This window comes from Urocitellus parryii, chromosome 10 (genome assembly GCF_045843805.1).
Source record: "Urocitellus parryii isolate mUroPar1 chromosome 10, mUroPar1.hap1, whole genome shotgun sequence".
NCBI classification, from domain to species: Eukaryota; Metazoa; Chordata; class Mammalia; order Rodentia; family Sciuridae; genus Urocitellus; species Urocitellus parryii.
In genome coordinates, this window is record NC_135540.1 from 70,351,821 (window position 1) to 70,423,909 (window position 72,089).

Consider the following 72,089-nt stretch of genomic DNA (forward strand, 5'->3'; position numbering starts at 1 on the left):
TAGACGTAGACAAGTTTTATCATGCAACTTTGATATTACATCCAGGAAGTCCCTATAATGAAACCTGAAATTAGATTCATTGTGATGAATTACTTTTTCTAGAATTCATACTGTGACAGAGTCTGAGAGACTGTCTCTTCAGGCCCTTCAAGAATTAGGACATTCTAGCATTTCAAGCAGGCATTGATGCAGGAAAGATGAGTCTGGACACCTGAGGAATTTGGAGGAAGCAGATTTATTTAAGCTGCAGCAACCCAGAAGGGATAACACCAAACAATCTCTGGACCCCAGGTCTGGAAATTCTCTAACATTGCAGTGGGTGGTTACACAGCACAATGTTTAATATAACTTAACTTTGTTCCACATTCATAGGTTAAACAGAGGTTTCACAATGTTTTACACAGAAAACAGAAATTTTCACACATCAAAAAACTTGATTGGAGACTATTTTTCTTTAGGATGTAGATGAGCACAATACCTTTATTTTTATGTGGTGCTGAGAATTGAACAAGGGGCCTCACATGTGCGAGGCAAGTGCTCTATCACTGAGCCACAACCCCAGCCCTGCAGGCCTAACTCTTACAAGAAAGAGAAACCTGGCCTTTACAACAAAAAGGAGCTCAAAGCACAATGAGTGCTCTGGAAATTTTGTTGACTTCTTAAAATAATCTCTTCTTGATTAGGAGAGAGACTTGTGTGTTACAATTAAGGTGGGAGTCTTTTGAAAACTACAGCATTACCCCCTTTGATGCTCATTATTTAATCCTCTAAGTCAAAGGGCATTATTATCTTCTTGGCTTAAAGTTTTATACAATGTAATATCATAGTTCTTGTTTCTCTTTTTTAAAAAGGAAACCTGCTTCTATTGTAGAACCACTAGTTTTAATGAAAAGAGGAAACAAACATGGAAGCAATACACAAGTTCAGAGCACAATCCATGCTATGTCAATTAAGCTTTTGAATCCACCAAGAAAAGGAAACCATCCTCCAAATAGTGAGCTTGGATCTCAACTGCAATGCCCTTTCAGGATTGAACTGGTACATGTGTTTGTTTTCTGATATTATTAACTATGTGTTTGATTGTTATCAGTCCTAGAGTCAAGACAAAACAAAGGACTCTGTATATGACAGAAGTAAGGGGTGGCAATGACAGGATAAGAGTGAAACAGTCCATTTTCCTTTTGGTTAGTATATCTTTCACCTTGTACATCCAACCCAGAGTGGCTGAAGCAGGGCTGATGTTTCCTCAAGCTTTGGGCACATTCAGGCTAGTCGGCTTCCAGAGTGACTTGAGCAGGGTTGGTGTCCTTCGGATCTTTGAGTTTCTCTGGTGTTTCCTTCTTCCTGATGCTCAGCTTAAGGGGTACAAATTAAGGAGGGAAAGCTGCAAAAGAATGTGCGTAAGAATAAGAGATTTTATTTTCAGGAGGTTCCAAAGCAGGCTAAAAGGAACAAAGTATTACATAATGTATATCTCTGCATATGTACATACATGCATTGACATATTTGGTGACACTCTAAAAATTAGAGTAAGGGATTGTAGATAGTGCTCTATGTGGGGGTGTGACAAGAGGTGGGGGATATCCCAGGAGGCTTGAACTATGTAGATCTAAGTCAATGTAACTTTAAACAAATTTGAAAACAGCCTATAATTTCACAAGCCCGACCCAACATCGGCTTATGATCTTCCATATATTATTTTTTCATCTAAAAAATGAAGTCAATTCAACCGCCTGCTCACAGGTCAGTTGCCTTCCAAAGGTGCACCTCTAAGTGCGTTGACTTTAATCTCAGAATATATTTCTGCATGGAAATCATGTCAAATGCCTTCCTGGCTCCCAAAGTTTAGGTACTGCTCAACAGCTTAATTTTACCCCTGGCTTATCCTCCTCACCAACTTTACCTTACCAGATGCAAACCCAAGGTTGTACTTAGTTCTGCACCCTGGTCAAGGTCACCCAGTTAAGAGGGATTTAAATCCAGCTCTACCCAATCTGAAGTCTTTACTTCTCCTCACACCACCCCTTAGCCAGACAAACTTGCTTACTTCTATTTTTCCTTTCTTGATAATCTCTTGGAAGAAGCCAGTGTTAGGCTAAATTTGGTAGATTTGGAGGGTATTTTCCTAATAGGCTATTTTGCCTACAAGTCCAGGTATGGCCAGTCTGGCTGTCCCCAGCCTGCTGCAATGTACTGGGGCCTCACACCACTGCCCCAGAGAACCTGTGCCCAGATGACCCTATGTCCAGGACACAGAGTCTCCTCAGGGAAGAGTGGAGGAGTAGGAGAAGGAGACACCACGGAAAGTTCAGGAGAAAGGACCAGAAGGTTCTTCCAGGACTAGACTCCCAGAGCAGCCAAAGATCCCTCTCTATCTTGCCCTACAGGATCAGGTCTAGACCTTGCCAGCAGCTCCCAGGCTCTAACCCCACCCTCTCACCAGTGAGCTGGACCCACCTAGTCCCACCCACTGCCTGCTGTGAGGACTGCAGCCTTTATTTAGAGTGCTCACTTGTTTTTTTGGATGAGTTCTCTGAGTTAGAGCCACAACTCCTCAAGGGTCCTGAGGACTGGTGTCTGGTCCTGGGGTGACAAAAGGCAGGCAGCATGCAGTGGAACTTGGTGAGGTGACTGTAAGGGAGAATGATCAGTTTCCCAGCTCTTATACATCTTGAGCAGAGAAGCATCCTTGGGCTCAATTCACTGCAATGGCACCATCATGAAAAGGTGGCATATGGTGGCAAGAGCAGCATCCAGCTGTTTTGGGCATAGGGCATCAGGCGTCGAAAGTCAGGAGTCGAGTATTGGCGTGGGGTGGGGGTGACTGTGGTGGTGTCAGCATGCAGCTGTCACTTGGGAGATCCTTGATTCCTACTCATGGTGGCAGTGACAGTGAAACAATCCAGAAACAGTGGTTGTAACAACAGATGCATCCAGCCATGAGTGTTTTCATCTGCCATAGTGACAAGGGTTTGGCTGCATTTGCACTGAAGTGGGCACCAGTACTGAGTGTCACTGTCTAGTATCCATGTTAAAGTCTGGTGGCAGCAGAGTGGAGCTCCAGAGTCTGGCAGGGGCCGGAGCAACATGCAGCTGCATCAGGGGTCCATCCTCAGTAGCGGGGTCGGGCACCAGGTGTGGTGTAAAGTACGATGACATTGGGGCCTTGGTGGGCATTGTTGGAGTCCATCTGGAGTTTGGAAGTTTGAGTGCTGCACAATGGTGGTGGCACCATAAGAGTTCAGAAGCAGGGGCAGCAACAACAGGCAGTGTCCAGCAGTGAGCATCTTCATCCTGCAGAAGTAACTGGGGTCCAGTTGCAGGACAGTGAAAGTGGCATCCAGTGGCCATGTGGGGAGTCTGGTTGGCTGCAGCGAAGAGTTCCAGGCTGGCAGGGCAACAAGGGCATGGGATAGTGGGTGTCAGAGTGATAAGGTAACCAGTAGCTGGGAAGTCCTCTGTGGTGGAGGCTCCAGGCCCTGGTCTTGTGCATGGTCGACTGGCCTGCTCAGGAAGAAGAATGCGGGAGGTGGTGGTACCCAGGCAGCTGCCCAGGACCTTCTGCTTCCCACAGCTGCCATGTCTCGCTCTGTCTATGAGCCCACTGTGTGTGTCTGCTCACCCCATCGCCTGATATACCCTCTCTACTGAGGAAGGTTGTCTGCTAGGTTGGGCGGTCTTGAGAGAGAACCTCACCATCCCCAGCCACTTCCTGAGTGGACTGTGGGTGCAGAAAGCAGAGGTCCTAGGACATCTTCACCCCCAAAGTGCATTTCTGTGGCTGGGGGTGGCAGAAGACCAAGACAGAGAACTCGTTGCCCTTAGACTCCCACTGCCACCTGTGCCCTCCACCTTGTCCCAGCCCAGGGATGCACTTGGAGGGTGAGGATTTTCTAGGCCCCCCCACCTCCCACCTCTGCACTCTGCTACCCCAGCCCAGGGGAGATGTAGCTGGGGAGGGTGGGTGCCTTCTCCAAAGGCTGCCCCAGCTGGCAGCAGGCCTACTCATCCCTCAGAGGCTGCAACTCAGGGAGGGGCAGGGTGAACTCAAGGATTAGGTGAGCAGCCTGGTGGGCTCCAGGCCAATGCCAGGCATTGCTGGAATGGGCAGCATAAGGTCCTCAGCAGGTGTCTGGCTACCACCGCCTCCTGCGCCCTGCTTTGTGGGCAGGCAGGCCCTACAAGGAGCAATACCAGTTGCCTGGAGGAGCCACTGCAGAGGCCATCACAGCCTCCAGTCACCCTCTGACTCTGAGGCCTGCTGTCCCAAGCTGTCACCATCACCGCTAACAGAGCTCCACACTGAAGCCACTGGAGTCCCCACAGGGCCACCAGTGATGCCGCAGCCACCATCACTGCACTGGGACCAGACTCCTGCCACTGCCAGAGGATGAGAATGCAACTCTCTGGATGCCTGGCTTGACGTTGCCACCTACAGACTCCTCAGTTGCCTTTGCCACCACTGCCATAACTGAACTTCAGACACCAATACCTCAAGCACAACACATCTTCATCGAATAGCTTAGCAAGACCTTCTAGATAACTTGCAAGAGCTTCTCCATCAGCACTTGTTTTTTTGCCTTGCACGTTTTCTTTATGGAGAGGGGCTTCTTGGCAAAAACATAATGGAACAAACTCTGGCAGTTGCAATGAAGTGGGCACCAGTACTGAGTGTCACTGTCTAGTATCCATGTTAAAGTCTGGTGGCAGCAGGGCGGAGCTCCAGGGTCTGGCAGGTGCAGGAGCAACATGCAGCTGCATCAGGGGTCCATCCTCAGTAGAGGAGTCGGGCACCAGGTGTGGTGTAAAGTACGATGACATTGGGGCCTTGGTGGGCATTGTTGGAGTCCATCTGGAGTTTGGAAGTTTGAGTGCTGCACAATGGTGGTGGCACCATAAGAGTTCAGAAGCAGGGGCAGCAACAACAGGCAGTGTCCAGCAGTGAGCATCTTCATCCTGCAGAAGTAACTGGGGTCCAGCTGCAGGACAGTGAAAGTGGCATCCAGTGGCCATGTGGGGAGTCTGGTTGGCTGCAGCGAAGAGTTCCAGGCTGGCATGGCAGCAAGGGCATGGGATAGTGGGTGTCAGAGTGATAAGGTAACCAGTAGCTGGGATGTCCTCTGTGGTGGAGGCTCCAGGCCCTGGTCTTGTGCATGGTCGACTGGCCTGCTCAGGAAGAAGAATGCGGGAGGCGGTGGTACCCAGGCAGCTGCCCTGGACCCTATGCTTGCCACAGCTGCCATGTCTCCCTCTGTCCATGAGCCCACTGTGTGTCTGCTCACCCCATCGCCTGATATAGCCTCTCTACTGAGGAACTAGGTTGTCTGCTAGGTTGGGGCGGTCTTGAGAGAGAACCTCACCATCCCCAGCCACTTCCTGGGTGGACTGTGGGTGCAGAAAGCAGAGGTCCTAGGACATCTTCACCCCCAAAGTGCATTTCTGTGGCTGGGGGTGGCAGAAGACCAAGACAGAGAACTCGTTGCCCTTAGACTCCCACTGCCACCTGTGCCCTCCACCTTGTCCCAGCCCAGGGATGCACTTGGAGGGTGAGGATTTTCTAGGCCCCCCCACCTCCCACCTCTGCACTCTGCTACCCCAGCCCAGGGGAGATGTAGCTGGGGAGGGTGGGTGCCTTCTCCAAAGGCTGCCCCAGCTGGCGGCAGGCCTACTCATCCCTCAGAGGCTGCAACTCAGGGAGGGGCAGGGTGAACTCAAGGATTAGGTGAGCAGCCTGGTGGGCTCCAGGCCAATGCCAGGCATTGCTGGAATGGGCAGCATAAGGTCCTCAGCAGGTGTCTGGCTACCACCGCCTCCTGCGCCCTGCTTTGTGGGCAGGCAGGCCCTACAAGGAGCAATACCAGTTGCCTGGAGGAGCCACTGCAGAGGCCATCACAGCCTCCAGTCACCCTCTGACTCTGAGGCCTGCTGTCCCAAGCTGTCACCATCACCGCTAACAGAGCTCCACACTGAAGCCACTGGAGTCCCCACAGGGCCACCAGTGATGCCGCAGCCACCATCACTGCACTGGGACCAGACTCCTGGTGTTGGGCCTACATTTCCTTTTAGCAGGTGCAGGGTTTCTGGTCTAATTCCTAGGTCTCCAATTCAGTTTGAGTTGACATGTTTGCAGGGTGAGAGGTTGGAGTTAAATTTTATTCTATTTCATATAGATTTCCAGTTTTTCCAGGACCATTGGTTAAAAAGGCTATCTTTTCTCCAACATATGTTTTTGGTACCTTTGTCTAGTATAAGATAATTGTATTGTGTGGGTTTGTCTCTTTGTCTTCTATTCTATTCTGTGGCCTTCATATCTGTTTTGGTGCTAGCTGTTTTTGTTACAATAGCTTTGTACTATAATTTGAGATCTGGTATTGTGATGCCTCCTGCTCTGCTCTTCTAGCCTAGGATTGCTTTGGCTATTCTGGGTCTTTTATTTTTCCAAATAAATATTATAAGTGCTTCTTATAGTTCTGTGAAGATTGTCATTGGAATTTTGATGGGATTTGCATTGAATCTGTACATGCTTCTGGTAGAATGCCATTTTGATAATATTAATTCTGCCTATATAAGAATATGAGAGATTTTTCCATCTTCTAAGGTCTTCCTCAATTATTTTCTTTATTTTTTGAGGGGGGAGGGTGGTACCAGGGATTGAACTCAGGGGAACTCAAGAACTTAGCCACATCCCCAGCCCTATTTTGTATTTTATTTAAAGACAGGGTCTTACTGAGTTGCTTACTGCCTCACTTTTGCTGAGACTGGCTTTGAACTCACAATCCTCCTGCCTCAGCCTCCCAAGCCACCGGGATTACAGGCATGCACCACCGAACCCAGCTATTTTCTTAAGAGTTCTATATTTCTTATTGTAGAGATCCTTCAACACTTTTGTTAGATTTATTTCCAAGTATTTTTGAGACTATTGTGAATAGAATAGTCTTTCTAATTTATTTTTTAGTTGATTCATCATTAGAGTATAGGAATACGATTGATTTACAAGTGTTGATATTGTATCCTGTTACATTACTGAATTCACTTCTGAGTTCTCAAAGTCTCCTGCTGGAGTTATTTGAGTCTTCTAAATATAGTAGTATCATATCATCAGCATACAGAGATAATTTGAATTCTTCTTTTCACATTTGCATTTCTACAGATTCCTTCTCTTGCCTGAGTGCTCTGGCTAGAATTTCAAGGACTATTTTGAAAAGGACTTGTGAAAGTGGGCATACTTGCCTTGTTTCTGTTTTTAGAGGAAGTGATTTCAGTTTTACTCCATTCAGTACAATGTTGGCATTGGGTTTGTCATATATAGCATTTTATTGTTCAGTTAAATTTCTTCTGTCTGTAGTTTTTCAAAATAAATGGGTGCTGTACTTTGTCAAATGGTTTATCTGCAACTATTGATATTATCATGTGATTCTTGTCCTTAAGTCTATTTTTATAGCAAATTACATTTATCAATTTCTGTATGTTGAGCCAAACTTACGTCTCTGAGATAATACCCACTTGATCTTGATGCACTTTTTAATGTTTTTGTCAACATTGTCAAGATTTTCTAGCTTATTGGGATATAAATTTTCAAAATAGATTCTGTGGTGATTTTTCCTTTTTCATCCTGAATTTTTTTTTTGCCTTCTTTCTTTTTGTTAGTGTTTATCAATCTTGTTTATCCTTTCAAAAAACCAATTCTTTCTTATGTTGATCTCTCCGATCTTTTTTTTTTATATTCTCAATTTCATTGATTTCTGCTCTGGTTTTAATTATTTCCTATCTTCTTCTGATTTTGGTATTGGTGTATTTGTTCTTGTTTTTCTATGACCTTGAGATGTAATGTTCGATTATTTATTTGGTATCTTTCTATTATTATACTATATGAGCTCAATGCTATGAACTTAGAGATTTTGATATGTTGTATTACTATTCTCATTTACTTGTAATTTTTTTAAATTTCTCTTCTGATTTCTTCTACTGTGCATTCATCATTCAAATGTGTAGTATTTAATCTCCTGGTGTTAAAGTGGATTTTTTAAAAAAATATTATCATTGATTTCTAACTTCATTCCTTTATGATCTGATAGAATGCAAGGTATTGTCTCTATTTTGCAAAGATTTGCTTTATGACCTAAAACATGGTCTATTTTAGAAAATTTTCCACTTGATGTTAAGAATAAGAAAGTGAAACAAGTCATTGATTGATGAAATATTTCATGGATGACTATTAGTTCCACTTATAAATTTTATTTTTTAATTCTGTAAAATCCTTATTTAGTTTATGTTTGAAGGATCTATACAGTGATGATAAAGGTGTGTTAAAATCACCTAGTATTAGTGTTTTGTTGATATATAATATTGATTTCATTTTTTAAATTAAAAATTTTGTTTGTTGGATGTATGTAGATGCTCTTTTGTTTGGGGGACTAATATTTACAATCATTATGTTTTTGATATGCTCCCTTAAGCAGCATGAAGTGACCTTCTTTTTCTCTTCTGATTTATTATGTCTTAATGTCCACATTATCTGATATGAGAAGAGCTGCCCCTGATTGTTCATGAGTACAGTTTGAATGGTATGTCTTTTTCATCCTTTTACCTTCAGTCTGTGGATGTCTTTGCCTGTAAGTTGAGTCTCTTGGAGACAGCATAATGTTGGGTCCTGCTTTTTAATCCAATCTGCCAACCTGTGTCTTTTTTTTTTTTTTTTTACATTCCATATTGTACCTTTATTATCATAAAGTTCTTAAGCACTCAATGTGGTTAAGAAATATTTTAGGCCACTGCCAAAGGGGAAGTGAGCTGAGGCTGGAGCGATGGCCCTGGTTTGGTGCCCGCGGCCACCGCCGCCGTCGCCACTAGCACGTCGGGAGCAGCTGCGGCCCCAGCCAGAATGGGGGCCGAAGTCGCGGCTGGAGTGGGAGCGGCGTGTGTGAGTAGCTGAAGTCGCCCGTGTCGCAACACCTCAAACTCAGCCGGAGCGCTTCAGGTGGGGGGAGCGACGGTCGCCCCCTGAGTACTGCCCCCCGCCCCCCGGCCCAGACAGCAGGGCTGGGGTCTCCCAGGCACCTGACTAGCTGCTGTCGCGCCAGGCCCTCCGACCCAGACTCCCTTCAAACTCTATTAAGACCTTGGAACTCAGAAAGGATAAGAACACTGCATAAAGACATAGGGGTAGTCACTGATGGGGACCTTCATTCCCACGCAGATCCACCTCAGGCCAGGATCCCTGCTCCTTTTCCTACAATGCCATTCCCTACACGGCACAAACAACTTGGACGGAAGTTCAAAGCAATGTTTATCTTTAATATGTGGAGGCAAGAGAGATTTCCAAATTACAAAAGTAAGCAACTGCAGTACTCAGAGAAACTTTGGAGGTAGCCTTATCAAACCTTCTAATTTTTCAGAGATTAACATAGGAGCTTAGAGCAGTTAAGGGGTTTTATTCATTGTTGAGTATAGTTATGGACAGGCTAAATATAGTCTTATTTTGTTTAGTTTTGTCTTTATGAGGGTTCTTACCTGCAAATATACTTGAGAAGGTTGTAATTCACCACTGGCAAACTCTTCACCTGCTTTGCTAATTCCTTAACACCCTGAGTACAAAGAAGAAGAGAATTAATGTCATCTATGTATTGGTCTTGTTATTAAAGTAAGTAGAAAATAGCAATATTGTTCTTTATTTCAGCACCTATTATCAGTGAAAGAGTCTTTCCTGAAGATGTTCCACTGTTATGGGGAATATTTTAGAAATATTTTCAGAAATGTATAAGTATTTAAAATATTTCCCATAACTGCAGTCAATATAGTACAATAATGTGCCAATCAATCATGACTACATATAGGAAGGTGGTCCAAAAGATTATATCATCCATCTAATGATGGTATGGGCATCTTAGTTTGTATATGTACATGTTAAGGTATTTACACAATGATGAAACATATTAAAGATGTTTCTCAGAACATATCCCCAGTGTTATGTATTATTTGTAGAGAAACAGACTTAAGTGAAGCTCTTTTAACATTTTTAACAGTTGTTTACAATGACTGATGAGTTTTCAACTCATTAGTTGAAAACAAAAAATAGCATTGTTGTAGTGAAGGTCCTTCCCATTTTCACCATGCCGAGAAGGTTGATAAACACATGCCTACTGACTATTCAATCTCTCTGGATTGGTCATGCCTACAGTATATCATTAGTTGCGACACAAAGAGAGTTGGAAAGCCTGATCTTCCTGGAAAGTTCACAAGGGATTAATTTATTCTGTTCTCATGTAGAACTTCCTCTAAAATGTAAATGGCCCTAGAAAAGCCAATTGATAATGCAATCTGATTTCTTCTTCCTGTAAAGGGTCAGTTAGTAAGTATTTTAGGCTTTACAGGACACATGGTCTCTGTTATAACTACCTGAGTATTCTGTTATTATACAAAAACAGCCACAGTTGATATTATGAAACAACAACAACAAAAATAAAATTGCATTTGTAAAAACAGGCAGCAGTTTTTGACAATTATGGCAAGAGAGTTCAATGGAAGAAAGAAGAGTCTTCAAAAAAATGGTGCTGAGACTATTGGATATCCACATGCAGAAGAATAAAGTTGGCTCCTTTCCCTGCATCATAACATGAGCTCAAAATGGAACAAAGATCTCAGTGTAAGAGTTGAAGTTACAAAATTCTTAGAAGACCATAGAGGAGTAAATATGACTTTTTCTTAAACACAGGCTTCTTAGACATGACACAAAAAGCACAAATGACCAAATAAAAATAAATAAAATACATGAAATACTTCATCAAAATGAAAAAGGTTTTATGCTTTAAAGGACATCATCAGGAAAATGAAGAGATAATAATTTAAATGGGAGAAATATTAGCAAATCATATATCTGATAAGGAACATGATTTAACTATATAAATTCTTACAACTCAAAAATAAGACAAATACAGTTGGTCCTCCATATTCATGGATTCAACCAACTGCAGATTAAAAATGTTAGGAAAAAAATGTATCTGTACTGAACAGTACTGACATTTTTCTTATCACTGTTCCCTAAACAACACAGAATAACAACTATTAGCACAGCATTTACTTTGTACTATGTACTACAAATAATTTAGAGATGATTTAAAGTACACAGGAAGCTATGCCTAGGTTATATGCAAACACTACACCATTTTATGTAAAGGACTTGAACATTCATGGATTTAGGTATCTGCAAGGAGGCCTGGAATCAATCACCTGAGAGACTGGGATGGTTGTAATGCAATTAAAAATAGGAAACTAATCTGAATAGATATTTTTTTCCAAAGAAAGTATATAAATAGCCAATAAACACCATGAAAAAATATTTAGCATCATTAGCCATCAGGAAAACGCCATTCAAACCTCAATGATACACTCCTGACATGTATTAGAATGTCTATGGTCAAAAAGACAGATAATAGTAAGTGATGACAGAGATGTAAAGAGATTGGAATCTGCACACATGCCTGATGGTAATTAAAAATTCACACTCTTTTTGGAAAAAAATAGAGCTACATATGGACCAGCAATTCTATCTTTAAGGTATATATCCAAATGAAATGAAAACATATTTCCATGCAAACCTTGGCACATAAATGTTCATAGTAGCATTATTGCTAATAGTCAAATAATGGAAATTTAAAAACTGATGAATGAATAAGAAATAGAATACTGTTTGGAAATTTTAAAAATGAAATACTGATAAATGGTACAATGTGAATGAACTTTGAAAAAGACGAAAAAGCCTAGTCACAGAAAACAACATATTGAATGATCTTGTTTATATAAAATGTCCAGCAGAGGCATACCTGTAGGGGAAGAAATTAGATTAGTATTTGCCAAGAGCTGGGGAAAGGGGAATTCACAGAGGCTCTGAGATTTGTTTTAGGGAAATAGAAATTTTGTAAATATTCTAAAATTGAATTTTAGTGCTGGTTGCACAACTCTGAGAATATATAAGTACTGAATTATAAAGTTTAAACCATTGATTTATAGTACGGTAATTACATCTCAATAAAGCTGTTTTTAACAAAAATAGGCAGGAAGTAGGATTTGGTTTATAGGCCATTATTTGAGATACTTTGGAGGTACTCAACAAAGGAGGTTATGAAACAAGGTGCCCGTGTTCTTCTTGGAAGATGTGACCTAATGTAGGACCATGAATCAACCCTTTAGGGGAGCCAAGTGCCATAAAGCACTGATTTCATTCATTCAGCCACATTCTTCTTTCTGATCAGACAGGGAACAGAAATGGGACTTGAGTTGTGCATAGAAGGTCTAAATGTGTGTGATGAAGAGAATGGGGGAAATGTCCAAGAATAGGACAAGAGGAAAATTGCAAATTAAATAGTAAAATCACAGACAAAACCTGCATGCCAAAGCTTATTAAAAACAAATGCATCAACTTACCGCTTCCTCTTCCTTGCTGAGCAGCTTGGCACATGACAAGAAATCTTCATACTTAGCATATGGAATAACTGGTTCTGGAAGTTCTCGAAGATACAGTTTAAGGAGTGAGGCCACCGTGTGCACGTCCGTGTTGCTATGGAGACAGAAGTTGAAAGGTATTTTAGGGGGTAACTTTATATCATTTAGTTTATTATTATTATTATTAGTGTGAAATATATGCCAAGGAGTCCCAATTCTATCTAAGTTTGCAACTGAATTAGTCAATCCAGTTTCCAGGGAGCACACACTTTTGTAATGTCTATTAGACGCCACCAAGGGTGGGAAAGAGAGAGTGACAAGACACTTTCAGACTCCTTCACGTGGTGTGAAAATAGTTGAAAGTTCAAGCATTTTGCTTAGGTGTGTATTTTTTATTTGTTCTTTTTAGATACACATATCAGTAGAGTGAATTTCAGCATATTATACCAATATATAGAATAACTTATTCTAATTAGGATCCCTTTCTTGCAGTTGTACATGATGTGGAGTTCCACTCATTGTGTATTCATATATGAACGTGGGAAAGTTATATCTGATTCATATGTGTATATTGGATGGCAAGCAAAAGTGTTAGCTTTGGAAAACTATGAGAATATATCAGGCCACAAAATATAATACACTTTACAACAAATACCAAATTTATGTTTGTGTATGTTTGTATTCTGTGTTAGAATTCATTACTTCTGAATCCTGACTTCATCTCTCAAAATGTTGAACTCATTTTAGGGAGACATTGGTGATTGGTTCCAGATACTTGAAGCTTAGTATGACACACTTTTTAAGCACAACTCATTATGAAGATGTTGGCTCTCAGCATAATTGCTTGTCTACTATTCTAAAAGAGTTGGGAATTCTTAGATCCCTCTAGAAAGAGAAAGGAAATCCTCTGAAAATAAACAATTACAATTTTAACATATTCTTTACATAACTCATATAATTTATATTTATCCCCTGCAGAACACCAGAGTGGCAGGATAATTTACTGAATGTGAATGTATATATTCTTCTCTGTATTCCCATTCCATGTTAATCCATGAATATGGATAACAGGAAAGAGGGGAACCAAACTGTTTTTGAGTGGGAGTTATTTATTTGGGGGGGGGGGAAAGAAGCAGGTTGAATAAGTGAGGCAGGAAATGTGGTAGTGAGTAAATCAGGGGATTCTGTAAGAAGTAAAAGCTTACACCATACTCCCAGTTTCAGGAGTGGGTAAGACCCTGGAAGGCTCTGCCTTTAGGATAGAAGCTGGGATGCAGCACTAGGGAGTACTCTCTTGTCCCAATGGTGATGCCATATGTATGAGCTAGGACAATGTGCCTCTCAGTTCTCAATTTTGAACTCATGGATTGATTTCATCAAGTATTTACTGCGTATCTATTCTGTGTTGGACACTATAGAAAACACAGTGGCTAGGGTCTCAGGAATTAACAAATAAAGGTATTTTTCAAGCCTGCTTATAATTTATAATTTAGGGGGGCAGCAAATATTAAGCCAATGATAATATACTATGTAATTATAGAGTTGTAGTGGGTGGTAAGAAGGAAAACTATAGGATGTTGTTTAATAACAATAGAGGACTAACCAGGCATAGGGTGGGCTTCTCTGAGGAAATGAGGCTTGGACAAAGATTGGAAGGGTGTAGTAGAGTGAACCGAGAGCAGAAGGACGGAGAAGTGCATTACTGCTTAAAGAAAGGAAGGGAAACAGTTTGAAGAGGGAGGCAGCCTTGTGCCCTTAAAGACCTGTTAAAGACTGGGAAATTCAGAGCCTCCAATGGGGGTGGATATGGTTAGAGTGGCAGGGAGCAGCTTCATGAGCCACAGAGCTTTACCTACCTGGGGACAAGCACTGAGGTTTTTTTGTGTGGGTGTTAGAGTCTGTCAGAATAAGCATACCATGAGTGATTTTGAAGATATTAAAATGATGATTTGATCTAATGGGGCATGTTACATTAACTTTATGTTTCTAACAAATAAGTATATTTTAAAAAATTGTCAATGGTAAGGCAATATCAATAAAGAGGTTCTCTTAAAGATTTGTGAATAAAAATCACATCTCAAGGACCTCTTGAAATCTAGGTTCAGGCTTATTAATTTCCAAAAATAATTTCTAATTTTTTTAAAAAAGATGGACCTATAATAGTTTCAGTAGTAAGACAAAAAAAATTCATGTATGTTGTTGTTTACTGGTAAAGCTGTCCATTTCACGAGTATCCAAACCTTCTATGTCTCTGTTCCTATATAGTAAAGTGCCTGCCTTGAAAGAGCAGTCACCAGGAGTAACAAAATTGCAGCCTGAGGCAGGAGAGGCAGTGCAATCAAATGTTCCAATAAACTACTTCCACTTTTTGACTTCACTCTAATTCAACCTACTGTCATGACTGGATGGGATCTGTTTTGCCTCTAGATTCAATGACAAAATGTTGCTAAAGTTATAAGAAGGGAGAGAGAAAAATATAAAATCAAAATACAAAATAAGTACATATATATTTCAATATGTTGAGTGTGTTATATATAATTTATATTTCTATATAAACACTATATTAAATATTTATGAGTAAATGCAATAAAGAAAGAATATAATAAAGAAAAAAAGGAACATATTTAACAGGAAATCTGTTTTAGAATTTCGTTGACGATTTATTCATTCCATTCACTTTCCTGGAACACACTGTTTTTATGTTAACGTCCTGAATTCCTTCCTCTATTATTTCGCTTCTGAAGAAGGGAAACATTTTGGTGTTGAGAACATTCGAACACTAGGTGGCAAGCTTGCAAAGTTAGACTGTGAGGCCCGGAGAAAATTGTGAAGGATGGAAGGCAGCAGAATCATTCTTCCTCTACCAGCAATGTCCTTAACATCAAAGCTGCAGTGATGTTCCAAGAATTAAAACATTGGAGCTATGAATCAAAGTAAGAGAGATGGAGTGGGATGATTATTTTATTCCTTGCCTGAAATAATCCTTTGCCTTAGCTTTTTAATATTATAGTATATATGGCCACAGGTAATTACACCGAAATGAAAATGACATAGAAATAATAAAGAATGATCGTATGTATTTTCTGTTTTCTTTTTTCCCCCCAATTAACGAAGGCTATTCAAGTTTGGTTTAAAGACTTAAAATTTTATGACTTTTGGGGGGGACTTCATTAAACCTAGTTCTTTGTAGAAACAGAGACTTCTGCATTTTTTTCAGCTTTCTCATTTTGGCTTTGTACTTTCCTACTGAATGGAAGGAAACAATTACTTTTGGACGGACTCCAACATGCTTTGCCTCTTCTGATTCATGTCCTGTGGCTCACGTTGGGTCACTCTGCCGTGGCTGCTAATAGGCTACCTAGAGCAATGGGAGACTGGGGTTTCTCTGAAAAAATCTCTTCGTAGGTTTACTCTGTGAGATGACAATCTTCCACATCTAACTCTCCAGCCTGATATCTCTGATTAAAAAGCCACTACTTTGATTCATTGATATTTACTTTACTACATACAACTAATTAACTAGATACCAATGTTTTGTGTTAACAGCCTAATGCACCTTCAATGACATGTTATTTTGCCTCAGAGATATTTATCTAGTCTTTGCCAAAGTGAAGTGAAGTGACTAATTGTGACAAAAGTCTATGTATAATGGGGAATAAAAATTGTTACCTGGTTAACAACAACAACACCTCTCCACACTCTAGGCCCTCTCTGTGATCCAACCAGTAGATTCTGTAATTAATCCCATTTGAGGCACTTGAACAGGACATCGCACAGATAGGTTCCTTTGGTAGGACTTCAAAACTACTCGGTAATGTAAAATCACTACATAGACTCAAGATTCTTTCACTCACCTGGTAACAAAATTTGCTCAGAAGTTAGGAAAAATAATCATACACTTTATATCCAGTGATAGAAAAGAGAAAGAGAAAGAAGAGAGAGAGCCTCTAAAATGCTCGTTAAAGAAGCTACCAGATGAGGAGGAGCTCTGTAACATATGCTTACTTGATCAACACATGGGAATTGTTTACCCCTCATATTGTACTTGGACTTTGCTTTTGAAACATGTTTCCTTGTGTTCACTACCGTTTTCAACCTTGAAGACCTCTATGAAGCTTCCCATGACTGATCTAATTTAGTTTTCTCATGGGTCATCTTTTGATCCTTCTGGAATCTGTCATTCATTCACTACATAGTTCCTGAACACCTATGGTGAGCACTGCCTCAGGATACCTGGTGGTGGGGGGGGAATAGATGAACAACAAGAGACCTTTTTTTCCCTCCCTTGAGCTTAGCTTATATCTCTATCTGGTCCCTGTCAACACATTTCCTTACCATGCTCAAGTTTTCAACTTTATAACACTCTCTGTGTAGTCTAACTTTTAATACCCTGCCAGATATGTGATCTTAAGAATATTCTCTGCACTTCCTGGAAACTTGTCACACTGTTTATAAATCTATGCACAATAGGCTTTTACTAATCTGAATGGGAATAAAAGATCTGAAAACAATCCCTCCTTGCTCATCCTGTAACCCTACTCTTCCTTCCCTAATAAATATACTTATACAGTCTGATAAATCCAAATGCCACCATAATTACAAGTATAAAACCACATAGACAAAACCTTGTAACACTTAAGCTTCATAATTAGAAATGGGAATTTTTCATTCTGGTTACCATGCACAGAACACAGTATAATCAATCCCTTGATTTAACTGAATAGAATGAATTTCCAATGCATTCACATAGGAAGTTATTAAAGATATTGTGGACTTATCGGCAAGAAAATAATAATGTCATCTCTACCAGGCTCCAGGGAGAACATAAATTAAAATGAAGACATGCAACAGCACTGCCCGGATGAACTCTGCCCCCAAATATCTTGCTTAAGCAACCTGCTCCACCCCTGAGTTCACCAAAACACAGAAAAGCTAACCCCAAAGTTTAAGCATCTCTAAACTAAACTAAACTAAATGCCATTTGGAAGAGTCTGCTTCTGTTCAAACTTATTTATTACTTATCTGTCAAAACTGGTACATTTTTTTTGGCAGTGAAACTTGCATCTTGTTCAAATGTCTCAATTTAGTGAACACTTACATAAGTATCACCACTAAATTATGTACAAAATCAAAAGATTGTTTCACCTCCAGGCCAACTCCTGGAATACATTGAGTTTGTGCTCATTCCAATTCAATTCTCCTGGTTTAAAAGTGCTGATGGCAGAGAACTACACAGCTATCTTTTTGTAGACTGAATCATGTTTCTTCCACATCCAAATGTGGAAGCTCTAACTACAAATATAAAGGTGTTTAGAGATAGAGGCCTTTGGGGGGGGAGAATTAGGTTCTGACAAGGTCATGACAGTGGGGTCCTTGACTGACAGAATTAGTGTCCTTATAAAAAGAGACACTATGAGTTTTCTTTCTCCCTATCCCTTCATGCCCACACTGCAGAAAAATCACATGAGGAGCCAGCAAGAAGGCAGCCACCTGCAAGTCAATAAGAGAGCCTTCACCAGCCCCTAACCATAATGTAACCCCTATCTTAGTTTTAAACTTCCAGAAGTGTGAAAAAATAAATCTTTGTTTTTTAAGCCATCCAGTCTATGGTATTTTGTTATAGTAGTCAGGACTGACTGATACAATCCATGAATCTACATTTGGTGAGCTTTCCTAGAAAACTGTTCATAGTACTATTACAGTATTAAGTAATGAAATATTAGCAGAAAAACAAAAACATGCTGTCAGTTAAATACAGATTAATGGAAACAATGCTGAATAGAGATATAGTGATTGTCAACCTTGGTTTGCACACTGGTATCATCTGGAAAGTATTTCAAAATATTGAGGACTGAGATAGCTAAAGCAAATCTGACTGATATAACCTGAACATGAGATTTTACTCTTGTATGCAACCCATGTTAAGAAACACTGGTATAGAACAAGCATTTGGAGAAGAACTTCTTCCAAGGAAAGGAGGGAATTCAGTGGGCAATGGCTAGCAGTTAAATGTGGCCACAGGATCCTTCCACAGACGCTTGTTTGTCACATACTCATTCCACAAAATTCCCTAATTCAAGAGGAAGTGGAAGTAACAATATTGGGAAAATGTTGTTCATGCTTAACAATAGTCACATTTGCTCTTTTCCTTCCCACTTCTAGAATTGTTTATGTGTATAGAATTACTTGGGTAGAACTTCTCCCTCACAAAGCCAATCATGTAAAACAAACATTTTGACCCTGTGAGCATGAGCATGTGAACACACACACACAAATAGAGCTCCCTTTATACAAACAAGATGATCAAAGTAACAAAATACCTGAAAATATAGCCAGGTAATAGAGCCATAGAAAGAGATGATTGTGAGCAGTTTGAGTTTGGTGCTTCTAAATAATAGACTCCTCAAATAGAAAGTAACTACACCCTCAAATTGGGTAATAAATCTTAGATTTTGGTTTACTCCTGACTTCTAATACTTCTCATGGGCAAGTCTATTTCATTGCCTCTTTGATGTCTCTCTGGTCTTCACCCTGCACCTCCTTAGCTTCTCCTCCTCTAGCCACCATTTTGTAGCCGTATTTCCCAAGCTCCTTTTCTGCTGGCCTCTAGGTGTTACTGTTTTCATGCCGTCCCCAGGATAAATCCATAAGTACAATTATCTACAATGATGACAGTGTACACCTCAATGGCAAACCTTGCTACTGCATGTTTAGGTGTTGTAAACATTGAACTTCACATAAACAAAGCTGACCAGGAGCCACAATACTCCCTGTCATGGTTCGGATATGAAGTATCCCACCCAAAGCTCCTGTGCTACTGCAGGAATTCTAGGTGAAATGATTGGATTGTGAGAGTTATAACTTAATTAGCCCATCCTAGCTTGAATAGACAGACTAGGTGGCAACTGTAGGCAGGTGGAGCATGGCTGGATGAGATGGGTCACTGAAGTCTTGCTATGGAAAGGTGCATATTTCCTGTGGCCCCTTCCCTCAGCTCTCCCTCTGCTTTCTGGCTGCAGTGAGGAGAGCAGCTTCCCTCTGTGACACTCTTTCCACAATGATGTGCTGCCTCAATTTGGACCCAATGCAATGGAGTCAGTCATCTAAGGACTGAGACTTCTGATACTGGGAGCCAAAATATAGTTTTTTCTCTTCTGAGTTGTTCTTGTCAGGTGTTTTGGTCACAGTGATGCAAAGCTGACTAACATGCTCCGCTTGAAATAAAATGTTTCCTGCTTTAGCATTAATCTTCATATAAATAAGCAAGGTACATAGAAGTCAAACTAAATTTTCTTCTTGCAAAGACCCTTAATCTGTGATTAGTACTTCTCAGCCTAACATGTGCATTGGAATCACTTGGGAATTTAAAAAAAAAAAATCCTGATGACTAAAGAGTATGTATTCTGACAAAATACATTATGAATCCATAACCTCTTTAGCAGTCTTACCAACACTGCTTAGGTTCAACTTTATATCACTCACCTCCACTAATAATACCACAGCACCTTCTTGCCACAAGCCTGCCCTCCCACCCCTAACTTTCCTAGCACACACATATAGAAAGTCGTCAACAGTAGCAACTAAATAACAAATTACAAGTAAAATGTCTTGCTGTGTAGCTTATGAATACCACAGCTGAATATAAATGGAAATTACTTAAGTGATATAGATAAATATAAATAACACAAAAATAAACACTTATTTTGTAGAGCAATTATCAGAGTTGTGAGTTTGAGTTAGTATGCTTGAAGGCATTGATTCATTTTCTAAGTAGCTATGTCCTAATTTGTCTAAGTAAATTGAAATTTAGCCTGAAGATTAAAAGTAAACTCTGACTTTTTTCCACTATCTTCCCAGCTATTTCCATGGGAGAGAAAAGGCTAGCAAAATCGAAGAATTTATACAGTTTGAATCAGAATATGCAGAAGTTTCCTGAAATCAATATTATATCATTATAACTCTATTAAGAACAGGCTACCTTGTACATACATATACACTCACAATAACAATGACAAAACATAATTTAAATGTTAAATATTCCAAATGTAAGACCTAAGACTCCGAATTTACTAGAAGAAAATAAAGGGATAAACTTCAAGGCATTGGACAAGAAACAATTTTCTGGATAGGACCCTGAAAACAAAGGAAACAAAAGCAAAAAATGACAAGTGGAATTATATCAAGCAAAAAAGCTTCTGCACAGCAAAGGCAATAATCAATATGATGAAGAGACAACCTTCACCACAGAATGAGAGCAACTATATGTCAACTACTCATATGACAGAGGGTTAGTTATAAAGAACTCAAAAGCCTTTATAATGACAACAAAAAATGAGTAATTTAATTAATAATGGGCAAATGAATGGACATTTCTCAAAAGAAGAAATACAAGTGTCCATCAATTATGTGAAATAATGTTCAATATCACTCTCAGGGAAATTCAGATCAAAACTACAATGAGACATGATCTCATCCCGGCTAGAATGACTATTTAAAAAACAAAACAACAACAAATGCTGGTGAGAATGTGGAGGAAAAAGAACTCTAAAGCACCTTGGTGGGAATGTAAATTAATACAGTCCTTGCAGAGAACATTATGGAGGTCCTTCAAAAAAACTAGGAATAGATCTCCCATATGACTCATCTATCCCACATCTGAGCACATACCTAAAGGAAACAAGATCAGTATACAAACAGATACATGCATGTACATGTTTATCATGGCACTGTCCATTATAGCTAATGTAAGTGATCAGCCTATGTGTCCATCAACTGTTGGATGGATAAAGAAATGTGGTATATATATATATATATATACAATGGGATATTATTCAGCCAAAAAGAATGAAATTTGTATCATTTGTAGCAAAATAGATGGCTCTGGAGGACATTTGGTGGCAAAACATGCCAGAGATACAAAGTATCATATGTTCTTTTTTGGGGGGGGGGAGTTACCAGGGATTGAACTCAGGGGCACTCAACCACTGAGCCACATCAGCAGCCCTGTTTTCTGTTTTATTAGAGACTGGGTCACTGAGTTGCTTAACAACAAAAGCATTCTGGATCCAGGACGGGAATCACAGTGGAGTAATGTCCACATATTAACTCTTTCTTGGACTGCTTTATGGAACACTACTTCCTACCTTCAAAATGAAACATATATTACAAGAAATGTAGGATTAATTTAAAAAGACTGATATCTTATTTTCAATTCAGATTACCTATTTTCAAGTGGAAACAAAGAAATCACTGAGATTAAGAGAGACAAACAGAAAACTCATTTACAGAAATTTTAAAGTTATACTTAAAAATAGCTCCTACTACTTAATGGATTACATGAGTATAATTTGAGAGAGAGTCTGAGACACTTTTTGTTTACTTCTCCTCCCCCGCCCACCCTGGGGAATATCTTTGAAAACAAGACAATTGGGAGAAATAATGTATAATCTCTAAGCACACTATAATTATAAACTTATCTAGTTAGATTAAATAAACGAGGAGCTTTCATACTTTGGATAATTGGAGCATGTTGCTTTTCCTAACATTTGACTCTTGATATGCAGACATGAGGATATTCTTTCATAGACAGTCTACATGACACTTTCAGTTTTCGTGTCTCACACTGGTAAGCATATGTGCTGAAGACATCATCATGTAGCCCTTTCTTGTTTCAATAGCATACAGGATGAGGTGCTTTATGAGCTGTAATTCATACCATCTTCGAAATGTTGGCAAAAGTTCATGAACTTGGCTTAGCCAAAAGAGAGAAATTGCAGCTATATTTAGTTGCTTTACAATTTTATTTTGTCTGCCTTCATGTTTTTTCCTTCACTAAGCTGTACAGAAGATATTTCAGGATCAGCAAAGGAAATGTAACCCTGATAATATATTCAGCAATTTATCTTTTCTCTGAGAGATTTCAGATTATATAACCAAGTACTTCCCAGAGAAGCATTGTTGATGTCTGATGCAAGGAGGCATATTTGTTTCTGTTGATATTCTTATAATTCTATTAGCAGTATACAAATCTATATACATACTTTAATATTTATTTTTAAAAATAAAATAGTGTCAAATATCACTAGTAATTATTCTAGCTAATAAAACTAAATAGCAACTAAAATTTCCCTTCTCCTTTCCTATCTATATTCTTATTAATGTGGCATTGCACACTCTTCCTTCCTTAATTATCACAGATTTGATGAATTGTAAGTACCTGATTCTGGAACAAATCACAAAGGATGCAAACATTCTTTTTTCAGGAAAGGTAGTTTCTTCCAATAAAGTCAATAATGTAGAAACAGCTTTGAACCTTATATGGGAGATGAATAAATAGAGGCCTAGTTTTACAATGTCAAATTGCTAACTTACAGAGTTGCAAGGAATTCAAAAAGATTTTCTGGTTTATATGGATGAGTTGAATTAGTATCAAAACAATAGAAATCCTTACAAAACTTGTCTCTGGGTAGTTCAGCAGTCCTTCATTACAACACAGAAGTATTCTAAGCATATTATCTAGACGATACTATTCTAGTTTCTTAATATGTTTATATAGTTGGATGTGGGGACAAAAAGCAAGGAAGTACTAGTTGTCCTTACGTTAAAATAATGTCATGCTCTCCGTTGGATGGGATATTCTGTCTCCATATATACAGATGTTTATCCTGTTAGGGTTTTCTATTTAGATTTTTTTTTTCTTTTGGTATTGGGGATTGAACCCAGGAGTGCTTAATCACAGAGCTACATCTACAGCCCTTTTTATTTTTTGTTTTGAGAGAGGGTCTCACTAGGTTGTTTATGGCTATGCTAAGTTGTTGAGGCTGGCTTTGAACCTGCAATCCTCCTGCCTTAGCCTCCAGAGCCTGGTTGGATCATTTTTTAAGAGAGTTCAGAGTAAAGAAGAGTGATGAATCAGATTTACTTAAGAATAAGCAAGATTCTTTTCTTGTTTTATTTATTATTTATTTTGTTTTGGTATTTATTGTTATTATTTGGTTACTATTCTTATCAGCCCAAATCTAGTTTTACTCTGGGAGTATAATACACCCATATTCATGAGAGTATTTCAGGAGTAGAAAACAAAAAAAAGGTACTAATCATAATTTAGATCTGTGACTTTCACAGAATAGTGACTTTGCATATATTTTAGTCAGGAATTTTGCCTTAGTTGACAAAAATCTTACTGAAGTGATAAAAATGTTCTGAAACCGATTTATAGTAATGGTTGCCTCACTTGGTAAATTTATGGAAAATCTTTTAATTTTATCCTTGAAATAGGTGGATTACATGAAATATAAATTATGACTCAATAAATCTATTTCAAAAACATATCACTTTAAGGAAGCAACTTTCTTGCAAAAATTCAAGCAGAATTTTAAAATTTTTGAAACAGAATAATTTCCAGTTTATAGAATTTAAATCTACAAAGATAAGCACATAAATACTCTATTATATGACATCAGAAATATCAGCATTCTTTCATTTGGCCAATATTCTTAAAATATAAAAAATATTCTGTTTGAATATCCTTTATTCATTTATTTTAAAAAATTGTTGAGTAACTATATTATGTTAGACATTGTTCTAGGTGATAGAGATAAAAAAGTTGATCAAGATTCACTAATTTCTTTACCTTATTTGGGTTCATATTGTAGTTCTGCAAGTTCTAGTAAGTTTTACCTTGTGACTTCAGAATATTAAATGAATACCTTCAATGACATCCTCATGGTTATGTAGATTCATATTCCCATTTCATTACAGGTATTTATCTCAATCTTGAACATATATTTTTACAAAATTATTATTAATTTTTTAGAGATTCATAAACCATTTTCTTATCAGGATTATCAAGACAATCAGAAAATTAAACATTTTAACCATGTGCCTTTTTAAACAAGGGCATACAAATGACTTATCAGCACAAGGAAAGATAACTCAGCATCAGTAATCATTAGGGAAATGCATCCTAAAACTAACAGAAGATACCATTTCTCACTCATTAGATGGGTTAGGAAAAAACTTGAGCAACTGAGCACACCTGTAATTACAGCTATGGAGGAGGCTGAAACAGGAGGATTGCCAAATTCAAGGCCAGACTAGGCAACTTAGCAACAAGAGCCTGCCTCAAAAAATAAAACAAAAGAAAAACAAAAATAAATAAACAAACAAACAGAAAAACAGAAAGGAAAGAATTAGGACACTCACACATTGTCCCTGGAAATTGAAAGTATTTCAATCCCTTGGAAAATAATTCAACAGTTTCTCAAGTAGTTAACACAGATAAGACCCAGCAGTTTCACACTCAGTTATATACTCAAGGGAAATGAAAACACCCCAATACAACAATCTGTGTACATGAATGTTCACAAAAGCATTATACACAATAGGTCAACGTAGACACTATATAGATGTCTAGCAACTGATGCATGAATAAACAAAAATATAATAAACCTATTAAGTGAAATACCAATAAAAAGAAACAAACTACTATGCTATCTGTTATGATATGGACAAATCTCAAAAATAATATGCTAAGTGAAAGGAGCTGGATGCAACAGAATATTGAATAACTCCAATTAAATGAAAGGTCCAGAAAAGAGAAAATCTACAGAGACATATATTAGATTGATTTTTTTTTGGAAGAAAAAGGGGCAGGAGGAAACAATAAACTTGCACAGCGGATCTTACTGAGGTGATAAAAATGTTCTGAAACCGATTTATGGTAATGGTTGCCTCAGTTGGTAAATTTATGGAAAATCTTTTAATTTTACTCTTGAAATAGGTGGATTACATGAAATATAAATTATGACTCAATAAATCTGTTTCAAAAACATATCACTTTAAGGAATGCACTTTCTTGCAAAAATTTACAATCTGAATTACAAAACATAAAAACACACACTTTCAGAAGATAAAAGTTTATAGGTGTCCTATTTCTTTTAGTGGAAATTGCCATGGAGATTTCAAAACAGAATGAAGACTTCCTGGATTAAAAATAGTGAATACTGAAGAGTTATGGTTAAGAACTAGTTTCTATCTCATGCAGATTTGAGAATGGGATCCTTATATAAAATGTCAAACTAAATTACCATTGCTATCATCATGATCACACTTATAATAGTGATAAATAGATATATACAATAATGGCAATAAAACTGAGTATCAGAGCCAGTACTGTAGTTATTCACGTTGTACCATTTACCACAGGTGTTTTGTTCCATTTTTATTTATATTTAAGTGAATGAATACAGCAACCCTGTGGGGGTTATATTCATTTTATATAAGAAAAGAGGAGTTTTGAGGAGTAAGTAACTAGTCTCAGGTCATCAACAGAGATGATAAATAGTGGACATAGAAATTAATCCCAAACCTACCAATCACCAAAGTCTGAGCATAACTTCTACAGTGTCCTTTTGAATAAGTAAACAAACACCAACTGATAGGTACACCAAATACTGAGAAATGTCATGACAAACTAGGAATTTCTATTCATAACTTTGCTGGGTATCAGTGGAAATGAGCTCAAATTCAGAAAAGATAAACTGGGAGGAAAACAAAGCTTTTTCCTTACTTCAGGCCTTTTACATAAATAACAAGAAGAATAAAACACAAGGAAATGTGACAGATACCTAGTTTTACAACATACGCCATGTCTAACATTTAGTAAATACCCATTCATGTGAGTATTTTATGTATATAAGATAATTTCCCTTAAAGCTCATTAATTTTTCAGACACTGGTATGTATATTTATTTATAAGAGGATTTCATGGTGATATATAAGCATTGCTCAGATTTGATAAAAAGCCAAGCATTCAAGAAAATTGGACCTGCCAGTGCTAACAGTCAGATCTTCGTAAAGTATGGGCTATTCCTTAGTAATTAAAAGTACCACAAAACCAGGACAGTGACATCAAATTACAAAAAGGAACATTCATCCATTTTTCATTCTTTTTTAACTCTCATGATGATATCAAAGAGGAAGTACCCATTAGTAATGAAAGACATGGTAAAGGGGTAACAAACAGCACTTGCCAATCTCCATTTTCATTAAAAACCCAGATAACCTTAGGGTGAGAGTTTCAGGAGGCAGCTCTATCAAGGCTCATTTAATAACATAGTTTTGTTGTCATCACATTTATGCTGTGTTGACCTTATATTAACATAAGTTTTTCAACTAGAAAATACAGAGTTCCCTGTGCAATGAAATTGATAAAGAAAACAGTCAATATGTTTAAGGAAAAATGTCAGTAAACAATACAGGTGTTACAGGGGTATGGTTAAAGTCACAATGGTAGTATCTAAATGACAGAAGTTTGAGAAAAAGGCAATGGTTATCATTCTGTCACATCATTATAAGTATCAAATCTGCATTAGAAAATAAGGAAGTTAAGACTTGCCATAACTAAATTGCTATTCTGGACTTCAAAGGGCTGGCCCATTTTTTGACTTCAGAGAATTATTTAGGGTTTTGAAAATAGGCAGCCAGTTGACCATTCATGAACTTGGGGCATGCCTTAGGCAAACCACTAGGACTCTGTTCTTTACCTTTCTAAACCTTCCAGAGGTAAATTCACACCTTTTACTTATGCACACCCCTCAAGGTACCACTTGCTTTTACTTGCCTCCATCAAAACCTATCCTTAGATCTTTCATTCACACTAGGACACAAAGGCTTCCTACTTTTATAGTTTGCTACTGAACTCTCTAGCTTTTGCATTTTTACACAAACTGAGACATAAAGGTACAGGATATACTTTTCAGACTGTTATAAAATTTAGGTCCTTTTCAGCAGATAGGAAATTATGCATTGTATACATCAACTTTACTCTCCAGAAAAATTTATCTCTCATGGCTGGGATTGTGGCTCAGTGGTAGAGCGCTCGCCTAGCACGCAAAGGTCCCTGGGTTCTATCCTCAGAACCACATAAAACTAAATGTTTGGAATAAAGGTATTGTGTCCAACTACAACCAAAAAAATAAAATATTTTTAAAAATATCTCTCCTATCTCACAGTATCATAAGACCTAGGAAATTGCATGGAAATGGAAGGAGACCCTCATTGTTATACAAAATTACATAAGAGGTTGTGAGGGGAATGGGAAAAAAAAACAAGGAGAGAAATGAATTACAGTAGAGGGGGTAGAGAGAGAAGATGGGAGGGGAGGGGAGGGGGATAGTAGAGGATAGGAAAGGTAGCAGAATACAACAGTTACTAATATGGCATTATGTAAAAATGTGGATGTGTAACCGATGTGATTCTGCAATCTGTATTTGGGGTAAAAATGAGAGTTCATAACCCACTTGAATCTAATGTATAAAATATGATATGTCAAGAGCTTTTTAATGTTTTGAACAACCAATTTAAAAAAGACCTACTTACACTAGTCAGAAATAATGTTCCCAATAATGTTGAGAGGTTGATTTATATCCCCACCCCAATTCTTAGGAGAAAACAGAGGCACATCACTTCTCATGGGTATTAGCCCTGTACCACACACTCTGGCAGTGTATAGAGTCTAGATAGTATTTCCCAAGATTTGGTTTTAGGACCATGCATATAAGAATTAACTGGAGATTTGTTTAAAATAAAGACGCCCAGCTTGGAGAGTTCCAAATTTAAAACTAGAATGAGGGTGAGTGGGGTTCTGGCAACTGAATCCAAAGATATTCCTCTAAATTATTCTTATTCTTTTTTTATTATTTTTTATTGTTGGTTGTTCAAAACATTACATAGTTCTTGATATATCATTTCACACTTTGATTCAAGTGGGTTATGAACTCCCATTTTTACCCCATATACAGATTGAAGAATCACATCAGTTACACTTCCATTGATTTACATATTGCTATACTTATGTCTGTTGTATTCTGCTGCCTTTCCTATCCTCTACTATCCCCCCTCCCCTCCCCTCTTCTCTCTTTACCCCCTCTACTGTAATTCATTTTTCCCCCTTGTATTATTTTTCCCTTTCCCCTCACTTCCTCTTGTATGTAATTTTGTATAACCCTGAGGGTCTCCTTCCATTTCCATGCAATTTCCCTTCTCTCTCCCTTTCCCTCCCACCTCTCATCCTGTTTAATGTTAGTCTTCTTCTCATGCTCTTGTTCCCTACTCTGTTCTTAGTTACTCTCCTTATATCAAAGAAGACATTTGGCATTTGTTTTTTAGGGATTGGCTAGCTTCACTTAGCACAATCTGCTCTAATGCCATCCATTTCCCTCCAAATTCTATGATTTTGTCATTTTTTTTAATGCAGAGTAATACTCCATTGTGTATAAATGCCACATGTTTTTTATCCATTTGTCTATTGAAGGGCATCTGGGTTGGTTCCACAGTCTTGCTATTGTGAATTGTGCTGCTATGAACATCGATGTAGCAGTGTCCCTGTAGCATGCTCTTTTTAGGTCTTTAGGGAATAGACCCAGAAGGGGAATAGCTGGGTCAAATGGTGGTTCCATTCCCAGCATTCCAAGAAATCTCCATACTGCTTTCCAAATTGGCTGCACCAATTTGCAGTCCCACCAACAATGTACAAGTGTACCCTTTTCCCCACATCCTCGCCAGCACTTGTTGTTGTTTGACTTCATAATGGCTGCCAATCTTACTGGAGTGAGATGGTATCTTAGGGTGGTTTTGATTTGCATTTCTCTGACTGCTAGAGATGGTGAGCATTTTTTCATGTACTTGTTGATTGATTGTATGTCCTCCTCTGAGAAGTGTCTGTTCAGGTCCTTGGCCCATTTGTTGATTGGGTTATTTGTTATCTTATTGTCTAATTCTTATTCTAGTGTTTGAGAATCTCTCCCATTTCTCTAGTGCACCCCACTCTCTATTTCTCGTTTTATAACTTGGGTCAGTAAAGTCTAGAGTTCTATTGCTTGCCAGATGATTAAATTATGTCTGCCTTTTCTGTCTTCAAATTTCTAGTTGTCCTCCCATCATATCTCTGTTGACTTGCTGCTTGTTTAGTCACAAAAACAAATTTTAAAAAATACATAAAAGGGAAGAAGAGGAAAAAGAGAGACATGGGATTTCAAAACTGGGTGGGTGTCTGGGGTACCTCGGACAGCAGCTGTTTAGTGGGATTCTAGGACAGAGTGTGTAGAATCCTTGGCTTCATACAGCCTCTGTCCTTGCACTTGAGCTGTGTAGTAAGTGCACAGGATTTGGCTGCCCAGCAGTTAATGCTGTGATATTGACACCCACACTCTATTCTTGACCCTGCCTCTCCAGATCTTCCAAAATGTATCTTCTTTAACAGCTGACACCATCTGGAGAGCTTCGGAAACAAAAGAGCACTCAGTTTCTAATTTGATTTTACTTCTCCTAGATTTCTTTTTTTCTTTCTTTTTTCTTTTTGCTCTTAAATTGAAGCAGTTTAATATAATACATGGTATTTTAACTTTTTTCCAATCCTAAATACAAAGAATAAAGACAAGAATGTCTAGAAACTATGGTACCTGGTTTTGGTTGTTTTGTTAACAATTGACAGGAACTGATAAAATAAAAATTCTTTTAGGTCTATAAGAATGCTCTCTCTTACAAAATCCATTTTTGGTCAGGGAGTCCGAGGGAATATATCACAGCTGTGTAAGTGATAAGTCATGCATATATAGTTCAAGTCTCAAACTTGAACTTTGGAATTGGAAAATAACATTTGATGCAATTAAAGAAGAACAGAAAGTGCATGATTTAATCAAAGCTGGTGCATGTACTTGAAACCCCTCCAAATTCAAATAGTGGGTGCTCCAAGAGCCTTTTTTGCCAACCACTTTTTTTTTCTCCTGTAGGATAAAATATTTCCTTTCACTCAAATCACTCAAATGTGAAATATTATCTTCTAAGCCCCAAATGGATTCATAGCTTCAAACGCACTGGTAGATTCATGAACACAGATGCTCTTCAGTAGAGAATTGATATGTGAAAATCATTGAGAACAATAGAAGCAGAATTAAAGGAGCCAAATCACTGCTATGATGAATTATTATGTGGTCTTTGAGATCATGTTTTGTGAAAACTACTTAGTTATCTGAGAAAATGCTCATGAGATAATGTAGAGAAGGTGAGATGCAAACACTGCATAATTCCTATACTTTGTATATACACATATATCTGTATTTTGATACATTTATATGTCTAAATCTGCATAATTACTGCACTTGCTTATATGCTGTTTATAGCAAGAGCTCTCAGAGTTGCTGAATTTTGAAATACTAATCCTTCCTTCTTATGTTCTTCTGTATTCTAAATTGTATATAAATCAAAATATAATTTTTTTTTGGTACTAGAGATTGAATTCAGAGGCACTCAACCACTGAGCCACATCCTCAGCCCTATTTTGTATTTTATTTATATATAGGGTGGCACTGAGTTGTTTAGTGCCTCACTTTTGCTGAGGCTGGCTTTTAACATGACATCCTCCTGCCTCAGCCTCCTGAGCTGCTGGTATTAAAGGTATGCACCATCATGCCTGCTTCAAAATATAATTCTAATACTATTTTTAAGAATCTTAACACTTTATACTGTTAGAATTTTAAATATTTTTAAATGTTATTAGAAAAAGTTTACTTTAAAAATCAAATATCAGGGCTTTAGAGTTATTATATCAATGACTAAGAATGGTTTTGGAGAAAAGCTGTGGGAACTTCTTTCCAGACTTTAATACATATATTTTAACAAAGATAAAAGAGAAGTTCTTTTGTCTCTTTGTGAGAAATAAGCACTACTGGAACAAACAGGGAAAAGTATCTATTCATTCTCATTTTCAATGATGTTTCACAGTGGAAAATTTCTTTCTGTAGTTTTTCTTACATTCTGATATTAATTCAAAGCATTATGTATAATCTGTAACACATAATGCTGTGTGTGTAATATACAAATATATACATACACATTGTACATTAGATGAACATGTGTGTGTATTTACACACATATACTTATGTATATATAAAATCACTTTTCTGGTGAACATTGGTGAGATTAACTGGAACTAATGGATGTTCTTGGCAGTTTGTCTCCACTTGCTAAAGACTGAAACATGATTAAGGCTTTACCACATGAAATATCAAACTCGGTCAACTAACCAAAAAAGTGGATGGGGCAAAAAGTATATTTAAACAAGGTCCAGAAAATAACTTCACCATCCCTTGAGAAATTACAGATTTTTCTTACCTTTATCTGATTAGCTCATAATTACATTTGGCCACAAATATGCTATTCTTTCCATTTTAGGTCACTGCTTTTGGATTTTTTTTTTTTTTTTTTGGTATCAACATAATCCAGGAATATGCTTATCAGCCTGCCTGGGACTGAGATTAAAAACATGACAATTACTTATCAAAAGGAGAATACTGAGGCTGCCAGAGTGAGTTATTTTTTTTCGGGGGGGTACTGGGGATTAAATTCAGGGACACTAGCCCACTGAGCCACATCCTCAGTCCTGTTTTGTATTTTATTTAGAGACAGGGTCTCACTGAGTTGCTTACCACCTTACTTCTGCTAAGGCTGGCTTTGAACTCACAATCCTCCTGCCTCAGCCTCTCAAGCTGCTGGGATTACAGTTGTGCGGACCATGCCCAGCAAGAGTGACAATTTTTAAATATGTAAATAAATTTTTTTTCATTTACTTGCTCAGCATCTTTCAATAGATGACCATTTCACTTAAAAGAAAAACTAAAAATCTTGCGATAGTTTGTGGACCACACAGAATCAAACATTTCCAGCTCACCTGTGTGTACATTGGTCACCACTCACTGTGCTCCTGTCACGATGGCTTTCTTTATGATCTTGGAATAAGTGAGGCTGTGCCTGTCCCTAGGCCTTTGCATTTGCTCTTTTTCTACCTGGAAAGTGCCTCCACTATATCTGAGGTATGGCAGGCTGCTTGTCACTCAAGTGTGAACTCAAGTGTTACACATCGTCAGGAAGGAGATGAGTCTCTCTACTGCTTCTCTCACTACTGCATGAGCATGTCAGCCTCATCATGCTATAAAATTATTTCTATATTCACTATTCATTGGTTATCTGCCCACCACTAATAATGAAAAACCCAGAACAGAATGGACCTTGTCTGCCCTATTCACAAGGAGCAGTGTCTGACACAGAAAACGCTCCATTGTTATTGTTATTTGTTGAGTGAGGAATGAATAAAATAGATTGTCTCCAAATATGACTATGAATTTATACCATCTTTGTATATCCATCACACGAATTCTACTGAGAAGTAAAGTTAACTTTCTACTTTTTAAATCTGGGCTGGTCTTGTGATTTGCCTTTGATCAAGAGTACTCAGTAGATGTGACATTTTGCCAGTTCTAGGGCTAGTCCCTAATAGATCTTGTACTTTAATTATTGCTGCCTTAAGTCCTAAGCTGCCACAGAAACATCTCCAACAATTGGATAACAGGTGGAGAAGCCAAAGATAAAAACTGCAAAGAGAAAGCAGAGTCTAACCAGCCATCAGCCATTCTGGCTGATCCACCTTAGCACCAGACTAATGTGCAAAGTTCTCTAGGATACTGAGACGCACGAAACCTATGCAAACAATATCACATGGAACAGACACAGGGTATCTCTGCCATGCATTGCTGCAAAGCAGGATCCAAAAGGATCAGTGTGATTTAAATCGAAAGAACTCCAAGTGATTTTCTCTGCAGCAAAAGATACCCGAAGCAGTCATTCCTACCAGAAACTGGGTGTTGTTGCAACAAAAATCTAAAAATACAAGTATTGACATTGGAACCACACAGAGTAGAGACAGTTGGTAAAGTAAGAGTTGGAAGAACAGTGAAGGAAATGATATTCTAAGCTAGAAAAAGATACTTGCTTTTTCAAAAGTACTAAAAAATGAGTGAGATTAGTGACTACTGTAACTTGGAACATGGAATACATTCCTGATGAACTTGTGACTTTGGCTGAGGCGGATTTCAGGCCAAATGCCAAATGCACTAATAGGCTTCTTTGACTTGCATATGATGGAGTAGTGTAAGAGAGATGAGCTGAAGAAAGAACTGCTTCATTTTGAAGAATTTATTAAAACTATAGTGGCCCTAGGATAATAACTCCAGTTTGTCAAAAATTCTCAAAGTAAGATATGTCCACAGGAAAAAAAAAGTGGTGTTATCAGTAAAACATGACTTAAAGGTAAGCACCTAATGATGTGTTGACTGTAAAACCCCTCATTAAAACTTGGAAAGACCCATCACCTCACACATTTCTCCTGGCGATACAAGTCTGTTGTTATATTTTCTTCTGTTAGTACATGAGGCATTTTACACAAAAATACATACATACATAATTAGGATCACATTTTAAATAAAGATCTCAATATTTCATTGTTATCCAATACTTACCAGGACATTGACTTTTGAGATAATTGCTTATAGGGCACATCTATTTTTATACGATCCCTGAAACACATAAAATATCCCTGCATTCTCCCATATTAGAAAAAAATTTTAAGAACCGAATAATAAAATCCCATGGCAAAATAAGATTTTTTTAAAATTTGTTTTTAGATGTGTATGGAGCTTTATTTTATTCATTTATTTATATGTGGTGCTGAGAATCAAACCCAGTGTCTCACACTTGCTAGGCAAGCAATTTACCACTGAACCACAACCTCAGCCCAAATTAAGTTTCTAATTAATGTGCTTTTCTATCATTTTACCTGCATGAATGTAGTCCACATATAAAAAGGATACTGAAACTTATTATCTCATGACTTGGTAAAGTAAGAGTTGGAAGAAGAGTTCATTGTAGAGGATGCTATATATCCTATCCTATCCTATTCTCTATTCTGAAGATGCTAGTGACAGATTTCTTTCTAATGTTAGTACTAGAAATTTATTCACCCTAGATAACTCATGGTTTATTTGTTGTGGACAGTCCTCAAGTAAGTACTACTTATTTGTTTTTCTTTTTCAAAATATAAAGTAAGACACGTGGCTCCTCTGCATGAAGGACATCTTAGTCTTGAAATTTGTTCTCTGATGTTAGTTTTGAATTCATTTTTTTAATCTTCACATTTTTTTTTCTTTCAGAGGAAATTTATGAATTTAAAAAAGCAATCTCTAATGTTTTTCTAAAAAGATAAGGTATTTTAACTAATTACTGATCTTGTCTTATTTTTTAGTTTATCATTGTGGGCTATAATTTGGATTTTAAGTGTTTCCCAAAGGCTAGTGTGTTAAAGCCTTAGTTATATCAGCTTAGTACTCCTGGGAGGGTTGGAAACTTTAAAAGGTGGAGCCTATGGGCAGGTCTTCCAGTCATGCAGGCATATCTCTGATGGGGATAGTGGAACTACAGTCCCTTCCTCTTTCTTCTCTTTTGTGGCCCTTCCAGGAAGTGAGTGACTTTTCTTTGTCATACACACCCCCACCATAATGTGCTGCTTTACCATGAGCCATAAAACAATAGACCAACTGATGATGGATTGAAACTGGCAAAACTGTGAACCAAAAAAAACTTTTCCTCTTTTTAGGTTGGTTCCCTCCAGAATTTTGTCATAGTAATGAAAACCTAACACATCATTTAATTCACATTTTTCTAAAACTTTAAGTATGTGATACTTTATTATATAAATTCACCATTAATGAATTAACTGTACTCACTTTGGGAGAAAATAAATGAGTTGTCAATTTTTGTTATTATCAAAATTGTCATAAACAATTTTGCACTCAAAATTTTTGCACTTCACATATCTTATTTTTTTCTAGAAATGGAATTTCCTGCTTAAAAGGTCTTTGAATTATCAAATTATTTTAGAAAGATAAAGCAAATCTGGATTCTTGCCATTCGGGTGTCTACCTCAAGTGCGTATCTTGTCAGCACCAAGTATTGTCATTATTTAGAATTAGGGAGATTCTACACTTACAGTGATGCTTCCTTCATCTCATGTTTTCAAATATCTTCTTGTTTATACTGTTGAGCAGTATCTATTCACATCCTAATTCTACACTTTTTAAGATAAGTAATATTTAGTGTGGTGCTATGGTCTGAACATTTCTTCTATATAAATGCATGTGTTGGAAACTTATCATCATCCTGATGATATTAGGAAGTGGGAATTTCTAGGTGATTTAATCTTGATGGTAGAGCCTTCACGAATGGTACTAGCGACATTATCCAAGAGACTCCACAGAGCTACCTTATCCCTTCTACCATCTGAAGATTTAAGAGAAGGTGTCATTTATGGGGCAGACAGGAGGCCCTCAGCAGACATATCATTTGCTGGTATGTCTGAACATTCTAGCCTCCACAACTGTAAGAAATGAATTTCTGGTATTTATAAGTCACTCTGTTTGTGGCATTTTATTAGAGCAGCCTGAATGTGACAGTAGGCAATTTCTAACTTTTGAGTATAAAGATTATTCCTACCCACAAAATGCTAAACTGAGAATCTCTCCTAAGTAAACAACATAAAAATTGAAAATACTTATGTGATTGTATATCTCCTACAATAATATTTATAATAGTGAAAAAAGTCACAAGTAAATGTCCATTAATATTGAAGTGGTTATAAATAATATACCTGTAGAGTAAAATATTTGATTTTAGAAAAAGAGGCTTATATAAGTTGCTACTGATAAAATGTTAAGTAAAATATATTAGAATTAAAGGGCATTTAAAACTTTTAATATGGAAAAAATTCTGCTATATATGTTTAATAATGTTAGTTAAAAATCTTTTTTTTCTACTAAAATTTTAAAAGGAAAGAGAAGGAGGTAAATCATAAAATATTTAAAGTATTGATTGTTAACTTTTGGAGTTAGGGATGCTTTTTATTTTCTTTTTTGGAATTTCCATTATTTTGGGAGTTTCACCATGCTATACTTCTCCTAGTTTCCTTCTTAATCCATACTAGATTAACACATTTATTTTAAAACATCTGTTTATATCTTCATTAAAAATAGTTATTTTCAGTTACATTGCCAACAACCTAACCTCTACTTATCAGTTCTTTTAACATCCCTTAACTGAAAGAATTAAATGAAAACACCAAACAAGAGAGGAGTTCACTTTTTCAAAAGGAAAAGTTTCATTTAGCTTTAGTTTAGGACCAAATGAAAAGAACAAATAAAAATGTTTTAAGAAGGAGAAAAAAATGTGGAAGAGAAAGACATCTAAAGTGGCACATTTTTTTTTTTTACTTTGTAACTTAATAATAAGAAATCCAAACTGTGTGACCAAATAATTCATCTTTTAAATTCTTACCACACCAATTAAAGTTATGCTATAGCTTAGTGCATCCTTTCAGGGCAGCCTAATTTCTCAATAAAGGTCGGTTCGTACAACCTTGATGCATACCTGTCAAAAGATGGCTTCTCTCCACAATCGAAGGCATCCTGGAGCTCCTTGACAAGATTAGCTTGGCCTGGCAGGCGAAAGAGACCCTCTTCTTTCAGCCCCCTTTGTCGGATAAAGTCCACACACTGCTCCACCAGCATTGGAGCCAGACGGTTCCCATATCTCTTCTCGTAGCGGACAGTGTCTTCTAGTTTCTGTCCAAAAATACCTAGAAAAAATAAGGAATCACAGTGAATTTGAGTAATTTATCTCTTCATATTTTATTTCGTTTTAAAATTCAATATCCAGGAAAAACAAAGAGTAGCATGCTAGTGAGCACTGGACATTTGTATTTCACATTATTATACAACCAAATTCATGTTTAATTCTTCAAATGGAAATGCTTTTCCTAATGCTGCTCCTTTCTGCTGTACTCCATCTGTAGCTCAAAGCCATCATAGAAATACTAAGTTCAGGATATTCACTTTGAAGTAAGAACTATAATATACGTAATTTGAATTTGAGGGTTTCTTTTTCTTTGAGGAAGGGATTTAAAAGCTAAATGGAGAAATTTTTTGAATAGTCAAATTTGGCTTTGGTTACAGTTTTGTCTGTATGCTCAATTTGAATTTGTAGTTCAAACACTGTTCATTTCTCTTTTCTCTTTTTGTTTTTAATCAAGTTGTAATGCCATGACTGTAATTAAAGTGATAACACTAGGAAAAGAAAAACGGAATGTTCTGCCATATAAAATATTCCAGACAATGTTTACTCCTTACAACATTAAGCTATTAATTTATTTGGAAGGTGATAATTAAGTTATGAAGTGGTGAATACTAAAAGTGGTGAGGTGGAGTCATGGTGGTTTGCTCTGGCAGAGGATATGTTATCATTTACCTTGTCTGTAATAAAGAGCAGGCAGATTTTTAGTTTTATTGCTGACTTTAAAATATCTACAAACAAGGCATTCCTTGGTGTACGACCCTGGGACTGAACAGCCTGAGTATTCTACCCTTGGTATCCCATTAATAAAGAGACAATGCTTCTAAAATATATTAATAGTAGGCAGTAACTTTGCAAAGATGTTCAACTTGTGAGAAAAGGTGAGATGGGGGCAAATGTGTTACTTCAACTTTTCCCCATGAAATGAATATCATTAAATAGTTTTAATGATCTAATAAGTTTCATAAAAAGCGGAGAACAATAAATGCTATGTGTTGAAATTTGGAATCCTCCAAAATGTTTGGGAAATTATTTAACAGTCATTAGGTTAAGGATTTATAACAACTAGAGATGCTTTGCCTCTCCACCTATCAAATAATTTATTTATGGATTCAGGAATGCCAAACCATCATAGTCTAAGCAATAAAGACTTGCCACCAAAGGGAATGTTCTTAGCCTAGATAAATACAATAACAACAAACAAAATGGTTCTATACCTAGTATCAATCTAGTACTAGAGGAAGTCATATATATTTCTTTTAGGAAGCAAGGTTGAGTGACCTAATATTACTCAAGCACATACAAAACAGATTTTGTAAAGGACATTTTTTTTAAGGAAAGCAAAGATTAGACAAGGTAAAAGCTTTAATGAGCTTAACCTGTAGACTTTAGAATAAGCAGTTCCTTGATAATGGCATATCAAACATTATTCAGTAACTCAACAGCCTCACTCCTATTTTCTTTTGGCATCTCTACTTGAGAAGGTAGGAAAATAAATAACTTCTCCCACTTCTCCTACAGTGAGGTGATGTTAAGGAATGGTGCTGCCAAGAAGTATCATGGTACCTTTAGGAAGCTTATTTTACTTGGGGAATAGAAAGCCAGAATTGCCAATATCTCCCGTTTCCTGTCTTTCTTTCTTTCCTTCCTTCCTTCCTTAGTACTGAAGATTGAACCCAGGGGTGCTAAACCACTGAGCCACATCCTCAGCCCATTTTATTTTTTTATTTTGAGAGGCTGAGGCTGGCTTTGAACTTGTGATCCTTCTTCCTCAGCCTCCAGAGCCATTGGGATTACAGGCATGTGGCACTGCGCCCAGCCCTGTTTTTTGTTCTTAATGAGCTAAGAGTGGGAAAAGTATAACTTGAAGAGAAATCAAGATGTAGTTATCAAAAGAAAGGTAACAGGTTCTGGGTGGTAATAACAACAACTACTACAAAAAGCAAGGCAAGTATGAGATAAAGAGGTATCAACAAGAACTTTAGGAGGACCAGGAATTAGGGCATGTTTTCTCTCCAGGGTTTGGAATCATCACTTGGATACATATATTTTTATTCAACCTTTAATTGATATGTTAAAAACTATACATATCTGTGGGGTACCTTGTGAGGACTCAAAGCAAGTACACATTGTGTTAAGGCTTAAATAAGATTAAATGTATCTATTTCCTTAAACATTTATCACTTACTTTTAGTGAAAACATTGAAAGTCCTTTATTTTAGATTTTTGAAATGTACTGCACATTACTGTTACTATAGTCATCCTACCGTGCAACAGCACACCAGAACTTCTTGCTCCTAGCTAACTATAACATTGCAGCTATTGATTAACCTCTCTTCATCCCTCTGGTATAAACCATTCTATTCTCAACTTCCATGAGATCAACTCCTTTAGATTCCACTTGTGTGATCACAGGGTACTTGTTTATCTGTGTCCTGCTTATTTCACTTAACATAACAATCTTAACTTTCATCCATGTTGTCAAGGAAAGGATTTCATTCTTTTTATTGCTAAAAAGTATTCTGTGGTATATATTTACTACATTTTCTTTATCCATTCATTGGTCCATGGATGCTTAGTTTATTTCCATTTCTTGTCTATTGTTTACAATGCTGGAATAAACATGGAAGTACAGATGTCTCCTCAGCATACTGATTTCATTTCCTCTGAGTATATAAATACCAACAGAGGGAATGGTGGTAATTTGATTTTTTATTTTTTGAGGCACCTACTTATTGTTTTCCATAATGGCTGTACTAATTTACATTCCCACTGCCAGTGTACAAGGGTTTCCCTTTTCTCCATGTCCTCTTGTTATCTTTTGTCTTTTTGATGATAGCCATTCTTACTGAAGTGTAGTGTCTCATTGTGGTTTTGATTTGCATTTTCCAGATGACTAGTGATGTAGAGCATTTTATCACATACATGTTGGTAATTTGTATGTCTTCTCTTTAGGAATGTCTATTTGTGTCTATTGCCAAACTTTTAATGAGTTTTTTTTTCTATTTAGTTATCTGGGTTCCTTATATATTCTAGATATTAATATCTTTTCAAATATATAGTCAAATTGCAAATTTGCAAATATATTCTTCTATTCTATAGGCTGTTTCTTCACTCTAATTCCCTTTGCTGTGCAGGAACATTTTAGCTTGATGTAATCCCATTTATCTATTTTGCATTGTGGATCTTGTGCTTTTGAGGTCTTATCCAAAAAAATTCTTGCCTATTCCACTGCCCTAAAATGTTTTCCCCATGTTTTCTTCTTGAAGTTTGATAATTTTGGACCTCACATTTAAGTCTTCAAATGAATTTAATTTCATTTTTGTAGCTGATAAAAAATAGGGTCTAGTTTCATCCTTTTGCATACGGATATCCAATTTTCCCAGTCATCTTTATTTAAAATATTGTCCTTTCTCCAATGCAAGTTCTTAGTATTGAAAATCAGTTGGCTGTAGCTGTAAGGAATGACTCTTGGGCTCTCTATTGATCTTTGGTGTCTGTTTTATCCTAATACCATTCTGTATTGATTATTATAGCTATCTAGTATATTTTGAAGTTCTTTTTTCAATTATAACTGTCACTTTCTAGTAATTTATAATATTAGTAAATTCTTTAAATGAGTTAAATAGTTACCTTTATTATTCTTTTAAAAATGAGAATAGTTAAGCTCTACTTAGTTATACCATGAATGCCACCAGTAGTTCACCTGCATTTCTCTCAGGTAAAGTTCACAGCATCCCATGAGTTCACAGGACCCTTACTATAATTTCATAGCCAAGGAGCTTGAACTAGGAAACACACAGCTAGTAACTGGAGGGGCCAAGATTTGCTCATGGTGGTGGGATTTCAGAATCACACTGTAGTTATGTAATGGCTGAAGACAGTGATGGAGGAAGAATCCTGCCACTTTCTGGCTTTCTGATCTCAGCCCCTTCCCTCACTATGCTGAGAAAAGGTGAATTGAGGGAAAGATCAGAAGAAAAAAATGGAGAAGGAAAAATCTGTGGCACTTCTGTGAGCATGCTGCCCAAGGAAACAATTTATTTATGTAAAGCTGATGCCTATTTAGCAACAGTATATAGGAAAGGTAAAACATGTAGAGACTTTGCACATATGTTTAGAAATTCCCATGGAAAATTATAGCTTTCTTCTGTAGGATTGGTCTTACAAAAAATTAGTAAAGACTTTTAAGAGGTGTGTACTCCCAATTCTGAGGCCTTGCAAATAGAATGTGCCCAGAGTGTCTGGCTGGCAGTGGTAGGAATGGGTCAACCTCCTCCATAAGAATATCCTTTGTAAGGAAAGTTATTAATGGAGAAAAATGATTTTAAAAAACACTTTATTTAAAATTTTCTTTGAAGGAGCAGTGCAATTTCAAATTTTAAAATGAACAGAAAAGCCCAAAGGTCCTATGCTATCCCTAACTAGCAGCATGGGCAAAGGACACATTGATTAGTAGATTATTAGCAAAGTTATTCCCTGTGGTGTTGGTTATGCAAACAATCAAATTATGCCCATCTATCTTCCTGGTGAGGTTTCACACTCCCTGACAGTACTGTCCCTGGAATTTCTGGGTGACAAAGGTATGTCATGCATACTTCCCCTGAAAGCACATGGTGCCATAAAACATCAGCCAGGAAGTGACTTTTTGCTGGACTGAAAAAGTAAATCACACAGGTGAATTTATTATACCTGTGGGAAGCTCTTTCATCTGGAGTGTGTGAGACAAATTCCTAACACCTTCAGGATCTGTGAGACTTCTCCTTAACATATGATTCATGCACCCAATAGCTTGGGGCAGCCTGTCAGGTTAGAGAGTGTGATCAGGTTAATATATCCAAATTCCATCCTTTCTAAAAATAAATAAACAAATACAAAGCCAAATGTTCTTGGACACTCCATGCCCTGTAGGTACACAACAATACTCTTTGCTCCTTGATTCCTAGTTAAGCATAACTCTGGCTCCATATCACCATTTTCTATCCATTTGTAATCTATTATTATTTGACTGATTCTGTCATTCGACTAAGTGGCATTTTCTGACCATCACCAACAACTTCCTAATGGCCATATCACTGACAACCATGTTTGTGTTTTTTATTACTTTATGCCTCACTTCCCCTAAAACTCTCAATCTCACTCTTATTCCTGACACTTCCTATTTACATAGTTCTTGATTCTTAGAAGATCCCAGTCTCTTGCTTAATGATGAGACCAGTAGGATTGGTCTTGCAAAAAATTAGTAAGGACTTCTAAGAGATTAGTTAAGCTCTACTTAGTTAAGCTCTACCTAGTTTAAGGATTATCTAAATTCTCTCCCCAGCCTTATTTTCACTTCACCTTGTACAATTTCTCTCCTGAAGTCATTGAATCTCACAGCATATAAATTGTTCCCAGATTTGTATCTTAATTTGGGCTATTGTTATAATTTCTAACATTAGATTTCTAAATGTACATTAAACATTTCAAAAAGGACATAATTAAAACATTCTCATACATCAATGTTTTAAAACAAGCTAAGTCATTTTTTCTTTAAAATATTTTCTAATTCCTGCAGTCTCAATGTTGGTTATTGGTACCAACTGTCCACACACATCATTGCATTGCCATTTGAGAGTCAACCTAAATTCTTCTTCCTTTCATGCCATTTACATAACCATACTGTGTCAGTCAGCTTTTTCACCACTGTGACCAAAAGATCTGATCAGAACAATTTTAGGGGAGGAAAACTTTATTTGAGAACTTATGGCTTCAGAGTTCTCAGTTTCATTCTTCAGGGTCCGAGGTGAGACAGAACATCATGGCAGAAGAGTGTGGCAGAGGGAAGCAGCTCACATGGTGATCAGAAATCAGGGAGAGAGAGAGAGAGAGAGAGAGAGAGAGAGAGAGAGAGAGAGAGAGAGAGAGAAAGAGAAACTCTCCACTCTCTAGATACAAAATATATACCCAAGAGCCATGCCCCCAGTGGACCACTTCCTCCAGCCACACCTCACCTGCCTCCCATCAGGGATCAATCCACTGATTAGTTTAAGGCAATAACCCAATCATATCCCTTCTAACATGTGAGTTTGGGGGACTCCAAATCTAAATCATAACAGTTACCTACGAACTCCTGGCTGCCGCCTAAGTGATTAGATGATATTTTTTATATGAGTTTTTGAAGAACAGATATCTCAACCCAGAAAAATGCTGCCACACTGGCCTATCTTTGCAGCCAAACTCTTTCTTCATGAAATAAAGTTGCCATAATCTGATTTTGGCCATTAAATCAAGAAATGTTTAGGTAGCACCTGTTGTATGCCAAGTACTGTACCATATCCACTTTCATTTTTGCTGTATCCTCACAAACAACAGGTTCTCAAACTATACTGAACTATTTGTTGTTTTCTAAATAGAGCAGATCATGTCTTAATGTCCTGTTGGTGTAGGTAGCTCCTGCCTTCATGAATCAGACGAGGAAACCTCATCCAACTTACAACATCTCCTGTGTCAAGTCCTTACTGACATTCCCTCAATCCCCAGATCAGCTTCACATTTTTATTCTTTGATTTCTTAACACATTGTTTTGTAATTATTTATTTAGATGCCCATCTGTACTGGACTAGTCCTTCAATCTTCAAAAGAGAATTACTTGCTGGGCATATTGGCACATGCCTGTAATCCTAGTAGCTCGGGAGGCTGAGGTAGGAGGATTGCAAATTCAAAGCCAGCATCAGCAAAAGTGAGGTGGAAATACAAAATAGGGATGGGGATGTGGCTCAATATTTAAGTGCCCATGAATTCAATCCCTGGTATAAAAATATGGGGATTACTCTTCTACAGTTATTTTAATAAAATAATTATTATTTATATACTTATCATGATTATTATAAATAATATTAAAAAGTTATATACTCTAAGTCTGCCATATGAACTTCAGAGAAGTTTTGGTAAATTTCCCAAAGTACCACAGACACAGGCCTGAAATGGGGTTGCTCCAGGTCTAAAGAACTCCAGGGCTTATATAGGTAGAGGATCCCTTATCTGAGATGTTTGGAACCAGAAGTGTTTTAGATTTCAGATTTTGGAAGATTTTAGAGGATTTGCAGACATACATACATATATATATATATATATATATATATAAAATGTGATATCTTGTCAATGGTACCCAAGTCTAAGCACCAAATTCACCCATATTCCATTTACATTTTATAGTCATAGCCTGAGAATAATGTTATGCAATCTTTTCAGTAATTTTGTGCATTAAACAAAGTTTACATGGTGTAGAATTAGATTTTGTGTTCTCATGTTATGGATAATCATCCTGTACTCTATTTACCATAGGGAAGTCCTCTGGTTCATATCCCTGGAATTAATATAAAGATGGATGAGGCACAAGTACTCTGCAGATATTTGTGGAATAATGAATGCATAAAAACAAAACACTTTCATTTCCCCAACTTTAGAAAATAAGTGAAAAATTCTATTATAACATGAAACTCTTTAATAGTTCTTTGGTTCTGATGTTAATTTCTGTAAAAATCAAAAACTAAAAGAGTCCTGGGCTTACTGAGGAAAAGCCAGAAATTAAAAACTTCTTGGTTGTTGCTCAAATTCCCTGCTATTGATAATTATGTCTTTTTTTTTTTGTCCCTTCTTGTCTACAGATCACACATTGGCCATACCAGGAATTCACTTTGCTTTTCCTTCTACTGACCACAGCTCTGCCAGCAGGATAAATATTGGTTTCACCATGACTGTAAGAATTTTTAAAGAACATTCTCTCTTGGAAAATGCACAAGTCAAAATAAGACATCCTTTTTAGTACAGAAAATAAAAAAATAAAACCAGTTAAACCTCACTTTAGTCTGTTAACAGTTTTCTATGTGGCCAAAAAAACTTCTGTAAGTAGAAAAGATTTAATCCAAGCAGGAAAGAGTCATAATAACCAGGGAAATGGTTGGTAAAACTTTGACTCTTTTCATAAGCGGAATGGGGGAAAAAAAGGAAAAAAGGAAAGACCTGGAAAAATGAAGAAAAGTGTTATAAGATGAACATAGTGACCTAGTGGCCTAGGTTTGAGGCTAGTGGAGCAATTAGAGACAACATTTAACCTACCAAGCCAAGGGCCTCTCTTCTACAACCAGAAAAATAGATTCAAGGCTGCTAGGTGACCTGCCACACATCTCCAAAGAAGCAGATCTGGGTTATGAGTCTAGGTACATATAATTCTAACATCTTCTTTGTTCCACCCCGATGTCTTGGTTCAATTCAGACATGATCTCATAGGCATGCTGAGCATGCTTTCATGATCATATAGGAGAAAATCCAATTTCATGTTCTTCAGGTGAATCACTACCTTTCCAGATAAGCCTATGGTCAGTCTTTTGTTCATGGACACCTAGTATGTCATACAAAATTTGGTGTAGTGTTTTTCTCAAGCTAAGTAATTACTTGCTTATGTTTCTTTAACCTCAACAAATCTATAAATTCATAGATTTGTGGCAACCTGTTTTGTTTATCTTCTTAGCCCCAGCATCATTTGGTAGAAGTTCAACAAAACTTTGATATACAAATGAGCTAATTGTTAACTACATGGTTTAAAATTATATGAATTTGGATAGTAGCATTTTGTTGGACAAATCAATTTCCATAAATACAATTATAGCACAAACAGCCTACAATAAATATTAAAGAGAATGTTGGCCTTATCGACCACCACTATGAAGCTTCTATTTTAATTCATTAGTACCTATGGCTTAGCAGGAAAAGATAGATAATAATACTGTACATCAGGTGTTTGCTATCAATCTTGAATCCCTGATGGAATAGACCTATTGTTATACTCCACTTTGGGAGGAAAGAAACAAGTGTGTGTGTGTGTGTGTGCGCGCGCGTGAGCGCACTCGTGTGTGTATAGCCATGTGAGGTGCTAAAAGGATACAATGGCAAAAAGGCAGCCTATATGACATATAAGGGCTGGATAGTAAGGAACATTATTGATAAACAGAAATGTCTTGAGGAAGAAGTGAAAGCAAATGTTGAACAAAGGGTAAAATTTGGATGCACAAAGGAGGAGAAAGCAGAGGGGACAGAAAACAGATAAAGAGGTGGTGCAAGACGTGTGTAGGGAAAAACAGTAGGTCAGTCTGGGGAAATAGTGGATTCATACTTCAGGTAATAGTTGGAATTGGGTTAGCAGGTAGTGATTGTTAGGCAAAATAGAATTTCCTCCTTTGGGCATTTGGGGTTCATAAAAACTTTTTGAGCTGTGGATTGTTGCTTGACAACATGTTTTAGGACTACAAATTGAGCAATGCTTTATAAAATGGAGTGTGCATTGAAATAATTTGCCAAGAATACTGGTGGTAGATTGGACATGAGGATGAATGCTATCTTGAATAGTCACGGCTCAGGTTAAAGTTGCACGCATGAAACAATCAAGGCAGAGAGAACTAAGGCAAAGGAAATAGAAATGGGGCTCATAGAATGTAAGGAAGGATAAAGGAGTGATGCGTGAGCATTTGGTGACCATAGTGAATGAAAAGCCCCCAGGTAATTGATGACTTATCTCCAAGAAAGGGGCAACTCATGGGAAAACAATAAGATAAAGTCAGTTTAGAAATTTACTCTAGTTTTTCCAGGATCATAACAATCAAGCATTCTAGCCTATTATGGTTGAACCTAAGTATCCAAGACTCACAGTGTTATATATGTTCCCAGGTAACCAGAGCATAGAGTTTTCTCCTGATATGAGTCTTAAAGAGGTAATAAAAATTTAGAGTTTCATGTCCAATGGGGTAAAAAACACATCACAATTTTTCTCTCCCCGGAACACAAATGCAAATTACCACAATCCCCAGTTTCCTGCCTAATAGATGTTTCTTGGCTACTAGGGTTTGAAAACCACCGAGAAAGCATTTTTAGTGACCTTAATTAGTATCAGAACAAAGAAAGAGAGATGAAAAGGGCAATAAAGGACAGCAAAGGTCTCGGGAGAAAGGCACTCTGAGAAGTGAATTTTTTCAGCTTGCACAGCATGACAGCTCTGCTGTGACCAGGGAGGGCTCTGGAAACTTTACCCAACTCCACCCCCCATTCTGAGGGCATTTCTAAAGCTAGTAGAAATGTGGAATCACCTCTTGACTAAATGTATATATATATATCAGGAAAAACAGCTAACAGCTACATCAAAATTTTTCCCCTCTGGGCACTTTTCCTAGCTTCACACACTCTCTTTCCTGCTTTGCTCGAAACGACTTAAGCAGATGCAAGAGGAGTGCAGAAACCCAGGTCGACTTCTCTGAACACTTGAGCACCCAGAGGTTTTAATATAACACAAAAGACACACTCTTTTTAAGGATGACATGGTGTGGGAACCCAGGAACAAGAGGGAAGTTCATTCTTTTTAGCATCAAACCTTCAATGAAGATGAAATGTAAACCGCCTGCGTTTCATGCTCTGCCACCATGACATGTGAGTGCAGCACAGAAACCGCATGGCAGCCATACAGGGAGAGCAGCAGATGGGCACCTTCCTCCCCAAGCCCCACTGCAGAACTGCAGTCACAGCTGCAACCAAGGCACCAGACAGAGGCTGAAGGCTCCCTGCATCGTCTCTTTTTTTCTGGTTCTGACAGAAAGCAGAGTACAGATTGGTAAAGGAAGCACCTCTTAATCCCTGACTCGAATGCCGAACATTCCCCAAACTACTAAGACTACCGAGAAAGGAAAAACTTTAAAAATAGTCCCCTGGGAGATGATAGATGACAGCTCTTTCCTGTGCCTGTTGCCCTGTGCCAGCCCATGGGGATGCAGGCACTGGTATTTAAGGAAAATAGGAAGAGGAGAAGGGAACAGGGATTCCTGCAGACCTGCTGTACACTGAAGGAGGGAAGGTGAAAAAGGTAAAAAATGCCTTACTTTGTCCTTCAAAGTTAATTCAGAATTCCCAAACTTCTCATGCTACTGCTAAGATATATGGGAAAGAGATGAAAAGAGAAATGTCCTTCAAGCAATTAGTCCTTGAGTCTTTTCAATCTCTGTCATTGTCAAATTCTCTTTCAATGACACAGTCTGATAGTATCCATGAAATTCCCCAAACTCGATAAAACATAAGATAAAAACTTTGTATCTCATTTAATTTTCTGTGTAGATGTCAGAGAAATGTGATTCCTGAATTCCTTGCTGCTAACATATGACATGGTCATAGCCAGATCTTAACTACTTAAAGAGAAATGTTCAGAAGGTATCAGGGTCTCATTAATAAAAGTTTCTACTATATTTTGTATATTTGACTTTTCTTATTTTGCTGCCTTATCTTCTTGTTGGCTCCTAGGTAAGGAAGATTAACTAAAAGGTGGTAGATCAAAGAAAAAAGGGAGAACGTCATTAAACTCAGCTCCTGACTAAATTATTGGTTCACTAAGCTTCACATTAAGATTCTAATTACTTGGTTTCTATTTAAACAGCTCATTTTAAGGCAAAAGAAAGTTTTAAAATATTTTTATATGAAAACCTTTTCTTAAAACATTTCCTTGTACTTTTGCTGCACCTTTTAACCCTCTCAAACTCAGTCAATTCTGAAATGTCTCAGTTTCTTTGATTGATCATTAGTTGTTAGGATGGCCCACCCTGCTCTTGACAGCTCGTATCTTTGCACTTTACCAACGTCGTCTTATGAGGCATTTGGAAAGGCAAGGTGGTTCTTATTTCTAGCCAATATTAATTGATACAGTTGGAAGCCCCCTGAAAAGGGGTTACCACAGATAATCTGATTATCAAAATCATCTCAGCAGAGGAGACGAGGCAAACACAGGCAGCTAGAACCAAATCTAAAGTTGTGGGGCACAGAACAGGGATTTACAAGGGACCTGTCTCAAGAGGTCAGAATGGCTGCTTGATTTGGGTCTGAGAAGGGCCCAGGAGAGCTCTGGCCCCTCCTTTCAGGACAGTGAGTCCAGCTTGTTTAGTCCCCTGTCATTCAACGTGATCCTTATAGGACCACCGTTCTTTAAGCCACACCTACCCTGCCCACTCACAGACAGTAATAAACAGATCAATATGAGCCTTGAAAAATAAGTATAGGAAACACCCAAGTTACTCGCATACAGTTCTAAGCTCTTGCTTTCACAAATCCCATTTTATCTGAGCATAAACGGATTTACAGCATGAGAGAATATATGTTTATTTATGAAAAGAACATTAGCATATCATCTACCTACCTTTCCGAAAACTAAAACACCGTTTGATTCTTCTGTATGTGGCTTTAGGGATGAACGGAGTCGATGCTAAGGCACCTGAGGGGCGCACCCCAGAATTTCGGTCTTCAGGCATCATACAGGCCCCAAGTTCTGAGACCCGTTCAGGCTTCTTTAAAACCTGCCTCTGTGTGGAAACTCACAGCCACTCCTTCTCATGTTTGTTAGGTTTGAAGTGCTGATTCCTAGAACTCCAAGGTTTTGATCATCCAGGTCCTGGGTTAAGAATAAGTTACCAACTTGCCCTTACTCCTTTTTGGCAAAAAACAACAACAAACAAAACAAAACAAAAAACCCCTTCCTTTTCTTTTGCCTAATCCAAGGAGTTTTAAAGATAGTTTTTTTTTTTTTTCCAATATCTGCAGACATTCCAAAATGTCACAGGCAAATAACTGCAGCAAAGTATACCCCCATCCAAACAGCAGGGAGTGTTGTGTTTTGTTTTGTTTTATTAAGAACTATCTTCTCAGCTGGACTGAGATTCCTCTGGAAAGGTCAGCAAATAGCCCTGTGCAAGGGGAAAGAGGAACAATGACAAAAAAGGCCCCTCAGGAATACTTCAGGACAGTCCTTGTTGGCTCCTTTCATCTGAGCACAGAGGGAGGAAAATCATGGTACCTTCTCCAAAAAGCATTTCAGTGCATGAAATATCCCTCGCACAGAACTCCCCTGTTCCTTTTATAGCACCCCTCATCCTCTGATGCTCTCTGCAGGCTGCTCCCTTTTCCCTTCTGTCTTCCAGCTCCCCAAGGAATCACCATGTCAGAACAGTCCAGTGCCCATTCCAGGAGGCTCCTGGCTGTGCAGGGAGGCGGAGGCTTTGCAGGGAGCTTCTCCTCCCCCTCCTCCAGCTCCGTCTCCCCTTTTCTCAATGAGAGCTGGGCGGGCACTGGCAGGGCTGCGGCTGCCTCGTCACAGCTGTGGCTGCTGCTGCCTTCAGTGCCCGCTGGTCACATGTAGCAGGTGCAGTCACAACATGAGGGGAGGAGGGAAGCTGCCACACTGCAATGCAAATCGAATCGCACCCCTTTCCTCCTGTTTTGACTTTGCATTGACCTCTTGGCTGGGCTCCTGTCTTGTGCAGCAGCTCTACAGCTGGCTGGTTCAACCCTCCAGAAATCACAGAGCACCAAACTCTCCCTAGGGGTAAACCTTTCGATCCCTCTGTTCTACATGTATTTATTTTTTTCCTGCACAAGATTGACATCTTCTCAGATATTGTATGGTTAAATCAATTTGCAAGTGTGAGTGCTAATGTAAGGTGGATATCCTTAAAACACACATATTACATACATGTCTATGTATATCAGTGTCTATAAAATAAAATTAAATCCACTAGCTAAGAGTCTGTAGGTATAACCACAAAACAAGTCAACTTATGTATGTGTGCATACTAATACACAAATATAAATTTCTCTGGTTATGGTTTGAAAATCAATTCAAATTTCAACCTTCCCCCATGTTCCTGCATACAGCCTCTCTACCCAACCCCCACATTCACCAATCCTTTCAGTCCTACTCACTGAATAATTGACTTGTTGGGTTAATCATTCATCCACCTGGCTGTTCCATAAGCAGATTTGGAATGTTGGTGCTTTAACCCCAAATGACCCCCAAGGCCTCTTTTCTCCTGCCTGGGCATTCAATCAGAGCTTCTCAAAACTGAGGGGTGCTAACAAGTAACTCTCATTAATCACATCACTGCTCTTACTTGCAACCCAGGTGGGTGAGACTGTCATTTAGCAGGTCCAATAAGTGTAACTTGGTACCACTGAAGCAGATGCAGTGTTCACCTGAGAGTATCTGAACCCAAAGGAAAACCCAGGCACCTGTGCACTGGTGTGAAGAGAACACTTGTCACCACAAGATTTTGGAACTGGAATGGTAATACGATTTTTTTCCAGTATTCTTATGTCACTAAACTAAATTTTGATTGGAATTACTAAACTAAAATTTGATTGGAAACTAAAGGCAAGAGAAGTAAAACCAGATTTCTAAGATCACACAGCTGGCCTGTGTCTGAGCAAGTCCACACTGCCACTGAACTAAGCCCTGCCTCCACATACACTGATTATGCATCATGGAAGTTATTAAGAGAATATTAAAAGAATAATTTTACTTTATAGCCAGAACTTTAACTCAATTCTTTACATACTGAGACAGAAATATACAGAAGAAAAAACTAATTTTGTGAGTAGCTAAAGTATGTCTAAACATTAAGCTTTAATGAGCAATTAGTGGATTTTCACACTCCTCTGATCTTGGGCTAAGCACATCCAAGAACACTGCCACAAAAACAATTGGAAAGAAACCCAGTTTACAAATGAACAAATAGCAAACAACAACAATAATAACAGCAAAAACAACAACAAAAAATACTAATCAATGTTTCCAAAGCTAAATAAATGTTTCGACATCCTAATATTTAGATTTACTTTTGAGCAGACCCCACAGGCTTCTTAGCATTGTTAACAGGGAAACAACTGTTTATAGTGGTTTTCAGCAGATAGCACAAAGTTGAGGTATCTAGATTCAGTTATTAGGCTAAGGAATTAAGAGGAAATGTCTACTTTCCACATTTCCATTAATTCTCCTCCCACATCTGAATGCTTATTATAAATTTGTTATACTTGAAGAAAAAAAAGACCTATCAGAATTAATATTATCAAAATGACCATACTACCAAAAGCACTCTACAGATGTAAGGCAATTCCAATCAAAATTCCAATGACATTCCTCATAGAAATAGAAAAAGCAGTCATGAAATTCATATGGAAAAATAAGAGACCCAGAATAGCTAAAGCAATCCTTAGCAAGAAGAGTAAAGCAGGTGGCATCACTATACCAGACCTTAAATTACATTACAGAGCAATAGTAACAAAAACAGCATGGTTTTGGCACCAAAATTGGTTGGTAGACCAATGGCATAGAATAGAGGACACAGAGACTAACCCACATAATTACAGTTATCTTATATCAGACAAAGGCGCCAAAAACATATATTGGAGAAAACAGCCTCTTCAACAAAGGGTGGAGGGAAAACTGGAAATACACATGCAGCAAAATGAAATTAAGCACAATTTCTCTTACCATGTCCAAAATTCAATTCAAAGTGGATCAAAGACCTAGGTTAAAACAATGACCCTGCATCTAATACAAGAAAAAGTAGGCTCCAATCTCCATCATATCAGATTAGGCCCCTACTTCCTTAATGAGACTCCTGTAGTGCAAGAATTAAAATCAAGAATTAATAAATGGGATGGATTCAAAGTAAAAATCTTCTTCTCAGCAAAAGAAATAATCAGTGAGGTGAATAGAGAGCCTACAGCTTGGAAGCAAATATTTTCCACTTGCACATCAGATACAGCACTAATCTCTTGGGTATATAAAGAACTCAAAAAGCTAAGCACCAAAATAACAAATAACCCAATTAATAAATGGGCCAAGGAACGAACAGATACTCTCAGAAGATGATATATAATCAATCAACAAATACATGAAGAAATGTTCTACATCTCTAGCTATTAGAGAAATGCAAATCAAAAGTAGAATTTCATCTCAATCTAGTCAGAAAGGCAGCTATTAAGAATACAAACAACATTAAGTGTTGGCAAGGATGTGGGGGAAAAGGCACACTCATACATTGCTAGTGGGACTGCAAAATGGTGCAGGCAATATGGAAAGCAGTATGGAGATTCTTTGGAAAACTTGGAATGGAACCATCATTTGACCCAGTTATCCAACTCCTCGGTCTATACCCAAAGAACTTAAAAACCTCGTACTACAGGGACAACAGCCACATCAATGTTTATTGAAGCACAATTCACAATAGCTAAACTGTGGAACCGACCTAGATGTCCATCAGTAGATGAATGGATAGGGAAACTTTGACGTGTGTGTGTATATATACACACACACACACACACACACACACACAGCAAAGTAATGAGTAATGTTCCATTACATATACATATATATAAGTAATGGAACATTACTCAGCATTAAAAGAATAAAATCATGGCATTTGCAGGTAAATGAATGGAGTTGGAGAATATAATGCTAAGTGAGTTAGCCAATCCCCCCCAAAACAAATGCGGAATGTTTTCTCTGATATAAGGAGGCTGATTCATACTGAGGTTGTGAGGGAGACCATGTGAAGATTAGAGAAACTCTAGATAGGGCAAAGGGGAGGGAGGGGAATGGAGAGGGTAAGGGGTGTAAAAAAGATGGTGGAATGAGATGGACATCATTTTCCTAAGTACATGTATGAAGACACGAATGGTATGAATATACTTTGTATAGAACCAGAGAATATGAAGAAATGTGCTCCATATGTGTAATATGAATTGTAATGCATTCTGATGTAATATAAAAAAATTTTAAAAAGGTAAGGCCTATCATAAAATCCTGTATTTTGTGATTTTTACTACACAGTTTTACATTTCTACAAGAGTGAAGTGCTAGGCAAGGTCCTCAGGAAATTACACTGAGATTTCATCTCACTTCGGTCAGGATGGCAATTATCAAGAATACAAATAACAATAAATGTTGACAATGATGTGAGGGAAAAGATACACTCATACATTGCTGGTGGGACTGCAAATTGGTACAACCACTCTAGAAACGGAGATTCCTCAGACAGCTTGGAATGGAACCACCATTTAACCCAGCTATTCCACTCCTTGGTTTATACCCAAAGGACTTAAAATCAGCATATTACAGTGACACAGCCATATCAATGTTTATAGCAGCTCAGTCCACAATAGCCAACCTATGAAAACAACCTTGGTGCCCTTCAACATGTGTTTCCTATATTTTAATCAGATGTTCATTACTGTTATGTCAGAGAATATTTTGCATGCATATGCAAACTAGACAAAGAGAAGCCTAAGCACCTCATAAAAAACTTTAATTTTTCAAAGACACAAATTATGAAACTGCCACAGTGAAATGCCAGTGCTATAACAGAAACATTTACAATGTACTCAAGGGTGATGTGTCACCTTTTCTTCCATATGTCTTTATGGATGCCAGCAGAACAATGACCACCATAGTTTGAGAGGCAGGAAGGAGAGTGGAAGCCAAGAAATCTTTATTTAGGACAAAAAAGTCTGAGTCTCTAATTAAGACAGGGAGCAAAATATGTTCTCTTTTGAAAGGCAAGTAAGGCAATTCAGATACTTTTTAACAGTTTTGTTGAGATACGGTTCACATACCACAAAATCATTTAAAATATGCGATTCAATAGAGTTTTTAGTATTTTCACAGAATATGTGCAACCATCACCACAGTCAATTCTAGAACATTTTCACCTTTTCAACAAGTAACCGAATATATTTTGACTATCACTCCCCTCCAACCTAGCTTTCCATCTGATCCCTAAGCAACCATGACTCTATTTTCCATTTTATACTTTCACATGAAAGAAATCATATAATCAATGGTCATTTGTGACTGACTTCTTTAACTTAGCATAATGTTTTCAAGACTCATTCTTGTTGTAGCATGTACTTGTGATTCACTTCTTTTGTGATGAGTAATAATCCATTCTCTAAATGTGCAGTCATGCATTGCTTCACAGTGGACATATGTACTGAGAAATGTGTTGCTAGGCAATTTTGTCAGGCAACCATCATAGAGTGGACTTAAACTAAGATGGCTGTGATGTCACTAAGTTGATATCCTCTTATAGGACCGCCATCGTATATGTGGCCCATCATTGACTCCAGTATCTACTTTGCGGAACATGTCTGTAACACATTTTGTTTATCCATTCTTCCATGCACGAACATGTGGATGCTTTCTCCCTTTTATTTTTTTCTATTTTCTTGATGTTGTCAATTCATGCATATTTGAAAGACTCAAATATGTGTTCATGTCTCTTACTTATTAATGACCCTACTTTTAAAAACTTTCATTTTTCATATACTGAAGAATATACTACCCCTAAGCCACGGACCTGCAATTGTGGGACACACAAAATAGATCACACTAGTGTGCTTTAAAGCAGAGGAAGACATGGGTTTTCTTCCTGGTTCTGTTACTCATAGTGTGACCCACAAAATGTGGGACAGAAGAAAAGAAATAAAAACACTGGTTTCAAAATATTCTAACATGTTTCATGAAACATTAAGTAGAATCTCATATAAGATAAAATTTTTAGTCACATACATTTTTTGTTTAAAACTCAAACTTATATCTTTAAATTTTAATTAATTGAGCACAGAACTAATTAATATTAATATGAACATTTAAAACTAAGACAATGGGTGTTAGTTTGCAATATATCAGAGTTGAAATTCTGTTGGTGTTGAATCATGTATTAATTTTTTAAAAATCCTATACTCAGAGGAATCACAAAAGATTTCTTGCAAATTAAATGAGTACCTTAAAAGCTTGCCTTGCAATCTCCTAACACTCTTCAGTTAAATAAAGATAGCCAGGGAAGATTTATTCTTTGGAGTATTGTTTCTATTATGAGTGCTCTGTACAAAAATACATCTCTTAAAAATAAACCCAAATCTATTTGTAAAACCCCTGAAGTACATTATTCCATAGGATAAAATATATAAATTCATTGACTACTAGAATATCACTTCCAGGTACAAAGAATTAAAGATTCATTGGGCTGGGGATGTGGCTCAAGCGGTAGCGCGCTCGCCTGGCATGCGTGCGGCCCGGGTTCGATCCTCAGCACCACATACCAACAAAGATGTTGTGTCCGCCGAGAACTAAAAAATAAATATTAAAAATTCTCTCTCTCTCTCTCTCTCTCTCTCTCTCTCTCTCTCTCTCTCTCCTCTCTCACTCTCTTTAAAAAAAAAAAAAGATTCATAGATAGCTCTCACCTCAGTCTTACTGGGATTATTTCTGAGAATTCTGGGCTGATGGTACCACCTATGGCCACTGATTTTGGAGAAGCTAACAGGATCTCATTCATTTCTCTTGAAAATAATATACTTGATGGGAATAATTCCTCAATAAAAATGTTCCTTCAACAGATATTAAGGTTCCTCCTGAACTTAAGAGCCCCAGAAATCTGATGACAGAGGGGACAAGAGGTTCTTTAAAAATAATAGGAACTTTAAAAAGATACATCCTCACGGCCCCCAGAAATTTCTAACCCTGGAGGTGCTAGCAAATTTATACCAGTTGTGTTCATGTCTCTTACTTATGCCATGAGGAATCCTCTGCTACAACATTGGGCTGGGGGCTCAGCCTGTGAGTCTTTTCCAGTGTTTGACATGGTCACTTGCCATTTTAGGTTATGAATGGGGTGGCTACATAAATCGTCATACAAGTTAGGACACTGAGCCAGTGAAAGCTAACACTGTGCATAATTAGCCTGGTCTGGTAGCTGTAAACCAGACTGTTACCAGGCAAGCTGGAATGAATGATCACTCTGCTTAGGAAACTTCCACTTTCCTAACAGAAGACACTACTAAAAAGTAGACAAATTTAGGAATCGTATCATTAATCTAGTCTTCAATTAATGTCTTCAGTGAATCTTTCTGTTTTAATCTCCCTGTTTTGTTTGCTTTCTTGGTGGAGCTGGAATCAAATCCATGACCTATCATATACTAAGAATGCACTCTACCACTGAGCTACAACCATAGCCCAATACTTGCTATTTTAACTCAACCAACATTTCAACTTCTTCAACTGAGGTTTAAAAATTATTCTAAAATAAAATGCTGACTCAGCTTAAGAAGCATCAGCTACATGTGTAGGGAGAAAATTCACTTTGTGAATTCAGGTGCTATCAGTACACAAGAGACTATAAAATAAATATGGGAATTATAATTGCTTTCTTAAATGTGAAAGCAATTTAAAAATTAGTTTCATTTAAAACTATTTTTAACAATATTAACAAAAGAATTAGGCTTTACATTCTTGAAAATACATGTCATTGTAGATATTTTTGTATCATTTTTTGGTTCCATTTATTGAAATTTTTATTTCAATAATTTTGGTTTATATCATTCTAGTTTATATTTCTCACTAGATCAAAATCATATCTTTTATCTTTTCTTCCTCTATTTTGTTCTATTCATAGTAACTTTTAGCTTATTCTTTATATGATGCATTCTCAACAGTGTATTAAGATTTTTTTTTAAACAAACTTACTATAAATCTACACATATCTATATAATTCAAAGAATTTTTTTTTTGAAACTCCAACACTCATCAGATTTTCATCAAAAGATTTGGCATTCTGTTTTGATGCTATTGAGCATCTGGGAATTGGGATTTTTTTCCAAAGATATAAGTCAAATTTTGCTTGATAGCTAGATGTTCTTAACTAATGTACATTTATCATATGTTTCCTATTACTGTTTACCATTAGTTTTTTTTTTAAAGAGAGTGAGAGAGGAGAGAGAGAGAGAGAGAATTTTTAATATTTATTTTTTAGTTCTCGACGGACACAACTTCTTTGTTGGTATTTGGTGCTGAGGATCGAACCCGGCTGCACGCATGCCAGGTGAGTGCGCTACCGCCTGAGCCACATTCCCAGCCCTACTGTTTACCATTAGTAAAATGGAAAAATTCGAAACCAAGAAAAGAAAAAGCTTCTTCATTCATTTTTAAAATTCAATGTATTCAGGGAAGAAGTTGGTTATTAATGATATGGGACCTGAATTAAAACTGTAAGAGTTAATATATATGTGTCTGACAATCAGGTTAAATAATTCACTACTGATTTTAACATTCACCCATTTGAATTTAGGAGCTGATTGTAACATTAGCCAGAGGAAAGGAAAGAATGAGTCGGGTCTAACTTTCTGATTTTCTATGACTTTAAAATATGCTCACCTCCTCCAAAAGGTCCCCATATGACTCGGCGGATGGACTTCACCCAGTCTTCCATATCATTCTGGGTGCTCGCCATGAGGAGGTAGCTCTCATGATTTGCTGTCATCCGATCCCCGATCACCTCCTGTAAAAACACATGAGCACATTCAGTTAAAGATTCATCCAAAGATTCCTCATCATTAGCCTCCTAGGGAGTCCCTGAAACACAGACTGTGCCTAATACAGTCAGCACTAGGTCCTACCCAGTGACTTGAAAATATTTACCATAGTTTCCAAACGAGGGAAGAAAACTGCTTAAAAAGGAAAGGCTCTAATGTTTCCAGGAGAAAGCTAGAGAACAAATGTCATTTCCTAAACAAAGCCTGGGTTTTTTTGTCCTAGCAACAACCCATAGGCCTGAATTAACTCATAATCCAATCTATTCACACAGCTGCTGAATAGGGAGGAACTGTAGAAACATAATGAAAGAGGGAGAAGATGGAATAGTGGTCCCCAGAGCTTGGATTTTCGTTTGCAGCAGGGGCTGCACACTGCAGGATTCACTGAACACATGGCCAGGCCATTAGGACGTCATGGTTGAGTATGAGAGACTCAACAACACTGGATCCAGAGCTCCTCCCCCGACACCTCCTTTCTTTTTGCAGGGGTGAAGTGGGGTGGGGGGAGTACCAGGTTTGAGCTAAGGGGCACTCAACCACTGAGCCACATTCTCAACCCTATTTTGTATTTTATTTAGAGACAGGGTCTCACTGAGTTGCTTAGTGCCTCGCTTTGCTAAAGCTGGCTTTGAATTCACAATCCTCCTGCCTCAGCCTCCCAATCACTTGGGATTACAGGCATGCACCACCCGTGCCAGGCTCCGCATGCCTCCCTTCTATATGAGAAATCTCATTCCTCCAGGTCACACATTCAGGAGGGCAAAGAAATAATGAAGAGAAAGAAGACACATGGCTGGCCAGCAACGAAGGCCAATTCAACACTCTGATGGCACTCATACTTGAGAGTGAGATTTTGGAACCCCCCGGTTGTGCCTCCCTGTACATGTCCTTGGTTTCTCTTATTTTCCTCCAAATAATTCATGTATTTAAAACCCCCAAAATATCAACTTTGAAGTGCTAGACTACCAAAGCTTGGAATTTAATTTCTTAGAAATCTCTTATTGTGTATTGAATGGTAACCTAGACTTCTCCTTTATAAAACAGGGACAATCACTTCTGATCTTGAAAGTGGTCTTGAGGCATGATTGTCCTTATAACCTTGTTTTATATGAAAGGATTGTTGCTGAAAACAAATACAGTGATGGCACTGCTTCACTCTCTGAAAATAGTGTTGTTCCACAAATAGAATGATTAAAGAAATGGAATAGTAACTAGCTAAAATCTGATAATGTTAATATCATATTGATTTCTCAGATGCTCAAATAGCTATTGACATTTAATTTTCAAGTTTAAAACTAAGAGTTTTAAACTTGCAGCCTTGGGTTGGATTAATTCATATTCAAGTATTTTGTTTGGTTAAGATAGTGTTTGTTTGTAAGTGGATTTGAATACCATTGAGGGAGGGGCTTGCAGGCACAAATTGACAGTAGACACCCCTGTTCCCTACCCTTTCACACTTAACCTAATTCCCGAATAACTCTGAAGGCAAAATGTATATAGCAAGAGTATGTGACCTGAATTCTGTAGGGATATGTCCACTTGTTTCCCTCGGTTGAGAAGTACTGCTATTTTAGCACTAATATAAATTGTAAAAGAGGTATAAAGTCAAGGAAATTCAGTAACTTGCAGCCAACTAGTTGTGCACTAGAGTTGACATTTTACATTTTAATACAAATAGATGGGAACAGGGAAAGATTCCAAAAGGAACCACAGTAAATCGGTTTCTTAATGTTGACAAATCTCTTAAATACACAAGACTAGCCTTCTCACATCAGAGAGAAAATCTCACTATTAGGGAAACAATGATCTTCTTATATCTCAATCATTATTTTAAGCAACTTGAATCTGAAAAACCATAGACAGGAATCAGCAAACCCAGCATCTGCAGTTCTATCTTATACTAGATGTTTGACCTCTGGGGAATTACATAACTTCTGAAAACTCAAATGTCTTAAAAATACTTTAGAAGTAATAATCCCTACATAGTCAGTTTTTGTGAGAATTGAACAGAATAAAGTATGCAGAAATACTAACACCATGTAAGTCTAAAATAGAAATTCTATAAATATTAATTGCATCTTTTTTTTTGTTTTTCTCCCATTTTTCCAATGCAAAAGAGACACATTACATTAAAAATTACCTCAGAGCTATTATATTTAATAAATGTTTGGAAATAATCAGTCAATAACAACAAGAAATTTTTTTTAAAAAATCATTCTTTGATACATATACACATAACATACACATTAGAATTATATACTTCCATGTATGTAAATAGACTACATATTAATATGCATATGCATGGCTGTCTGACATGTAAGTGGCAGAAATAACTAAATGGCGACATAAAAAGATGCTTCATTTGGCATGGCACAGTAAGAACTAAGAATCTATTCTGTATTCTTATTCACTTACACCACAGTTCTGAGCAAAAACAACTACCATTTTGAAATCAGAATATTTTAATTATTGTCTTTGCCTGGAGGATGCTTAGCAATTCAGACAGCAATATCCTGCTGTGTCACTCCCAGCCCAGGCAGAAACAGCTCTAGTAATGAGAATGAGTGACAGCCTCTAGAGCTGGCATTTCTGCCTGAAAGCAGAGGAGAAGAGAATGATAAGCACAACTGGCCATTATTCCCCAACTTTTCATTTGATTCTTTATCTCTGCCAACGGTGTTGTGTGTCTGACCCTGAATCTCATTTAGACTGCCAATCACAGATATAAAATTCCATCTGTGAATTTCACCCATGGATATAAATCTTGATTCCTCAGTGTATTACAAGAAAAAGAGATTTTTCTACAAGTCATGGTGGAAATACAGATTCATAACTAACAATGTAATCAAAACTATTATATAGATTTATACAGTAGTCCCCCCATACCCATACTTTCACTTTCTGAGGTTTTTCTGAGGTTTTTAAATGAGGTCTTAAAATATTAAAAGGAAAATTCCAGAAGAGAACAATTTATACATTTTAAACAACTGTTAACACAATATATGGTTATAAATTTTCTTTTTTTGCTGTTAATCTCTTACTGTACCTAACATAACATGCCCACCAGGAATAAAGTGGAACTACTGGACAGATATAAGCCAGATGGTCTGTACTAAAAATAGGTGATTTCTAACTGAAGATGACATCTGTTGCATAATACCTATGTTCCAAAGCCTAATACTGTGCCTTGTAATTAAAAAGGGCTCCAAAAACAACTTATCAAATATATGATTTGATAAATGAGTAAACTCAGAACTTTGAACCATGTAGGTCAAGTTGGCTCTCTATGGGACTCAATGTTCTATTTAGCTATCTTAGAATTAAAAATATTTCAAGAGTTGAAATTAAAAAAAAAAAACAGCATTGAGCTCCATAATTGGAGTTTTAGTCATCTTCAATCCATATAGTATCCACAGATAAAATAGGTGGGTATGGATTATAGCATGTTATATAAGCCAGCACACATTCTGCATTCTTCAGTTTTGCTTTGCCATACATATCTATGCAGTTTTAATCTATGCAGTATATAAATTACCATAATTTAAATCATTTTACATGATGGTGTCTTACATACATTTTAAAGGATACATTACATTACCTTTTGGATGGTAACTAATATTGGTAGAAATGCTTTAGTGCTATTGTTAACACTTCAAGAATTTGTGATTTTAAGTAAACTAAATCCAATCATTCCATTTTACTTGTTTATATTTAATAAAAAGCATTTGTACATTTCACTGAAATTTTCTGTATGTTTGTGTTTGACATGCATTTTTTGTTTCTAGAAATACAATAGATTCTCAGAAATAAAATGGATACTTAACATTAAAAAAACTATTGAATTTAATAGAAAAGAGGCTTTTATTCTAAAATTAAAAGGTACAGAAAACAGTAAAAGAATGCATTATTCAAAAGAAAAGCTCAAATATCCAATAAATATATGAAAAAATCCTTTAGTAATTACAAAATAATAATTTAAAAAGATTTGAACAAATTTGCAAAGAATTTCTACCACTTGGAAGTAGTATTCCAAGATATATATGATAGCAGCTTATAGGAATATTGATAATATTCCTTATGATACAGCCACTGACAGAATTTTGAAGCTTATTAATATGAGTTTTTATTACACAAAAGTAAATATAAAAATTTTATATGACATCTCAATTTTCATATAGGTAAAAAGAAAATAGGATACTTACTTGAAATACATAATAATTTTCATAATGGTTACCTGTTCATGCTAGGATTGAGAATTCTCTTTTTGTTCCCCCTTTCTACATTTGTGAACCTTCCAGATGTTCAACCTTGCATTATTTTATCCATGTGTTATTCTAGATGTCCCACTAACCACTAGGTAGGTTATATTTGGGAGGATGACCTATGCTTTAAATAACAGTTAATGTGCCTTCCATGTTGTTTTTTGCTTGTTCATTTGTTTCATAGAAGGCTTTTCAGGGACACTTAGAATGAACCAGCCAAAATCACTGGAGTCATCCCAAACTCTCTTTTTTAAGTAACCTGCACTAAACTTGTTATAATACTAAATTCTCTACCCAGAGGTGTTCCCATTATGCCCTTTTTTCTAAATATGTGATGTATGAAGAAATGTGGCTTCCAACTGAGCATAGTCAGGAAGGTACCTTCTCCCCATGAGATGATGAGTGCTTCCTGTGTGTACATGTATGATTATCCCCAGTAAAAGCCCCTTGCTTTCTGTTAGTCAGTTTTTCAATACTGTGACCAAATAACCTGACACAAACAACTTGGAGAAGGAAAAGTTCATTTTGGCTCATTGTTTCAGAGGTTTTAGTCTTGAGGGCAGTCTCCATTGCCTTGGGTCTTAGGTGAGGAAGAACATCATGGCAGAGGACCTTGGGGGGAGAGGGAAGAAGCTCAGTTCATGGCAAATAGGAAAGAGAGAGAGAGAGAGAGAGAGATACATAGACAGATACAGAAAAAGGAAGGAGGGGAGGAAAGGAAGGAAAGACAGAAGGACAAGAGACAGTTCTCAAGGGCACACCCTGTGGAACCACTACATTCTACTAGGTCCACCTCATATTTTTCACTACCTCCCAATAGTCCATTCAAATTATAAATCCAAACTATAATACTTTCTTTGCTCAAGAGATTTGGAAAATTATGTCTGTCCAAAGTTCACCTTATTTGCTGCAAATAAGAAAAAAACCTTTCTTCACTCTTTTATCCCTTGATTGTGTTTATGGGCTTTCCATTCACCAAAAGGTGGACCCACTGTGTGTAATTATGGTTCTACCATCATTATCTATCATCAGAGAAAAAAAGAATTATTTAAAAGGAACAGATGATAGAATCTCTAAGGTCATGAAGACTCTGAAAAACGAAAAGCCAAGGTGAGCTGGAATTCAATTATCATTAACCATTATAGTTTAAGATTGTTCCTTATAAGCCAGGTCTAGCTACTTGGCAGGTGAAGGCAGGAGGATTGCTATTTGAAAGCAGCCTAGGCAATTTATTAATATCCTATCACAAAGTAAAACACATAAATAAATACATAAAAGGGGGATTGCAGCAGATATAAAACAATGGTAGAGTACTTGTCTAGCATGCACAAGGCCATGGGTTCAATCCTTAAAAGCGCAAAATTTTAAAATAAGCATTTTTTTTTTTAAAAAAAAAAAACAGCATTTAGTGTGAATTCTCATTTATCTATAGAACCTCTTCTTTCTCTTTCCAGATATTGATTCCTGAGTGCATTTTCAAATGGGAATTTTGGGACAGGAGACCATCATTGTTCAAAGTACAGACCATAACTAGGACTTTCTGTATGAGAAAAGGAACCAAAACCATTATATGCAGACCCTTCTATAACTTATACCTAAGGAAATATGTACTGAACTTATTGGGTAGAAAGTTCCCAGAATAGTCACTGTTATGGTTTGGATCTTAAATGTCCTCCTAAAGCTCAAGTGCTAAAGGCATGGTCACCAGCCTGTGGTGCTATTGGAAGGTAGTGGAACTTTTAGGAGGGAGGAAGTTAGGTCACTGAGGGTGTGCCTCTGAAGGGGAAAGTGGGACTTCAGGCTCTTCTTCTCTCTCTCTCTTTTATGTCTTGGCTGCCACATGGTGAGTAGTTTCCTCTGTCATGTGCTACCCACTATGATGTACTGTGCTGTCACAGGCCCAACTACCATGGACTGAAACCTCTGAAACTATGAACCAATATACATCTTTCAACCTTATAACTTGTCTGTCTCAGGTATTTTGTCACAGAAATGGAAACCTGACTAACACAGTCTTAAAGTATTTGAGTTTTGCTATTTTTTCTTTGAAGGAAAAGAAGTTGTCATTCAAATTGTGAAGTAAAAAGTAAAACAATGTGTCAGAAGAGACATACTTATATGTGTGTCTTCTTCAGTAAATAAACTTCTAAAAACATGCCGTGAATCCATCATTAACATTTAAAATTTTTTTAAAGTTGCTTAAAGAAAAATGCAGTCACAGACATTTGAGTTAGTTTCCAAAACATGATCACAGTACAGACCTGAGGGCATTTTATTGAACACCTCTAATGTTGTTAATAATTTCAAGGGTGAAATGTTTCCTCATTCCTAATTGCAAATTAGGTCAGAGCTAGGCTGTTGTACTATCCATTTTATTGTAGATTACAGAAAAATATTTTAATATTCTAAATAGAGTTATTAATTCTCACTCAAGCACTTAAATTTTTAAGCATTACTTTCCTGGATACTTAGTTTGGGTCTTTATTTTTTGGTAGAACTCTAATGATGAACTGTAAGAAGTAAAGTATTTCTGAAGCATTATCAGTGGAAAATTACCGAGATGGAAACAACTTATGCCCTTTTATGGAGACTGATATTTGGAAAACAACAAGAGTTAACATGAATTACAAACAGCCAACTATGGGCTTCTATGGATACTATCACTTCTTAATAAATAACAACAGCAAAATAATAAACAATACACAGTTCACAAAATAAGACCAGAGAACCAACTGAACTCACATTCAATATTTTTTTCACAATTAAATTGTGTTTATTACAGAGATTTTGTCACCTGACAAAGTTTTGGTATGTTTTTCTAATTAAGCTTTTCCAAGTATTTCTAATGCAAATGGTGGTTTAAAAAATAGCAGAAGGGCAAAATTTCAACACACTGTCAGTAAAAAATTTTGATAACTCAACAATAAGAATATTTTAGAATACCTAAGTTAGAAATGAGGATTAGCTAACAGCTTTGTAAAAAGTAAAGTTGTATAACTCTACAGTAAGATTTTTAAAAATATTTTAAACCTCTAAACCAAAAACATGAGAATTAACTAAGGACCCAGTGGCAGTATTATGTTAGCAGTCTGTACCACATAAAAAACACATTAATAAATGGTATATTGTATTATAATAAAGTTAGTAGTACCTTTTAATTTCATGAGTGATTTATCATATCACTTGACATATTACCTATGCCCTGTATTAGGTCATAGAATTTTCATAATAAGGAACCATCCTGTAGTACATAGCTACCTTACATTTAAATTCAAAGTAGCTATAAATGAATATTTACTTGCCTATTATAGATTGATTGGTATATGTTAATCATGGAAGGTTTCTAAGAATTCAATTTCAAAATGTATTCTGCCCAGGTTGCTTCTATCGTGCTTTTCCTCAAATTCCACTATAAAAATATTTTAAAGACATTAAAATTGGAGTGACAATACTGTCTTGATCAAACGACAAATACAAAATATTTGCTGAAAAAGAAGTATTGCAAAATGATTAAGAGTTGTGACAAGAAGGTCAGACTCCTGGATTCAGAAGAGTCTTTTATCAGCTGTGAGATCCATTATCCTCAACTGAGGGTGTGATAGCTCCCTCCTCAGAGTGTTATTGTGGATTAATGGAATGAATCATACTATAAAATACCTCAAGTAGTGCTTGGGATATAGTTGGATCTGTTTTGTTATTACATTATTTAACACTTTTAGTCCTGTATTTTTAATAAATTAAATATTTAAAAACTTAATTCCTTTAAAATGATAGGAAGGCAGCTTATTTTTGGAGAAATGTTATTCTGAATATGTTTATAAAGGAGTCTTTTAATAAGAAAGCACCTATCGATTTATTTTTCAATATGGATTTTTACATTGATCATTTTACAATAGTACAATTATGATATTTACTTCTATTTTATTATTTTTGTAAATTTGTTTTAAATGATTAATGAAACTTCTAAAATTTCAAATAGATTTAAGGGTTATTTTCACATATTTTGAACTCATTCTTTCAAAAGGCATGGTGTTTGTGCCTAGCACATTATTGATAAGAACTATGTAATTTATTATGTTTTGGATATCAATTTCCCAGGTTGTACTGGGAAGTCAACAGGATTTCAAGTTAAGTCCAACAATATAGTTTCACTTTTTGTCAGAGGTTTAGAATCTAATAACTTTCTTCTCAGTATCTAAGTAAATTCCTCTGATTGGAACTTCTGAGAAGGTTGAACATTTCCTTGACAGAGCTGAAGTATCTAAAATTTATGTCATCCTCTAATTTAACTTAACTCAAGTTCAGAGCCAAATGAATTAAAAAAAACCTGATTGGAATAGAAGGATAGGTAGACTAGATGGCATTTACATTCAGATCAGTTTTACTCCAACAGTTATGAGATGGTGTCTCAAGAGAATGTAAGGACTGATAGAATCGTGGTACAAATGGAATAACACTGAGAGTCACAGAAGCAAGACAGGGAGTTTGCTGACTTGCATGAATCTAAAACAAACTTTTTTTCCATCAGAAGGTCTCTTAAGAGTTCAAGTGATGACTTGAAATATGAAAAAAAAAATGGTGAGGAATATTGGCATTTCTTAATAAGCCAGGAGTACAAAACAGAAACCCTTGAGAAACTTGACAAAGAGACAAAATTCCCTAGGTAGGGGGAAGAAATACTCTGGAGTTCTACTGAACTCCATTCTCCCCATAAACCTGGTAATAAACCCTCCACGGCAGTATTTCTCAAAGTGTGATGAAAACTACAGGAGGATAGGAAACAGCCTTAGCAGGACTTGGGAACTTGATAAAAATGAGAATTCTTGGGCTCCACCCCAGATCAGTTTCATCAGAAACTGGCAGTGGGAACTCAGCAGTCTGTGCCTCAAGATTCCTGCCAGGTGAATCTGATGCATGGTGAAGTTTGAGAATGGCTGGTCTTGTAAAAGAATTTGCTGTAGCTGGTTGAGACTATAAACTTTAGAATTCATATATTTCAAATCACTCTAATCCTGTTAGTTTGTATCCATGTCTTATTCTTTCAGTGACAGCCATTCAGTCAGAAAGCACTAAGCTTTAAAGCTATGGATCACATAACTTATCTAATTGCCTATTTGCATTGTAAATGATTAACACTCTGCAACTAGTTCTGCAAGGACATGCCATTCAAGTTGATATTAGTGAGTCTGGCAAATTTGTGAGCCTCATGCATTAAAGATACCTTACTTTTATCAAGCTAAACATTAAGGAGTTTCTTTTTGCATTTGAATATAAATTCATTACTCTTCTTTCCCTGGTGCCTAGAATTTGATGAGTTAAACAGAACATTGAATTTGGAGAGACAGACCACATTTGAAGATTGAGATTAAAATGCTAAAATCCATTTAAAAAATTCCCTCATACGCCTCTCCTTTTATTGTTTTTGAATATTACAAATCTGCAAGGCTAATAAATTGCCAGTTGGCAATTGCAGGGTAAGTTAGTTTACAGATTATCTTTATTTCCCTTGGATTTTGGCGAAGCAGAGAATTTATTCATCTATGGAACATATTTGTGGAGCACCTGCTGTTGTTCCAGTCACTATTCTAGGTTCCAAGGGTACAGCAGAGAACAAAGCAAAGGCTGGGGCGCAGGGTAGGGTCTGGACAGAAGACCCTACTCTGATTTGGAAATTACCAGTGTGTTGCTACTTGAAGACAGTGACCTGAATTATGTCCCTAGGGAAGACCATAGTAAGAATGGAGAAAATGTAGGAGGTAAGAAGAGAAATAGGAAAGACTTGAGTTAAGAAAGACAGCAAGTGAGACTAATGTTCTTGCGAAGGGGAAGTCAGACTAAGACTTAGTGAGTACAGACCAGTGAACTAGGAAAAATAAGGTCACTGGATGATCAACATGTGGATGGCCAGATGAAGCAATATGGAAACTGACAACTTTGAAAGAGCTGCCTCAATCTACCAGGTCAGCATGAATAAAATTCTGAATATTCATAAGATTCTGAAGGACAGAAGAACAGAAACAGCCAGTATAACTGACTCTTCTAGACATTTCCATGTAAAGCAGAGCAGATGAATGTGGGCAGCAGTTAGTGGGTAGGTGAGCTGAGGCACAAAGAGCAAAATACGAGAAATATTAAAGAATGTTTATGTACTTAAGGGAGTTACTCCCTGGATAAGGAAAAATTGACAATGTGGGAGAGAGAGATTTTCAAGATATTGACATTTCAAAGCTATGCTCAAAATTACTCACTATCTTTAGAATTTTTAATAAAGTTTGAAATTAATGTAATTGATCTCTCCTCAAAGTTTGTTACTCCCAAATATATAAAACATCTAGAAAATAATCATTGAAAGAAAACTAAATAACATTGGACAGCTATTTCTTTATACCTCGGTCAGATGGCAAAATAAAAATGGAAAGGGTTAAACTCATAAATAATTTTTAAAATTAAACTTTATTATTTTATTTAAACCTGATTTTTATTATTTATTCAATGAGAGATTTTTGGCAACTTAGATTAATTGGAACAATTTTCTTCATGAATCTCTCTCTCTTAGTTTTAATTGCCATAGATGCTAATTATCCAGTTTTATGTAATAGTTTTACAGAGTTTATTTAGGCATAAAAAAGAGAACTATTTCAAAATAAAATACTATAATAAATACTACAAAATATAATTACTCAACAACTAGTGGTTATTATAATGGTATAAAATTAAGATAAACCTTTGACTTTGGTTTGAACTTTGTTTTTTTAAACAACTAGAATTCTTTTTGCAATCAGAACAGGGCAACTGTGCAGTATACTTTCTCTCCCATAGTTTACATCTCACTCTTCTGGATCTCATAAGTTCTACGTATGTATGTGTTTGGGAGGTCAAGATGTAAAATTCTTCTCAAAGTTCTGAGATTTTTCTCAGTGCTGTAGGTAAAGGCACACTGTTTGACAGGGCACACAGCATCTGCATAGTACATCAAAATATAACATGGACAAGAACATTGGTTATTCAGAACTAATATCTATGAGTGCAGCCAACTTAGTGACTTCACAAAATGTAAGCTATTCTTCCAATAAGAAATGTTTAAAAAAGACTCTATGGACTGGGGTTGTGGATCAGAGGTAGAGCAATCGCCTAGCAAGTGTAAGGCACTGGGTTCCATCCTCAGCACCACATAAAAATAAAATAAAGGTATTGTGTCCACCTATAATTAAAAAATAAATATTAAAAAAAGAGACTCTATGTTTACCCAGTTAATTCTTTAACTTATGTCTGGAGTTAAGGGTCTCACCTAATTATCCCATTCTAATTGCAAATCTTTCCAAAAGGAGTGGAGGTAGAAGGTCATTTAATGTTTCCAAATTAACTAGAGACATAAGTGTTCCTTTAAAGAATATTTCTATCTGTTTGTTTTTAAAACTAAATGTTTATATACTAATCTTACATGAAATTAAGCAAGGAAATGGATGAAAATATGAAATTTTTTTGAAACTGTCATTCTCAAGAACAATTTGCAGGCAGCTGGAAATATTTGCAAAGTCTTATGTTTAAAAATTATAACAAATAATTATTCAAAGATAGCTATAATAAAATTGAAAAAATATTAAAACATTTTTAGAATCTCCTATGTACCTCTCACAAAAAAAACTGAAACTTCTTCTTAAACCTTAAAAAATGGTGACTGTCCTTAGCACAGTGAAGTATGACATTTACCCAAAACAACAAGGTCTTTCAAGTTCTCATAATAATCTACTGATCAATAAATATGCTATAAATTTTAAAAGTCATCAATTTTTCTGTTACTTTGGATACCAAATCCGAATAAACTGTCTCAAAATTAAAGAGAAACAAAGACAAGAAACAGCTCTGAGAAAATGTCTCCAGACCTGTGACATTGCATTCATTTTCTGTTATGCATTATCTTTCATATCTAATTCAAATAAATACTTTTTTGAATTCCCAAAGTGCTAGAATTTTCAAGACACCTGCAATAAATTAAAAATTTGATTCTTCCTTCTCATAGATTTATGCTATGACCCTCATAATTTTAAACAGAAAAGTAATCAGCCACAACAATTCAACCCAGCATATAATTAATTAGCATTTAATGAACATTTATAGATATGTGCAGTAGTATTGGAAGTCAGTAAACCAGTTGATGATTAGGGGCATCTCATTCAATTTATAGGTAATTATCAAACTAAGCCAGGCTAAACTTGTAATACAGATTGGCAGATTGACAGGCAAATTATTAAACTAAAGGCAAGATCCCTTAAAAATACCCAATGATTTTTTTTGTTTTTATGTACACATTAAAATGAATTTAAAAGAAATAAATACAACATATTATCAGGGAAGTTGTTCTGAAAGAAAGGGAATTTGAAAGTGCTTTGATAAACAATGATAACTTTCAAGAGTATTTTTTTCAAATGTAATTGGAGAAAGTCTCCAAAGAGGTAATAAATTTGTGTTATCTTTCCCTCTCTTATCTAGGGTGGACAAACATCCAAATACATACACATTTACATATCCCAAGGAAGAAAAAGAAAGGACACATAGAGCCAGTTATTTACTTATGAAAAACATTTTGTAGTTGAAAGCAAGACTAAATCAAGGTCACTGAATTTCTCTTTGGTAGATTCCATAAATACCTCCAAGTTAGAAAACTCAATAATTTAGATAATAGAAAAAAAGTGAAGCCTATCCAGAAGATCAGAGGCAAGCAACACTTAAACCTTTAACTTCAAAACCAGATCTGGAAGCACAGTCATATGTGCTGATATTAATTTAAGATATTTCTTGATTCAATGCATAGAGAATTGAATGATTATATGGCTCCATTCATTAAAGATATTATTGTTCTTCAACATGTCTGCAAACAGGAACTAAAAACATATCAAAACTCATGTGGGGAAGATCTCCTGAAGTTTTTATGGCATAGTGAACATCAAAATTAATATATGTTCATTTTTCTTAAATTAACTGGACATACTTATAGGTCAATTACTCCTCAGTATTGTTGTGTTCTTCTAGCTCCCTCTCCATATTGTCTATGGCTGGCTCTGTATCTCAATCAAATCTCACTACCTCTCTTCAGAAGACTCTTCTACATGGCTTTTATTTAAAATTCTACCAAGAACTCCCAGTCATTGTCTCCTGAGCTGGACACACGCCTTCACAATCTTGTTTATTATTAAAGGCAGTTTTATTTTGCTATTGGTTCCCTAACCCCACTCATCCTTTCGTGAGTAACTCCTTTGTATAGAAAGCTTCCTCAAATCATCCTACTTCAGGTCTGGCATATTTTATAGTTAAGACTCTGAGTTTGGGTAGGTGATACATTTTATACCCTTTAAAACACATTCTTCTCCATCCTAAAAGCCAAAGTATCTAGCAACTTCACTGCAAATAAACTTACTATTAGTTTAACACTATACCTACGGACACTGAGATACTTTAAGGATTGTGATAAGTTCAAAATAATTGATGACACCATCTATTCACCAGGATCTTACCAAAGAGGCAAAGCATGCAATGAGGAAAATGCTACAGAAAGCATGAACTGAACAATTAGGTCAATTATTTATGATACGTAAAGTAAGATGTATCACTCATTAGGTAGGAAAGAACATCACATGGTACCCCACACATATGTACAATTTAAGC

At 36.8% G+C, this 72,089-nt stretch overlaps 1 protein-coding gene across 1 annotated transcript; it reads right to left on the reverse strand.

Annotated features, from left to right (window-relative positions):
- Positions 1-252: 252 nt before the first annotated feature.
- Positions 253-58,079, reverse strand: LOC144257294 (rho GTPase-activating protein 24-like). The gene is made up of 5 exons (XM_077803509.1): positions 58,007-58,079; positions 36,751-36,958; positions 12,421-12,553; positions 9,511-9,584; positions 253-1,384 (listed from the first exon to the last, which is right to left on the reverse strand). The coding sequence occupies exons 1-5, from the start codon at positions 58,059-58,061 to the stop codon at positions 1,357-1,359; spliced, it is 498 nt and encodes a 165-aa protein (XP_077659635.1). The 5' UTR covers positions 58,062-58,079; the 3' UTR covers positions 253-1,356.
- Positions 58,080-72,089: the final 14,010 nt, after the last annotated feature.

Excerpts from the sequence above, each read along its gene's own strand:
- LOC144257294 (XM_077803509.1), bottom strand. The coding sequence starts at position 58,061 with ATGGAAGACTGGGTGAAGTCCATCCGCCGAGTCATATGGGGACCTTTT. Across the intron at positions 36,959-58,006 it reads ATGGGGACCTTTTGGAGGAG|GTATTTTTGGACAGAAACTA; the intron begins GTGAGCATATTT and ends TATTTTTTCTAG. Across the intron at positions 1,385-9,510 it reads CTTCTCAAGTATATTTGCAG|CTTTCCCTCCTTAATTTGTA; the intron begins GTAAGAACCCTC and ends ATTCTTTTGCAG.